We start from the raw sequence: 67,500 nt of genomic DNA, 5'->3' as shown, positions 1-67,500 counted from the left end.
TGCATTGATCCAATCACTCAGGCAGTATTGCTCTAAACTTGTCATGGTAAAGAGTCAGGAAGTGCATAAAGACAAAAGACTCAATGTCTCAAACACTTGCGTATTCTCCTTAGAATTTTCTCAAGTTTACTTCAAAATGTAAAACACAAATACAGATAATGTTTTGCTATATTCTATTACATTGGAACCTATATATAACAATGTATAAATTTGTAATCCAACAATTAGCCTAGCGGCGTGTGTAACGTTCTTCTGTGATTCTCCTAGAGTGGCTCAAATGAGCTCCATGCTGGAGCACCGAGCAGACCTCATCCGCAAGCTGAAGGAGAACCTGAGGAAGGTGCAGCAGGACGAGGAGCAGTCATGTAAGAGCTCGATTCCATGCAGAACTCACTTTATCAGGGTTCACACTCATCCTGGAAAACCTTAAAGTGGTGACAAATGTTCCAGTCCTAGAAAACACACGGAAAATGTCCTGGAAAATCTCTATCACTGGCCCAAAACAATTACAATTACCGCTAGTTGCAGAAAGTGCGATGTTCAGGAATGCTGAGTTATGACATGTGAGAAGTATTTTGAATAATAATGTTTAGTTTTGTGTTGCCATTAGCTGTAGTTAGCTATTGCTCAAATGTGTGCAGTGGTTGTTATTGGGTAAGCAGCTACTTAAGCACATAATTTTGATATAAACTTGCAATTGCACGATATAATCTCACAATTGGGTGTTATAAAGTCAGAATTGCGTGATATAAACTCAACAATTGTGTTATAAAGTCAGAATTGCGTGATATAAACTCACTATTGGTGTTATAAAGTCAGAATTGCGTGATATAAACTCAACAATTGTGTTATAAAGTCAGAATTGCGTGATATAAACTCACTATTGGTGTTATAAAGTCAGAATTGCGTGATATAAACTCAACAATTGTGTTATAAAGTCAGAATTGCGTGATATAAACTCACTATTGGTGTTATAAAGTCAGAATTGCGAGATATAAACTCAACAATTGTGTTATAAAGTCAGAATTGCGTGATATAAACTCACTATTGGTGTTATAAAGTCAGAATTGCGTGATATAAACTCAACAATTGTATTATAAAGTCAGAATTGCGTGATATAAACTCAACAATTGTATTATAAAGTCAGAATTGCGTGATATAAACTCACAATTGGGTGTTATAAAGTCAGAATTGTGTGATTATAAATTCACAAATGTGTTATAAAGTCAGAGTTGCGTGAGAAACTCAACAATTGTATTAAGTCAGAATTGCGCAATATAAACTCAACAATTGTATAATAAAGTCAGAATTGCGTGATATAAACTCAACAATTGTGTTATAAATTCAGAATTGCGTGATATAAACTCAACAATTGTATTATAAAGTCAGAATTGAGATATAAACTCGCAATTGTATAATAAAGTCAGAATTGCGTGATATAAACTTAACAATTGTGTTATAAATTCAGAATTGCGTGATATAAACTCAACAATTGTATTATAAAGTCAGAATTGAGATATAAACTCGCAATTGCGTGTTATAAATAAGAATTGCATGATATAAACTCACAAATGTGTTATAGTCAGAATTGTTAGAGATAAACTCACAATTGCGATTTATAAATCTGAATTGCGAGATACAGCGTCAGAATTTTGTGACATAAATGTACAATTGTGATGTCAGAATTGCGCGATATAAAGTCAGAATAGCGAGTTAAAAAGCAATTACCTTTTCTTTTTATTCTGTGGCAGAAACAAGCTTCCATAATATATGATTAAGAGCTCATATTAAGAACAGCTTTTATAGTTAAGTAATGGCAATAAACTGCATGCCTTTTAAAGACTTAGAGAGCAATATTTGGCATGATCCTTGTCTTTTATTCCCGTCGTAGTAAAATTTTAAAAGTCCTGGAAAATGATTGCTGGAAAAGAGTGGGAACCCTGTTTATCCTTGAACTGGGCAGGAATGAAAACAGAATAAGTGTTGATGTCATGTGACTAAGTGTTGTAAATGTCTTCTGCAGTCGCAAACGCCGATGAGTTTGACCTCAAATTGGGCTCGAACACCAGAGTGGCCACGACCCAGAAAGAGAAGCTGATGGAGGATCTTCAGCAGAAGAACGCTCAGTTTGAGAGGTAACCTCTCTTCTGTTCACACACTCCTCTAAATGAGCGCTCAGGGTTACAGGAGTAAATGTGTGGTGTTGGTCGAGATGGACCAAACGTCAAGCCTCTGTGTCTTAATGGTGCGTTCACACCGGACGAATGAGGCGGCGAGATTCGCGAGAATGAGGTGGCGAGATTGGCGGGAATGAGGCGGCGAGATTGGCGAGAATGAGGCGGCGAGATTGGCGAGAATGAGGCGGCGAGATTGGCGCGAATGAGGTGGCGAGATTGGCGCGAATGAGGTGGCGAGATTGGCGGGAATGAGGCGGCGAGATTGGCGAGAATGAGGTGGCGAGATTGGCGGGAATGAGGCAGCGAGATTGGCGGGAATGAGGCGGCGAGATTGGCGAGAATGAGGCGGCGAGATTGGCGCGAATGAGGCGGCGAGATTGGCGGGAATGAGGCGGCGAGATTGGCGCGAATGAGGCGGCGAGATTGGCGGGAATGAGGCGGCGAGATTGGCGAGAATGAGGCGGCGAGATTGGCGGGAATGAGGCGGCGAGATTGGCGGGAATGAGGCGGCGAGATTGGCGCGAATGAGGCGGCGAGATTGGCGGGAATGAGGCGGCGAGAATGAGGCGGCGAGATTGGCGGGAATGAGGCGGCGAGATTGGCGGGAATGAGGCGGCGAGATTGAGGCGGCGAGTTTGGCGGGAATGAGGCGGCGAGTTTGGCGCGAATGAGGCGGCGCAAATTGAGAGTTTTGAGCGCGCGAATTGCTCAAGTTGAAAAATCTGAACTTTGGCGGATATTTCGCGCCGTGTTAACCAATCAGGAGCTTGCTCTAGTAGTGACAACAATGAGGAGAAAATCTGTATATTAATATCTGCTTCAGACAATATGATTATCACTGTGATAACATTAAATGACATGAAACGCAACACAGTCTCTTTCTGTTAAATGCAAGTTTATGTTCGATCAATAATACAAAAGTATAAGTAAAAGCTATAAAAAGCTACACATGAAATAAAGCAAACAATTCAGTCAAACATTCAAAGTCAGTGCTAGTCGGCTAACGTTACAACTGCAACATACAGTTATAGCCTAAAAATATAAAGTATTGAAACTTCTCTTTGACCTCAGTCTAAACGATTTGCCAGGGAACAAATTATAGATCCATGAGACCAAAGATCGGCCGTTACAAGACGAATTGTATCTGGAGCCGCCACAGAGACATCAGAGCCAGCGGCAGAAGAACTGGCTGAGGAAAGGCTGATCTCACCGGGTTAATGAGCGCCGCTGATCCACTGGAGCTCACACACACACACACACACACACACCACATCACATGTTCAAATAGGCACTCTTTATATAAATAAACCACACATTTGAGCTTTAAACTACTACATTATCGACTGAAAAAGTCTGAAAACTACGTTTTGTCTCACATTAACAGTAGATTATTAACAAAAAAAAGACGTGTAAACACAGCCCATGTCAGACATTTCTCAACGAGACGAGCCGCTGACAGAAGCTCCGCCCATGAGGAGAATCACGTCTGTTGTGCAGTGAATGTCACACGCGATTGAAGCGAGTAAACTCAAAATGTTCAAGCGTCCACCTTGGCTCGAATCTCGTCCGGTGTGAAGGCCACATTAGCCTGAGTGATGCACAGCTTCTCCTGACCCTAATCGAGTGTTTCCTGCCTCTTGTAGTCTGGTGAGCAGACAGCAGGAGGAGATCAACAAGTGGAAGCGGCGAGCGTACAAGATGAAGGAGGGTAAGAGAGACGCTTCCTGCACTCCCACCAAACGCCAGCCGCCTCTGACCGAGCTCAACTCGCCCAAGAGGCCCTTCCTGGACTCGCCCAAGAGCCGGTTCTTCGACGGCCGCTCCAGCGCTCCGGTGGCCCTCAGCCATCCCACACAGTTCTTCGACAACTCCAGCCTCGGGACGGTGCCAGGTACCACAAACCAGAGCTTTAAGAGTTTTCAAATGTTTAAAATCACAGCTTCATCAGAATGATATGAAACTTGGTGACTTTTCTTGCATTAGGGATGTTAACACATGAAAAAAAGGGGGTCATGATTCGAGCATGCTGATTGGTCGCGTTCATTGTCTTCAGTCATAAATGACCGACTATAGGAAATTAATGAAAAATCGGCAAAAATTCACCGAATATTTGTGTTCAATCTACAAATCGGCCACGATGCTGAAAAAAAGTACACAGCAGTGAAGGAGTGACACTCTAAAACATCAAGAGTGTGATATTGACACACACACACACACACCTATGAAAAACTGAACCTATGAACCACATTTTGAATTTTTTTAAAATCACAGCTTCATCAGAATGATATGAAACTTGGTGACTTTTCTAGCATTAGGGATGTAAACACACAAACATTTTGAGGGCATGATTCGAGCATGCTGATTGGTCGTAAAAAAAATACTCCCACTTGTGCTCTTTGGTCAAAAATGACCATCATAGGAAATTAACTGCAAAACACAAATTCACAGATGAAATCTATATTTCTAACAAATAAAAAAAAATATCTAAAACTTTATAATAAATAGTCTTTGAGTCTTCTTCAAATCCATAAAAAAAAATCATTAAATGTGTTCAAAAAAGAAATAGTGAATGCTCAAGCCTCTCCATAGAGACTCTAGTGGTCACACACATGGCTGCAGGATTTCTGAAATAATTCCAAAAGAGGTGCTAATCTGCCTTAAAAAAATATATATATATTTTGAAGGCCTAGTCTCTATTTTAACCTGAAATACTGCAATCATGTTTTTATTATTATTATTATTTTCAATGGCAAAAATAGACCATAATCATTGTATAAATATTAAAAAATACCATCAAATCATCTCAAAATACAAAATTAAAAAGAGAAAATATTATTGAATAAAAATAAATTGCATTGGTTTCACTGGGGTGGAGGAAGTTACATGTTTAGGTGTCCGGGAAGACGAGCAAAGCGCCCCCTAGAGGAAGAGCAGCAGAGGTTAAAGGTCGCGATCTGATTCCTAAATTTCTCCGTTTTATCCAGAATCGTGCGGCTCTAATACAAATGAAGAATAAAATTAAAAAAGCTAAAAAAAATCTACATTTTAAAGGAACATAATGTAATAAATAATAAGTTGTTATAATGTAATAACTCTGTAATAAATTTTTTTTTGAAGTTATACATAGTTCAAAAATGATTGTAGTATGTTTTATAAGAAAATACTGTCCGTTTTTCTACTTCAAAATGTTACATTTAATTCAGTGTTACCTGCAGTTTCTTTAAAAATGTTCACTCGGAAATTGTTAGTAAATTTACGTTTTTTTATGGAAGCTTGTTTCTGCCACGAATAAAACATTTTAAAAGATTATTGATATATAAAGCCGGAGTCGCGACATGCACAGTTCTTCTGTGGTGGAAACTAGGCCTGTCGCGATAGTCAATAAATCAATTATTCGCACGATAAAAAAAAAATTAGCTCTAATTTTTCTGGCCGTGATAATTTCCAGCGTCCGTTTTTATATCCATTTTTGCCGAGCGTTACATTATGATCACGCTCAAATACATGTTAATGCTTCCAAGCGCAACAAGACACAGGAGAACGCTGTGTGTGTGTGTGTGTGTGTGTGTGTGTGTGTGTGTGTGTGTGTGTGTGTGTGTGTGTGTGTGTGTGTGTGTGTGTGTGTGTGTGTGTGTGTGTGTGTGTGTGTGTGTGTGTGTGTGTGTGTGTGTGTGTGTGTGTGTGTGTGTGTGTGTGTGTGTGTGTGTGTGTGTGTGTGTGTGTGTGTGTGTGTGTGTGTGTGTGTGTGTGTGTGTGAGAACAGAGAAAAGTGCAGCTTTAATGATGATTAATCTATATTTCACTTATTATTTATGCAGTTAAGAAAGGTGTTTGATAACGATTATATTTCTGTACATGTCTAACAGGGAAGAAACAGGTAAAAATAACTGGCCTTCATTCATAAAAACGTACAACACATATTTAAAAGATGCTGTCAATAAATAGTTTCTACATTAATTTGGAGAGTAACTGAAATTATTACAATATCAAAATATTAAAAACGTATTAATTGTGATTAATTACAGATTTGTTTTGGATTAATTAGTTAATTTTGTTTAATGGATTGCTAACACACGATCATCCTCTGCAGTTTCCAGCTGTTTATTCATTTGTTTGTGAACAGACTGAGACTTTTATTGCTTTTATTGTTTTGTTCATTTATTGTGGATATTTAAAATGCTTTCCGTTTTCAGTGTTAAATAGACTTTAGAAATAAAAGTTTATTGATCTTTGAAAAGGTGAACCTGCATTATTATGCCATTATCCTTATTTTAGATGAAAATGAACGACAATATTATCGTTTATCGCAATAATTTCTTGGCCAATTTATCGTCCAGCAAAATGTGTTATCGTGACAGGCCTAGCGGAAACAAGCTTCCATAGTTTTTTACTAATTCTGATGGCTCTAACATAGTTTTTATGCAAATTAAAATATCAAACAAAATATATTTTAATAATAATAATAATGTTGTACTGTACAATAAAAAGCTACATATTTCTTTAAAATAGAAATGACTTATTTTGACGGGTCGCTGCTGGTTTGAGAGTGAAGCTCGGCTCTGTTCCCACACACACACACACACACACACACACACACACACACACACACACACACACACACACACACACACACACACACACACAGCTCATGACATCATCACTCTGAAACCGCTGCTGTGTATGCTTTTGATTAATCTGTCAATCGCTCTAAGCCGAATGGTGATTATGTATATCTCGCGCAGCGTGTGTGTGTGTGTGAGAGACTGTCTGTGTTTGACCCTCTGTTGTACTGTGTGTGTGTGTGTGTGTGTGTGTGTGTGTGTGTGTGTGAGTGTGTGTGTGTGTGTGTGTGAGTGTGTGTGTGTGAGTGTGTGTGTGAGTGTGTGTGTGAGTGTGTGTGTGAGTGTGTGTGTGAGTGTGTGTGTGAGTGTGTGTGTGTGTGTGTGTGTGTGTGTGTGTGTGTGTGTGTGTGTGTGTGTGTGTGTGTGTGTGTGTGTGTGTGTGTGTGTGTGTGTGTGTGTGTGTGTGTGTGTGTGTGTGTGTGAGTGTGTGAGTGTGTGAGTGTGTGAGTGTGTGAGTGTGTGAGTGTGTGAGTGTGTGAGTGTGTGAGTGTGTGAGTGTGTGAGTGTGTGAGTGTGTGAGTGTGTGAGTGTTTGACCCTCTGTTGTACTGTGTGTGTGAGAGAGTGTGTGTGTGTTGCGCAGGAGTTAAGCGCTCAATGTGTGTGTTTTGATGTCAGAGGTCTCGTGTTGGCCGGCCGAGCCGCCCATGGACTCCTCAGACTCTGATGACGAGGGTAACCGTTATCATCATCATCATCATCATCACTGCTCTTCCTCACTAACGGGGCTTCTGGGACACGGGGGCTGGTTAGGACTTAAAGGAACATGTGATATGAAATCAAACCCTGAATATGAATCCATTACGTTGTGTGGCGTTGGGGGAATTTGCACGTTTGTCACTGGGATTTTATCAGTTCTGTTTCGGACACACTCTCGGTTACGGTCACACACTTTTATTTCCTTGTCACTGTCACTCTGGGCCATTCGAGGTTTATAAAACATTGATCTGACACATCACATGAGAACACACAAATCGACAAAGTGAATATGCGTAAAAATAAGACTCACAATCACAATCAGACACACACATACACACTCACACACACACACAGACTCACACACACTAACACATTCACACACAGAGACAGACAGACGCACACACTCACACAAAGACACACACACACACTCTCACACTCACAGACACACACTCACACACAGACTCACACAGACACACACTCTCTCACTCTCGTGTCTTTTGTTGTTTTAGAGTCCAGCTCCAGCTCCGCTGCGCCGCTTGATGACTGGTGGCAGATTCCCGGAGCGTCTCACACAGAGCCGGACGCTAATGTGAACGCCAACGCCTGCCCGACGCAGTGACCACACACACACACACACACACACACACACACACACACCGTCTGTTCTCCTGTAGAAAACTGATTTTTAAATGTACTGTTGTGAATGTTTCATGTAAATAAAGTCAGTGTTTTAAATGTTAATGTGTTTGGTGTTGCTTTTTCTCCCTGATGAGTTTATCAGAGCTCTGACTTTAAAGCCCCCCCCCCACACACACACACACACACACACACACACACACACCCTGTGATCAAACTCCAGTGTTTAATGTATGGTTTAATGCTTTATCTTCAGTCAACACCATCACTGAGTATTTTCTCTTTAAAACTGCAGTGACCCTCAAACAGTCGCTGGTGTTTCTGACGTCACAAACTACCTTGTAACCAATCACGTCACGAGGGGGCGGGGCTTTAGCATATCATTAACTGTTCTCTGAAGCTGTGTGCGGTTTCTTAAGAGGGTTAAGGGTGCAGGTCATATAATTAGAATATCATCAAAAAGTTGATTTATTTCACTAATTCCATTCAAAAAGTGAAGATTGTATATTATATTCATTCATTACACACAGACTGATATATTTCGCATGTTTATTTATTTTAATTTTGATGATTATAACTGACAACTAAGAAAAATCCCAAATTCAGGATCTCAGAAAATGAGAATATTGTGAAAAGGTTGAATATTGAAGACACTCTAATCAGCTGATGAACTCACAACACCTGCAAAGGCCTTTAATGGTCTCTCAGTCTAGTTCTGTAGGCCACACAATCATGAGGAAGAAGCTGACCTGACAGCTGACCAAAAGACGACCTTTGACCCCTTGCACAAGGAGGGCAAGACACAAAAGGTCATTGCAAAAGAGGCTGGCTGTTCTCAGAGCTCTGTGTCCAAGCTCATTAATAGAGAAGCGAAGGGGAGGAAAAGATGTGGTAGAAAAAAGTGTACAAGCAATAGGGATAACCGCACCCTGGAGAGGATTGAGAAACAAAACCCATTCAAAAATGTGGAGGAGATTCACAAAGAGTGGACTGGAGCTGGAGTCAGTGCTTCAAGAACCTCTACACACAGACGCATGACAGGCATGGGTTTCAGCTGTCGCACTCTTGACCAACAGACAGCGTCAGAAGCGTCTCGCCTGGGCTACAGACAGACAGGACTGGACTGAGTGGCCAGAGTTATGATCTCTGATGAAGTCAATCAGAGTCTGGAGGAAGAGAGGAGAGACACACAATCCACACTGCTGGAGCTCCAGTGTGAAGTTCCCGCAGTCAGTGAGGGTTTGGGGTGCCATGTCATGCGCTGGTGTTGGTCCGCTGTGTTTTCTGAGGTCCAGCCGTATAGCAGGAAGTTTTAGAGCACTTCCTGCTACCTTTGTTTGTATTGGTCTTAAGTAATATTCTAATTTTCTGAGATACTGAATTTGGGATTTTCCTTAGTTGTCAGTTATAATTGATGATATTCTAATTATATGACCAGCACCTGTATTTCTGATGTGAAGAATCGGGTACATTAAGCTATATAGCGTGAATTATGTATATGATGTGTATTACGATATTATGATGGACTATACCTTTCTCCACTTAAGGTGGAAGACCGATGGGGAACATGGTTTGTGTAAGGTGTGTGTGTGTGTGTGTGTGTGTGTGTGTGTGTGTGTGTGTGTGTGTGTGTGAGAGAGAGAGAGAGAGAGAGAGCGCGATGCCTTTGTGCCGTGTTTACTACATTAATGCTGATGAGTGAGTGGAGGCGGGGCTCATTTGCATATTCATGGACCCACTTATACCAAATAAACATGGTTACATTCACGCTATATTGAGTTGAGATGAGTCATAAGGGATAAAATCGACTATATTAGTCTAAGTAAATCAATTTAAACTAAAATAAGGTTTGTTAAAATTAAAATGTTTTTAAGTTTGTCTTGAGCTCTACAGTCAGGCTCTCAGCTGTGGATTGGTTTATCGCCAGTAAAACACTGTGTGTGTGTGTGTGTGTGTGTGTGTGTGTGTGTGTGTGTGTGTGTGTGTGTGTGTGTGTGTGTGTGTGCGTGCGCGTGCGCTCCTCATGCGTCACCATCAGCTCCTCAGTCCCGCGCGCGTCACTTTACCTGAGCGGAGCGGCGAGGATCTGTTACACACTCGGAGGAAAATAAACTTTATTTTTGTGGATATTTCCGTGTGTGTGTGTGTGTGTGTGTGACATCAGACGCGATGCAGCAGCAGAACGCGCCGCGGACGAGCGCGGATCCCGCAGGTGAGTGACTTCTGCTCCTCTATAATAACACACACGAGTTATGATCATAACATAAAGTGATGCATAATAACGGGCCATCCGGAGAGAGGATGCGGGAACGCCACAGATGTTTATTCAGTCATTAAATGTTTTTTATTTGAAGTTTAATTTATTTAAAAAGTACAAATATTCTGAGTATCATTTATCGATGTGTTGCATTATTCATGATGCTTAACTTAAAAAATAAAACATGATAGTTGTGCATTTTAACGTTCATTTTGTTTTTATGTTCTAATGTAAAAAACGTCAAATCAATTGTATTTGAAACGTGGAAGTTCCTACAAATCATCTTTACAGGTGTTAATGTTTATTATATATTAATGTCACGTGAGACGGATCGTTTATCTGCTCGTTAATAATGTTCTCAAACGTGTCGGTTGTACATTCATCAAAAAAAAAATTATATGTTACAATTGTTCCATTAAAGAGACAGTTCACCCACATTTATAACTTTATAAACTGTAATCACTGGTTTACGCGACCTATACACTGATCAGGCATAACATTATGACCTAATATCGTGTTGGTTCCCCCTGACTCGTCGAGGCATGTACTCCTCTAGAAGCTGTGCTGTGGTATCTGGCACCAAGATGTTAGCAGCAGATCCTTTAAGTCCTGTAAGCTGCAGTTTTGGAGATGCTCTGACCCGTCACAATCTGGCCCTTGTCAAACTCGCTCAAATCCTTACGCTTGCCCATTTTTCCTGCTTCTAACACATCAACTCTGAGGACAAAATGTTCACTTGCTGCCGAATATATCCAACCCACTAACAGAGCCTGTCATAATGTTATGCCTGATCGGTGTATATTCAACTTTATATATTATTTCAGGTCATGATGATCTGTATAGCTCATGGTTTCAAAGCAACTTTACTGGTGTGTGTGTAATGCACCAATATAAATCACTCTGACTCGTGTGTGTGCGTGTGTGTGTGTGTGTGTGTGTGCAGATGTGTTTGTGAAGCGGCGGCGGACGGCTCTCTGGTGTTCAGTGTCTCTGTTCGGACTGGCGGTTCTGATTCTGGTGGTCGGGCTTCTGTCGGCCACACAGACGGATAATGTGGCCGTGTCTGGATACTATCCCGGGATTATAGTGAGTCGAACTCTTCACACTCTATAACTTTAAAGGGATAGTTCACCCAAAAATGAAAATCAGCCCATGATTTCCTCTCCCTCAAGTCATCTGAGGTGTGTGTGACATTCTTCTCTCAGACGAATATAATCTGAGTTATATTACACAAGTCCAGGATAATCCAAGCATTAGAATTTAATTCATAGTTGCTCTGTTTTTGAAGTCCATAAAAAGTGCATCTATCCGTCATATAACTGCTCCACACGGGGTGTTAGAAAGGCCTTCTGAAGCGAATCAACGCGTTTGTGTGAGAAAAATATCCATATTTAAAACTTTATCAAGTAAACTTTCGATCGCCCACAACCAAGTGTACCAATCAGCCTAGCAACCATACGGAACACATTAGTCGCATAGCAACACCATAGTAACACACTGAACACATTAGTCACATAACGACACCCTAGCAACCATACGGAACACATTACAGTCATATAGCAACCCCTTAGCAACCACATCGAATGCATTAGTCACATAGCAACTCCCTAGCAACCACACAGAACACATTAGTCACATAGCAACACCATAGAAACCATATGGAACACATTACAGTCACATAGCAACACCTTAGCAACCACATCGAATGCATTAGTCACATAGCAATTCCCTAGCAACCACACAGAACACATTTGTCGCATAGCAACACCTTAGTAACACACTGAACGCATTAGTCACATAACGACACCCTAGCAACCATACGGAACACATTACAGTCATATAGCAACACCTTAGCAACCACATCGAATGCATTAGTCACATAGCAATTCCCTAGCAACCACACAGAACACATTTGTCGCATAGCAACACCTTAGTAACACACTGAACGCATTAGTCACATAACGACACCCTAGCAACCATACGGAACATATTACAGTCATATAGCAACCCCTTAGCAACCACATCGAATGCATTAGTCACATAGCAACTCCCTAGCAACCACACAGAACACATTAGTCACATAGCAACACCATAGAAACCATATGGAACACATTACAGTCACATAGCAACACCTTAGTAACACACTGAACGCATTAGTCACATAGCAACACCCTAGCAACAATACGGAACACATTACAGTCAAATAGCAACACCTTAGCAACCACATCGAATGCATTAGTCACATAGCAACTCCCTAGCAACCACACAGAACACATTAGTCACATAGCAACACCTTAGTGACACACTGAACGCATTAGTCACATAACGACACCCTAGCAACCATGCATAACACATTACAGTCATAAAGCAAAACACTATGGCAACCACATCGAATGCATTAGTCAGATAGCAACTCCCTAGCAACCACACAGAACACATTAGTCACATAGCAACACCTTAGTAACACTGAACGCATTAGTCACATAACGACTCCCTAGCAACCATACGGAACACATTACAGGCATTTAGCAACCCCTTAGCAACCACATCGAATGCATTAGTCACATAGCAACTCCCTAGCAACCACACAGAACACATTAGTCACATAGCAACACCATAGAAACCATATGGAACACATTACAGTCACATAGCAACACCTTAGTAACACACTGAACGCATTAGTCACATAGCAACACCCTAGCAACAATACGGAACACATTACAGTCATATAGCAACACCTTAGCAACCACATCGAATACATTAGTCACATAGCAACTCCCTAGCAACCACACAGAACACATTAGTCACATAGCAACACCTTAGTGACACACTGAACGCATTAGTCACATAATGACACCCTAGCAACCATACGGAACACATTACAGTCATATAGCAACCCCTTAGCAACCACATCGAATGCATTAGTCACATAGCAACTCCCTAGCAACCGCACAGAACACATTAGTCACATAGCAATACCTTAGCAATCACATTGAATGCATTAGTCACATAGCAACTCCCTAGCAACCACACAGAACACATTAGTCACATAGCAACACCTTAGTAACCACATTGAAGGCATTAGTCACATAGCAACACCCTAGCAACCACACAGAACATATTATAGTCACATAGCAACACCTTAACAACCACATTGAATGCATTAAGGTGATGCTATGTGACTAATGTGTTCTGTGTGGTTGCTAGGGTGTTGCTATGTGAGTAATGTGTTCAATGTGGTCGCTAACACACACTCCATCAGAATGATACAGTGGTGAAGGGAAGTTGTGGGTCTGTAACCATGGAGACGTGTTGTTAGTCTGTGAGACATCCGTGTGTGATTTTAGGCTTCTGTTGTGTCCTGAGCTCTGATCCCAGTACAGCTATTAAAGTTTAATGAACACACACACATTCACAAAATCAACATGCACACACTCCATTACACAAGGTGGTTGGTTCTATACGTACACCTCACACACACACACACACACACACACACAGTAAGCTGAGAGCATGCGCTCAGATGAACGTAAACTTTCGTCCGACCGCCTTCTGTGTTCAATTTATGATAAAAGTGTTGAAAGTTCCCCTGCGGATGGAAAGACTAACTAAAGCTTGGATTAGCCTGGACTTTTGTAATATAATCAGATTTTATTCGTCTGAGAGAAGAATGTCACACACACCTCGGATGACTTGAGGGAGAGTAAATCATGGGCTAATGTTCATTTTTGTGTGAACTATCCCTTTAATGAACTCTGTGTGTGTGCAGTAGAACAGTTTGAGTGTGTTTGAGCCTGAGAGTCGGTGTTTGAAGGCATTATTGAGCTAAATCATGTGTTGATGTGTTTGATGGCAGCTGAGCTTCGGGGCGTTCCTGGGCGTGGTTGGGCTGAACCTGGTGGAGAACCGCAGGCCGATGGTGAGTCCAGCGCTAGCCCTGCCGGAGAACCGGCATTATGGGCTATTTCAGTGACATAATGGCCCATCGATACCATTACAGCCGTGTGTTTCTGTCCCTGTGAGATATATGTCAGATAATGTTACTCGAGATATGGGCCATCAAACCGTGTTTTTACCAGGAACACGAGGCACATCCGCTGTCAGATCGATGAGCGCGATTGGACACGTGGTTGGTAATGCTGAACGTGATTGGCTGGCAGATCAGGGAAGTTTGAGAGGAATCAGATTAGCATTGATGACTAGCTCAAGAGCATCAGCGCATCCTTCCTTCAGTGCCTGTGCTGATCAGAACAACACAGGGTTCTCTACACCTGTCTGAAACCCACCGGCATGTTGCTAAGGTGTTGCTATGTGACTGATGCATTCGATGTGGTTGCTAAGGTCTTGCTATATGACTATAATATGTTCCATATGGTTTCTATGGTGTTGCTATGTGACTAATGTGTTCAATGAGGTTACTAAGGTGTTGCTATGTGACTGTAATGTGTTCTGTGTGGTTGCTAGAGTGTTGCTATGTGACTAGCAACCACATGGAACACATTAGTCGTATAGCAACACCTTAGCAACCACATTGAATGCATTACAGTCATGTTGCAACACCCTAACAATCACACAGAACACAATATAGTGACATAGCAACACCTTAGTAACCTCATTGAACACATTAGTCACATAGCAAGACCATAGCAACCAAACGGAACACATTACAGTCACATAGCAACACCATAGAAACCATATGGAACACATTACAGTCATATAGCAACACCTTAGCAACCACATCGAATGAATTAGTCACAGAGCAACACTCTAGCAACCACACAGAACACATTAGTCTCATAGCAACACCTTAGTAACCACATTGAATGCAATAGTCACAGCAACACCCTAGAAAACACACAGAACATATTAGTCACATGGCAACACCTTAGCAACCACATTAAATGGATTAGTCACAGCAACACCCTAGAAAACACACAGAACACATTAGTCACATGGCAACACCTTAGCAACCACATTGAATGCAATAGTCACAGCAACACCCTAGAAAACACAAAGAACATATTAGTCACATGGCAACACCTTAGTAACCACATTGAATGCAATAGTCACAGCAACACCCTAGAAAACACACAGAACACATTAGTCACATAGCAACACCTTAGTAACCACATTGAATGCAATAGTCACAGCAACACCCTAGAAAACACACAGAACATATTAGTCACATGGCAACACCTTAGCAACCACATTGAATGGATTAGTCACATGGCAACACCTTAGCAACCACACTGAATGTATTAGTCACATAGCAACACCATAGCAACCAAACGGAACACATTACAGTCGCACAGCAACACCCTTGCAACCACACAGAACACATTAGTCACATAGCAACACTTTAGCAACCACATAGAATGCATTAGTCACATAGCAACACCCTAGCAACCACACAGAACACATTAGTCTCATAGCAACACTTAAGCAACCACATCGAATGCATTAGTCACATAGTAACTCCCTAGCAAACACACAGAACACATTAGTCACATAGCAACACCCTAGCAACCATACGGAACACATTACAGTCACATAGCAACACCCTAGAAACGACAGAACACATTAGTCACATAGCAACACCTTAGTAACACACTGAACGCTTTAGTCACATAGCAACACCCTAGCAACCATACGGAACACATTACAGTCATATAGCAACACCTTAGCAACCACATCGAATGCAGTAGTCACATAGCAACTCCCTAGAAACCACACAGAACACATTAGTCACATAGCAACACCCTAGAAACGACACAGAACACATTAGTCACATAGCAACACCTTAGTAACACACTGAACGCATTAGTCACATAACAACACTCTAGCAACCATACGGAACACATTACAGTCATATAGTAACACCTTAGCAACCACATCGAATGCATTAGTCACATAGCAACTCCCTAGCAACCACACAGAACACATTAGTCACATAGCAACAACTTAGCAATCACATTGAATGCAGTAGTCACCGCAACACTCTAGCAACCACACATAACACATTACTCACATAGCAACACCTTAGTAACCACATTGAATGCATTAGTCACATAGTAACACCCTAGCAACCATACATAACATATTATAGTCACATAGCAACACCTTAACAACCACATTGGATGCATTAAGGTGATGCTATGTGACTAATGTGTTCTGTGTGGTTTCTAGGGTGTTGCTATGTGACTAATGTGTTCAATGTGGTCGCTAACACACACTCCATCAGAATGATACAGTGGTGAAGGGAAGTTGTGGGTCTGTAACCATGGAGACGTGTTGTTAGTCTCTGAGACATCCGTGTGTGATTTTAGGCTTCTGTTGTGTCCTGAGCTCTGATCCCAGTACAGCTATTAAAGTTTAATGAACACACACACATTCACAAAATCAACATGCACACACTCCATTACACAAGGTGGTTGGTTTTATACGTACACCTCACACACACACACACACACACACACACACACAGTAAGCTGAGAGCAAGCGCTCAGATGAACACATTAATGTGCAACAGCCCATATCACACTGCAGCTTTAGGTTTCATTTCCCGGGGCGTCACTGAAGACACAGTCCCGTGACCTCTGACCCCTCGGAGATGAGAGGAAGTGACCAGAACATTGTTGCCAGGGAGTTTGGAGGTCAAACGCTGCAGAATTATGACTGTAATGAAAAGCGGCGTCAGGATGATGATGATTCAGATGCTGGAGGATCGTCACCTTCAGCCTCAGAGAACAAGATCCTCAAACTTCATCCATTATGTAACGGCTGAGGCTCACAGGTGGAGTCTTCATTCAGAACCGCTCCAGTGTTTTCCTGGAACTGAAGGTGATGAGAACAAGAGCAAGAACATCGCTCAAGAACTAGCCCTGTGTGTCATCATCAGCTTACATGAGTCATGAGCTCTTCAGTCACTCTTAAAATCGAAGCTTCTTCATTGTCATCGATGGTTCCACGAAGATTCTTCAACATCCGCGGAATCTCACTAAAGGTTCTTTATAGTGGAAAAAGAGAAACACGGTTCTCTTAAAAGAGTGTTTTTGCAGTCATTCCATTTTGGGTTCTCCAAAGAACCTTTCAGTAAAGAGTTCTTAAAGTAACCATGTTTTTCTTTTTACATTTAATCATCTAAAGTTCCTGCAAAGAACCTTTTGTGCAATGAAAAGGCCAGTTATATTGGCTATATTTTAGTAACCTCATTGAACACTTTAGTCACATAGCAACTCCCTAAAAACCACACTGAACACATTACTGTCGCATAGCAACACCTTAGCAACCACAACGAAAGCATTAGTCACATAGCAACTCCCTAAAAACCACACTGAACACATTACAGTCACATAGCAACACCTTAGCAACCACAACGAAGGCATTAGTCACATAGCAACACCCTAATAACCACACTGAACACATTAGAGTCACATAGCAACACCTTAGGAACCACATCAAATGCATTAGTCACATAGCAACACCTTAGCAACCACACAAAAACAGTCACATAGCAACACCTTAGTAAAAACTTTGAACACATTAGTCACATAGCAACACCCTAGCCACCACACAGAACACATTAGTCACTTAGCAACACCTAAGTAACAACATTGAACACATTAGTCACATAGCAACACCTTAGAAATAACATTGAACACATTAGTCACATAGCAACACCTTAGTAACAACATTGAACACATTAGTCACATAGCAACACCTTAGTAAAAACATTGAACACATTAGTCACATAGCAACACCCTAGCAACCACACAGAACACATTAGTCACATAGCAACACCCTAGCAACCACACAGAACACATTAGTCACATGGAACACATTAGTCACATAGCAACACCCTAGCAACCACACAGAACACATTAGTCACATAGCAACACCCTAGCAACCACACAGAACACATTAGTCACAATGCAACACCCTAGCAACCACACAGAACACATTAGTCACATGGAACACATTAGTCACATAGCAACACCCTAGCAACCACACAGAACACATTAGTCACATAGCACACATTAGTAACATAGCAACACCCTAGCAACCACACAGAACACATTAGTCACATAGCAACACCCTAGCAACCACACAGAACACATTAGTCACATGGAACACATTAGTCACATAGCAACACCCTAGCAACCACACAGAACACATTAGTCACATAGCACACATTAGTCACATAGCAACACCCTAGCAACCACACAGAACACATTAGTCACATAGCAACACCCTAGCAACCACACAGAACACATTAGTCACATGGAACACATTAGTCACATAGCAACACCCTAGCAACCACACAGAACACATTAGTCACATAGCACACATTAGTAACATAGCAACACCCTAGCAACCACACAGAACACATTAATCACATAGCAACACCCTAGCAACCACACAGAACACATTAGTTACATAGCAAGAACCTTTAACATTTTGGGTTTTCCAATGAACCTTTCAGTAAATAGTTCTTAAAATAACTTTGTTTTTCTTAGTGTGAAGAAGATTTTAATCATCTAAAGTTCCTGTAAAGAACCTTTTGTGCAATAATTATTTTGGCCTTCGGATGTGCTTCCATCAAACAATCATGAATGTGTTTGTTAATGAATCAAAATCATTCCGTTCTTCATGATTCTGAATCAAGTGTTCATCTGTGTTTGAATCAGAATCGCTCCGTTCTTCATGACTCTGAATCAAGTGTTCATCTGTGTTTGAATCAGAATCGCTCCGTTCTTCGTGACTCTGAATCAAGTGTTCATCTGTGTTTGAATCAGAATCGCTCCGTTCTTCGTGACTCTGAATCAAGTGTTCATCTGTGTTTGAATCAGAATCGTTCCGTTCTTCGTGACTCTGAATCAAGTGTTCATCTGTGTTTGTATCAGAATCGCTCCGTTCTTCGTGACTCTGAATCAAGTGTTCATCTGTGTTTGAATCAGAATCGCTCCGTTCTTCGTGACTCTGAATCAAGTGTTCATCTGTGTTTGAATCAGAATCGCTCCGTTCTTCGTGACTCTGAATCAAGTGTTCATCTGTGTTTGAATCAGAATCGCTCCGTTCTTCGTGACTCTGAATCAAGTGTTCATCTGTGTTTGAATCAGAATCGCTCCGTTCTTCGTGACTCTGAATCAAGTGTTCAACTGTGTTTGAATCAGAATCGCTCCGTTCTTCGTGACTCTGAATCAAGTGTTCATCTGTGTTTGAATCAGAATCCCTCCGTTCTTCGTGACTCTGAATCAAGTGTTCATCTGTGTTTGAATCAGAATCGCTCCGTTCTTCGTGACTCTGAATCAAGTGTTCATCTGTGTTTGAATCAGAATCGCTCCGTTCTTCGTGACTCTGAATCAAGTGTTCATCTGTGTTTGAATCAGAATCGTTCCGTTCTTCGTGACTCTGAATCAAGTGTTCATCTGTGTTTGAATCAGAATCGCTCCGTTCTTCGTGACTCTGAATCAAGTGTTCATCTGTGTTTGAATCAGAATCGTTCCGTTCTTCATGACTCTGAATCAAGTGTTCATCTGTGTTTGAATCAGAATCGCTCCTTTCTTCATGACTCTGAATCAAGTGTTCATCTGTGTTTGAATCAGAATCGCTCCGTTCTTCATGACTCTGAATCAAGTGTTCATCTGTGTTTGAATCAGAATCGTTCCGTTCTTCATGACTCTGAATCAAGTGTTCATCTGTGTTTGAATCAGAATCGCTCCGTTCTTCATGACTCTGAATCAAGTGTTCATCTGTGTTTGAATCAGAATCGTTCCGTTCTTCATGACTCTGAATCAAGTGTTCATCTGTGTTTGAATCAGAATCGCTCCGTTCTTCATGACTCTGAATCAAGTGTTCATCTGTGTTTGAATCAGAATCGCTCCGTTCTTCATGACTCTGAATCAAGTGTTCATCTGTGTTTGAATCAGAATCGCTGCGTTCTTCATGACTCTGAATCAAGTGTTCATCTGTGTTTGAATCAGAATCGCTCCGTTCTTCATGACTCTGAATCAAGTGTTCATCTGTGTTTGAATCAGAATCGTTCCGTTCTTCATGACTCTGAATCAAGTGTTCATCTGTGTTTGAATCAGAATCGTTCCGTTCTTCATGACTCTGAATCAAGTTTTCATCTGTGTTTGAATCAGAATCGTTCCGTTCTTCATGACTCTGAATCAAGTGTTCATCTGTGTTTGAATCAGAATCGCTCCGTTCTTCATGACTCTGAATCAAGTGTTCATCTGTGTTTGAATCAGAATCGTTCCGTTCTTCATGACTCTGAATCAAGTGTTCATCTGTGTTTGTATCAGAATCGCTCCGTTCTTCATGATTCTGAATCAAGTTTTCATCTGTGTTTGAATCAGAATCGTTCCGTTCTTCATGACTCTGAATCAAGTGTTCATCTGTGTTTGAATCAGAATCGCTCCGTTCTTCATGACTCTGAATCAAGTGTTCATCTGTGTTTGAATCAGAATCGCTCCGTTCTTCATGACTCTGAATCAAATGTTCATCTGTGTTTGAATCAGAATCGTTCCGTTCTTCATGACTCTGAATCAAATGTTCATCTGTGTTTGAATCAGAATCGTTCCGTTCTTCATGACCCTGAATCAAGTGTTCATCTGTGTTTGAATCAGAATCGCTCCGTTCTTCATGACTCTGAATCAAGTGTTCATCTGTGTTTGAATCAGAATCGCTCCGTTCTTCATGACTCTGAATCAAGTGTTCATCTGTGTTTGAATCAGAATCGCTCCGTTCTTCATGACTCTGAATCAAATGTTCATCTGTGTTTGAATCAGAATCGTTCCGTTCTTCATGACTCTGAATCAAATGTTCATCTGTGTTTGAATCAGAATCGTTCCGTTCTTCATGACCCTGAATCAAGTGTTCATCTGTGTTTGAATCAGAATCGCTCCGTTCTTCATGACTCTGAATCAAGTGTTCATCTGTGTTTGAATCAGAATCGCTCCGTTCTTCATGACTCTGAATCAAGTTTTCATCTGTGTTTGAATCAGAATCGTTCCGTTCTTCATGACTCTGAATCAAGTGTTCATCTGTGTTTGAATCAGAATCGCTCCGTTCTTCATGACTCTGAATCAAGTGTTCATCTGTGTTTGAATCAGAATCGCTCCTTTCTTCATGACTCTGAATCAAGTGTTCATCTGTGTTTGAATCAGAATCGCTCCGTTCTTCATGACTCTGAATCAAGTGTTCATCTGTGTTTGAATCAGAATCGCTCCGTTCTTCATGACTCTGAATCAAGTGTTCATCTGTGTTTGAATCAGAATCGCTCCGTTCTTCCTGACTCTGAATCAAGTGTTCATCTGTGTTTGAATCAGAATCGCTCCGTTCTTCGTGACTCTGAATCAAGTGTTCATCTGTGTTTGAATCAGAATCGTTCCGTTCTTCGTGACTCTGAATCAAGTGTTCATCTGTGTTTGAATCAGAATCGCTCCGTTCTTCGTGACTCTGAATCAAGTGTTCATCTGTGTTTGAATCAGAATCGCTCCGTTCTTCATGACTCTGAATCAAGTGTTCATCTGTGTTTGAATCAGAATCGCTCCGTTCTTCGTGACTCTGAATCAAATGTTCATCTGTGTTTGAATCAGAATCGTTCCGTTCTTCGTGACTCTGAATCAAGTGTTCATCTGTGTTTGAATCAGAATCGTTCCGTTCTTCATGACTCTGAATCAAGTGTTCATCTGTGTTTGAATCAGAATCGTTCCGTTCTTCATGACTCTGAATCAAGTGTTCATCTGTGTTTGAATCAGAATCGCTCCGTTCTTCATGACTCTGAATCAAGTGTTCATCTGTGTTTGAATCAGAATCGCTCCGTTCTTCATTATTCTGAATCAAGTGTTCATCTGTGTTTGAATCAGAATCGCTCCGTTCTTCATGACTCTGAATCAAGTGTTCATCTGTGTTTGAATCAGAATCGTTCCGTTCTTCATTATTCTGAATCAAGTGTTCATCTGTGTTTGAATCAGAATCGCTCCGTTCTTCATGACTCTGAATCAAGTGTTCATCTGTGTTTGAATCAGAATCGCTCCGTTCTTCATGACTCTGAATCAAGTGTTCATCTATGTTTGAATCAGAATCGCTCCGTTCTTCATGACTCTGAATCAAGTGTTCATCTGTGTTTGAATCAGAATCGCTCCGTTCTTCATGACTCTGAATCAAGTGTTCATCTGTGTTTGAATCAGAATCGCTCAGTTCTTCATGACTCTGAATCAAGTGTTGATCTGTGTTTGAATCAGAATCGCTCCGTTCTTCATGACTCTGAATCAAGTGTTCATCTGTGTTTGAATCAGAATCGCTCCGTTCTTCATGACTCTGAATCAAGTGTTCATCTGTGTTTGAATCAGAATCGCTCCGTTCTTCATTATTCTGAATCAAGTGTTCATCTGTGTTTGTATCAGAATCGCTCCGTTCTTCATGACTCTGAATCAAGTGTTCATCTGTGTTTGAATCAGAATCGCTCCGTTCTTCATGACTCTGAATCAAGTGTTCATCTGTGTTTGAATCAGAATCGCTCCGTTCTTCATTATTCTGAATCAAGTGTTCATCTGTGTTTGAATCAGAATCGCTCCGTTCTTCATGACTCTGAATCAAGTGTTCATCTGTGTTTGAATCAGAATCGTTCCGTTCTTCATTATTCTGAATCAAGTGTTCATCTGTGTTTGAATCAGAATCGCTCCGTTCTTCATGACTCTGAATCAAGTGTTCATCTGTGTTTGAATCAGAATCGCTCCGTTCTTCATGACTCTGAATCAAGTGTTCATCTATGTTTGAATCAGAATCGCTCCGTTCTTCATGACTCTGAATCAAGTGTTCATCTGTGTTTGAATCAGAATCGCTCCGTTCTTCATGACTCTGAATCAAGTGTTCATCTGTGTTTGAATCAGAATCGCTCAGTTCTTCATGACTCTGAATCAAGTGTTGATCTGTGTTTGAATCAGAATCGCTCCGTTCTTCATGACTCTGAATCAAGTGTTCATCTGTGTTTGAATCAGAATCGCTCCGTTCTTCATGACTCTGAATCAAGTGTTGATCTGTGTTTGAATCAGAATCGCTCCGTTCTTCATTATTCTGAATCAAGTGTTCATCTGTGTTTGTATCAGAATCGCTCCGTTCTTCATGACTCTGAATCAAGTGTTCATCTGTGTTTGAATCAGAATCGCTCCGTTCTTCATTATTCTGAATCAAGTGTTCATCTGTGTTTGAATCAGAATCGCTCCGTTCTTCATGACTCTGAATCAAGTGTTCATCTGTGTTTGAATCAGAATCGCTCCGTTCTTCATTATTCTGAATCAAGTGTTCATCTGTGTTTGAATCAGAATCGCTCCGTTCTTCGTGACTCTGAATCAAGTGTTCATCTGTGTTTGAATCAGAATCGCTCCGTTCTTCATGACTCTGAATCTGAAGCTGGACTGGAGTGAGAGCAGGTAAGCAGAGAGCCGGGGTTGAGTTACTGACATGGAGCTTCTCACATGCATCTTTAAAGCCTCAGTGTTCAGGGTTTGACTTCCTGTAACCGCGAGTCTCTAGTCTTCATCTCTTCATAAAAGCCATTAAACAAACCTGAAAGCTTCAGCTTGTCATGAACATCTGAGGACTCTGAAAGCACCTGATCATCACATGTGATCTGGATTACATCATCACATTCCAAAAATCAAGTAATTCGATTACATTTTAAAATACTTTCTTATTGATTAAGTGATTCTGCTGCTGGGCTGATGATGTTGGTTTCAGGTTTAATGAGCGCAGAGGACTCGTTTTATTGGTTTATTCTGGAGGTCATGTGATGTTTTCCCTCGGCCGGTTTATCACCAATGAATTTAGTTAGCGTAATTAAGCAGGAAAATGACACGATCGTAAAGCGGCAGGTCTGTAAGGGGCCGTTTAAAAGCTCATTTAACGAGTGATTGATGGCGTTTCACAGGAGAATAACAACAAACAATTCCCTCATAAGCAGCTCTGAGGAAGTGTCAATAACAAACATCACACGCTCTTCTGATTGGCTGGAATTTTTGATAGATTTGGTCGCGAGTGCAGTGCGCCTGCAGAGAGACTCCGCCCACATGCTCTTCTGATTGGCTGTGGTTTTTGATTGATTGATTTGGTTGAGAGTGCAGTGCGCCTGCAGAGAGACTCCGCCCACAGGCTCTTCTGATTGGCTGTGAGTTTTGATTGATTTGGTTGAGAGTGTAGTGCGCCTGCAGAGAGACTCCGCCCACAGGCTCTTCTGATTGGCTGTGAGTTTTGATTGATTTGGTCGCGAGTGCAGTGCGCCTGCAGAGAGACTCCGCCCACGCGCTCTTCTGATTGGCTGTGGTTTTTGATTGATTGATTTGGTCGCGAGTGCAGTGCGCCTGCAGAGAGACTCCGCCCACATGCTCTTCTGATTGGCTGTGGTTTTTGATTGATTGATTTGGTTGAGAGTGCAATGCGCCTGCAGAGAGACTCCGCCCACATGCTCTTCTGATTGGCTGTGGTTTTTGATTGATTGATTTGGTTGAGAGTGCAGTGCGCCTGCAGAGAGACTCCGCCCACGCGCTCTTCTGATTGGCTGTGAGTTTTGATTGATTTGGTTGAGAGTGCAGTGCGCCTGCAGAGAGACTCCGCCCACGCGCTCTTCTGATTGGCTGTGTTGTTTTATTTGATTTTCTCAGTCCAAGTGAAATTAGATATAGCATAATTTTTTGAATGACAGTCTGGACATAAATGATGTCGCACGATTTGTCTACAACTACAAAATATGATCACAAAATCAAACATTTTTAACAAATCTTTAACATTTAAAAAAAGGGGGAAGATGTCAATTTTCCTGTTGGCTGGACATCACTTTTGGACTGTATGTAATGTGCATGTGTGTGTGTCTGCGCGTGTGTGTGTGTGTGTGTGCGCCTGTGTGTGTGTGTGTGTGTGCGCCTGTGTGTGTGCCTGTGTGTGTGTGCCTGTGTGTGTGTGTGTGTGTGTGCGCCTGTGTGTGTGTGCGCGGGTGCGTGTGACCGTGTGTGTGTGTGTGTGCGCCTGTGTTTGTGTGCGCGTGTGTGTGTGCGCGTGTGACTGTGTGTGAGTGTGTGTGACTGTGTGTGAGTGTGTGTGACTGTGTGTGAGTGTGTATGTGTGCGCACGTGTGCGTGTGACCGTGTGTGAGTGTGTGTGTGTGTGTGCGCGTGTGTGTGCGTGTGACCGTGTGTGTGTGTGTGTGATGGGTAGGTTTAGGGGCAGGGGCAGTGTGTGTGTGTGTGTGTGTGTGTGTGTGTGTGTGATGGGTAGGTTTAGGGGCAGTGTGTGTGTGTGTGTGTGTGTGTGTGTGATGGGTAGGTTTAGGGGCAGTGTAGGGGGATAGAATATACGGTATGTACGGTATAAAAACCATTACGCCTATGGAAAGTCCCCATGAAACATGAAAACCCAACATGTGTGTGTGTGTGTGTGTGTGTGTGTGCGACAGTGATCCGCTCACGTGTGTGAATGTGAGTTTTATCAGGTCAGTATTTACAGCTTCAGCCGCTCAGAGCCCTTGATTAAACAAACCCAGAGACATGACTGGACTGAGTGTGTGAGAGCGACCTTTCGTGTGTGTGAGCCATCGCGCCGTTGGACAGTAAATCACCCATAATGCACTGTGCCAGCGACTCTACATTTACTTTATTACTGCAGTCAGTCGCTGGAGTCACGAGCTCACCTGCAGCATCACTTACACCACAAAAACAGAACCACAGCACTGACGGTCAGCTGAGGTGCTCTGTGTTTAAACGGCTGGGGGATTGTCATGTTTTTAACTTTAGTGAGTGTGTAGTGTCACTGTTTGAGATTAAAAAACATCTGCAAAGTTACGGCGCTCAAAGTTACGAAGCTCAAAGTTACGAAGCTCAAAGTTTCGACACTCAAAGTTAGGACACTCACAGTTACGACACTCACAGTTACGACACTCAAAGTTACGACACTCACAGTTACGACACTCAAAGTTACGACACTCAAAGTTACGACACTCACAGTTACGACACTCACAGTTACGACACTCACAGTTACGACACTCACAGTTACGACACTCAAAGTTACGACACTCACAGTTACGACACTCACAGTTACGACACTCACAGTTACGACACTCAAAGTTACGACACTCACAGTTACGACACTCAAAGTTACGACACTCACAGTTACGACACTCACAGTTAAGACACTCAAAGTTACGACACTCACAGTTACGACACTCAAAGTTACGACACTCACAGTTACGACACTCACAGTTAAGACACTCAAAGTTACGACACTCACAGTTACGACACTCAAAGTTACGACACTCACAGTTACGACACTCACAGTTACGACACTCAAAGTTACGACACTCACAGTTACGACACTCACAGTTACGACACTCACAGTTACGACACTCAAAGTTACGACACTCACAGTTACGACACTCACAGTTACGACACTCACAGTTACGACACTCAAAGTTACGACACTCACAGTTACGACACTCACAGTTACGACACTCAAAGTTAGGACACTCACAGTTACGACACTCAAAGTTAGGACACTCAAAGTTAGGACACTCACAGTTACGACACTCAAAGTTAGGACACTCAAAGTTAGGACACTCAAAGTTACGACACTCACAGTTACGACACTCACAGTTACGACACTCAAAGTTACGACACTCACAGTTACGACACTCACAGTTACGACACTCACAGTTACGACACTCAAAGTTACGACGCTCAAAGTTACGACGCTCAAAGTTACGACGCTCAAAGTTACGACACTCAAAGTTAGGACACTCACAGTTACGACACTCAAAGTTACGACACTCAAAGTTACGACACTCACAGTTACGACACTCACAGTTACGACACTCAAAGTTACGACACTCACAGTTACGACACTCAAAGTTACGACACTCACAGTTACGACACTCACAGTTACGACACTCAAAGTTACGACACTCACAGTTACGACACTCACAGTTACGACACTCACAGTTACGACACTCAAAGTTATGACACTCAAAGTTACGACACTCACAGTTAGGACGCTCACAGTTAGGACGCTCACAGTTACGATACTCAAAGTTACGACACTCACAGTTAGGACGCTTAAAGTTACGACGCTCACAGTTACGACACTCACAGTTACGACACTCAAAGTTACGACACTCAAAGTTACGACACTCACAGTTACGACACTCACAGTTACGACACTCACAGTTAGGACACTCACAGTTACGACACTCAAAGTTATGACACTCAAAGTTACGACACTCACAGTTACGACACTCAAAGTTATGACACTCACAGTTACGACACTCAAAGTTATGACACTCACAGTTACGACACTCAAAGTTATGACACTCACAGTTACGACACTCAAAGTTACGACACTCAAAGTTAGGACACTCACAGTTACGACACTCAAAGTTACGACGCTCAAAGTTACGACACTCACAGTTAGGACACTCACAGTTACGACACTCAAAGTTATGACACTCAAAGTTACGACACTCACTGTTAGGACGCTCACAGTTACGACACTCAAAGTTATGACACTCACAGTTACGACACTCAAAGTTATGACACTCACAGTTACGACACTCAAAGTTAGGACACTCAAAGTTAGGACACTCACAGTTACGACACTCAAAGTTACGACGCTCAAAGTTACGACACTCAAAGTTACGACACTCAAAGTTACGACACTCAAAGTTAGGACACTCACAGTTACGACACTCAAAGTTACGACACTCAAAGTTACGACACTCAAAGTTAGGACACTCACAGTTACGACACTCAAAGTTACGACACTCAAAGTTACGACATTCACAGTTACGACTCACAGTTAAGACACTCACAGTTACGACACTCAAAGTTACGACACTCAAAGTTACGACACTCACAGTTACGACGCTCACAGTTACGACGCTCAAAGTTACGACACTCAAAGTTACGACACTCAAAGTTACGACACTCACAGTTACGACACTCACAGTTAAGACACTCACAGTTACGACACTCAAAGTTACGACACTCACAGTTAAGACACTCACAGTTACGACACTCAAAGTTACGACACTCAAAGTTACGACACTCAAAGTTACGACACTCACAGTTAAGACACTCACAGTTACGACACTCAAAGTTACGACACTCAAAGTTACGACACTCACAGTTAAGACACTCACAGTTACGACACTCAAAGTTACGACACTCAAAGTTACGCCACTCAAAGTTACGCCACTCACAGTTACGCCACTCACAGTTACGACACTCACAGTTACGACACTCACAGTTAAGACACTCACAGTTACGACACTCAAAGTTACGACACTCACAGTTACGACACTCAAAGTTACGACACTCAAAGTTACGCCACTCAAAGTTACGCCATTCACAGTTACGACACTCACAGTTACGACACTCAAAGTTACAACACTCACAGTTACGACACTCAAAGTTACGACACTCACAGTTACGACACTCAAAGTTACGACACTCAAAGTTACGACACTCACAGTTACGACACTCAAAGTTACGACACTCAGTTACGACACTCACAGTTACGACACTCACAGTTACGACACTCAAAGTTACGACCCTCAAAGTTACGACACTCACAGTTACGACACTCACAGTTACGACACTCAAAGTTACGACACTCAAAGTTACGGCGCCCAAAGTTACGACACTCACAGTTACGACACTCACAGTTAAGACACTCACAGTTACGACACTCAAAGTTACGACACTCACAGTTACGACGCTCACAGTTACGACGCTCAAAGTTACGACACTCAAAGTTACGACACTCACAGTTACGACACTCAAAGTTACGGCGCTCAAAGTTACGACACTCACAGTTACGACACTCACAGTTAAGACACTCACAGTTAAGACACTCACAGTTACGACACTCACAGCTACGACGCTCAAAGTTACGGCGCTCAAAGTTACGACACTCACAGTTACGACACTCAAAGTTACGACACTCACAGTTACGACACTCAAAGTTACGACCCTCACAGTTACGTAACCGTAATCACACTAAACTATCCCTGTTCTCTCTTCATCAGCAGATATTATGTGGCTCATCTTACCCCACCCCAGCACTTTAGAGATTATCATGACAGAATATGCTAATCAATGACTGAAGATGGTTAACTCATAAACTCATCCTCTATCCCTTCAGAAGCGTCCTGTCTCGTTCTACATGTGTGTGTGTGTGTGCGTGTGTGTGTGTGTGTGTCCTGTCTCGTTCTACATGTGTGTGTGTGTGTGTGTGTGTGTGTGTGTGTGTGTGTGTGTGTGTGTGTGTGTGTGTGTGTGTGTCCTGTCTCGTTCTACATGTGTGTGTGTGTGTGTGTGTGTGTGTGTGTGTGTGTGTGTGTCCTGTCTCGTTCTACATGTGTGTGTGTGTGTGTGTGTGTGTGTGTGTCCTGTCTCGTTCTACATGTGTGTGTGTGTGTGTGTGTGTGTGTGTGTGTGTGTGTGTGTGTGTGTGTGTGTGTGTGTCCTGTCTCGTTCTACATGTGTGTGTGTGTGTGTGTGTGTGTGTGTCCTGTCTCGTTCTACATGTGTGTGTGTGTGTGTGTGTGTGTCCTGTCTCGTTCTACATGTGTGTGTGTGTGTGTGTGTGTGTGTGTGTGTGTGTGTCCTGTGTCGTTCTACATGTGTGAGATGTGTCTTTATCAGGCACGTGCAGAGGGGGGGGCTTTGGGTGCTTGAGCCCCTGCCCTTTTTCAAAATGAATCAAAAGTGCCCCTCTCAGACAAATATCAATGATAATATCGTGGACAATAAAACGAAATAAATGTGATTATTATAACATGACAATGTATACAATAGTAACGAACGGCTCAAAAGTCGGACAATTTCTGTTGAGGCGTTGCCATAACGCGTTGCTATGGGTCGCGTGCGTTTTGATTGACAGCTGATTTTCCACTGAAGCGGCTCTTGAGCTAAATATGGTCCTTTCAGAGAGTGTGTGTCCTTACGGGAAAAAAGTAAACCAATATTTTTTTTCATCCATAATCAGAGCTAATGTGTTGATTTAATTAAAAAAATCTATATATGATATATTTTAAAGTATTACACAATTCACCAATGCCCGTTTGTCATGTATATACACCAGCCAATCGTGATCTGGCAAAGCAAGTTCAAATTCCATTGGGCGATGTGAAGTGGTAATTTTCTGTTCTTATTCATAAATCGGTTGAAAATTACATGGACAGACGAACTAACATTTGTGGAACGATTTCCTGCGGTTTGGCTCATTTTATAAATTGCATCACTAACTAAATAGACTTTAACAGACAACAAACAAATCCCTGCACTAAACCACAGCAGCAAAAGTCGCATTAATGGTAAGTAGTGTTAAATTCACTTGTATTTATGTATATTGATACACCGTTTACTATTTCATGAAACTATCAAAGTTAACAAAACCCAAGTGCCAGCGGCTCCTACAGGCCTATTAAGCGAAGTGTAGGCTGGAGAAATGGTGAAGTGAAAGGACTTATTACCATTTTTGAATATTATGCAGCATTATGAAAGAAGTCTCTTATGTTCATCAAGCCTGCATTTATTTGGTAAAAAACAGCAATATTGCGAAATATATTACAATAATTGTTTTCTATTTTAAAATAATTTAAAATATAATTTATTCCTGTGATCACAGCTGGATTTTCAGCATCATTACTCTCTTCAGTGTCACATGATCATTCAGAAATCATTCTAATATGAGGATTTAATGTCAGTGATGGAAACTGTGAGACTCTTTTCAAGATTCTTTGATTAATAAAAATTTTAAAAGAACACAATGTAATAATATTTCACAATATTAGGCTACTGTTTTTTCTGTATTTTTGATTAAATAAATGCAGGCTTGATGAGCATAAGGATATATATATATATGTGTATGTGTATTAGATTAGATTAGATTCAACTTTATTGTCATTACACAAGTACAGGTACATGGCAACGAAATGCAGTAAGAGGCTGGTTCGCCCGAACAGGGGATATATATATGTGTGTGTGTATATATATTAGGGCTGTCAAAAGATTAATCGCGATTAATCGCATCCAAAATAAAAGTTATACAAGCATGTATATATTTAAGAAAAAAATATTATTTAAATATAAAACATTTATATCTATATATATATTATAGATTATATAAATGTATATACAGTATATACATGCAAATATTTCTTAAATATATACATGAATGTGTGTGTATTTATATATAAATAATAATTAACAGAGTACACACACATATATTATGTAAACACAAACTTTTATTTTGGATGCGATTAATCGCGATTAATCTTTTGACAGCCCTAAAAAATATATATATATATATATTTACATATTGCCCCTTTTTTACATTGCCCCTGACGAACTCTCTGCACGGCCCTGTGTGTGTGTGTGTGTGTGTGTGTGTGTGTGTGTGTGTGTGTGTGTGTGTGTGTGTGTGTGTGTGTGTGTGTGTGTGTGTGTGTGTGTGTGTGTGTGTGTGTGTGTGTGTGTGTGTGTGTGTGTGTGTGTGTGTGTGTGTGTGTGTGTGTGTGTGTGTGTGTGTGTGTGTGTGTGTGTGTGTGAGGTCATCAGAGCTGCTAACACAAGCTCTTGAAGCTCCGCCCTCTTCCTGAAAGGAGGCGGGAGCAGCAGCTCATTTGCATTTAAAGGGACACACAAAACAGCGTGTTTTGACATGATATTAACATGATCTGTGGGATATTTTAAGCTGAAACTTCACACACACACACACACACACACACACACACACACTCATCAGATACTTATTTACATCTTGTGAAAAGGGGCATTATAGGAACCCTTTAATTCATGATTTTAACCCTGTAAATGTGTTTTATGTTAATAAATAATTTTGAATGCATCACATGCTCATGATACACTATCAGCTTTAGAAATCAACATATCAAATATTCTACAGCAGGCTTTATGGGGTTAATAAATCAACATTGAAAGTGTCTTTTCTCCTCTATTGTGCCGTATATCGAGTGAATCGCTTCACAAACAAGAACAAATGTAGGGGCGGGGCTTGAGTGTGTGTGTGGGGAACTGATTGGATGGTTGTGGTTTGCTATTGGCTGATCTCATGTGAGTGACAGGTGGCCCCGCCCTCATCATCAGAGAAGAGATGAAGATATTCAAGATTATTAACACAATTATGAATATATACTGCAGTATTGTATAAAACAGTGACTTTAACCGTGTGTGTGTGTGTGTGTGTGTGTGTGTGTGTGTGTGTGTGTGTGTGTGTGTGTGTGTGTGTGTGTGTGTGTGTGTGTGTGTGTGTGTGTGTGTGTGTGTGTGTGTGTCAGCTGGTGGCCTCCATCATCTTCATCAGTCTGGGGGTGGTGTCGTGTTTCCTCTGCTCCATCATCGACGGCATCATCGCGGCCGAGTTCATCGTGAGTATCTGCTCACACACTGCTCTGTCACTGCTCGTGCTGAAATCATGAGTTACTGTGTGTGTGTGTGTGTGTGTGTGTGTGTGTGTGTGTGTGTGTGTGTGTGTGTGTGTGTGTGTGTGTGTGTGTGTGTGTGTAGGACAGGAGGCCGCTGATGGAGGGCCGCTGTGACTTTTACTCCAGCTCATCTTCTTACTCCTACGACAGCTACTACACCGAGGTGTGTTTACAAACCTACAAGTGATCATGTGCTCTGCTTCCCTCTGCTGGTCAGATATAAACATCACATCACTTTCAATCAGTACACCGATCAGGCATAACATTATGACCAGGTCAAGTGAATAACACTGATGATCTCTGTTAGTGGGTGGGATATACAGGTATTGATGTGTGACAAGGTCCAGATTGAATTAACTTGCGATTCTAAATGTTTTTTTTAGGGCTGTCAAAAGATTAATCGCATCCAAAATAAAAGTTTGTGTTTACATAATATATGTTTGTGTACTCTGTTAATTATTATTTATATATAAATACACACACATTCATGTATATATTTAAGAAATATTTGCATGTATATACATTTATATAATCTATAATATATATAAATATAAATGTTTTATATATAAAAATAATATTTTTTTCTGAAATATATACATGAATGTGTGTGTATTTATATATAAATAATAATTAACAGAGTACACACACATACATTATGTAAACACAAACTTTTATTTTGGATGTGATTAATCGAGATTAATCTTTTGACAGCCCTAGTTTTTTTTTCTTCGAATTCTGAGATAAATTAGTTCGAATTTAGAGGGGAAAAAACGTGCAATTCCAAGAAGAAAAAATTAGAGAGAGAAATAAAAAAGAGTCAGAATTCTGAGGGAAAAAAATTGGGTTTCCCAAAAAAAAAAAAACTGAATTCCGAGAAAAACACTCTCGATTGCAAGAAAAGATTACGAGAAGGAAAAAATCTGAATTTCAATAAAAGGTCAGAATTCAGAGGGAAAAAACGTGCAATTCCGAGAAAAAAAAAGAAGAAAAAAAAACTATTTCTGAGGAAAATGAGTCAAAATTCAGAGAAAATAAACGCGAAATTCTGAGAGAGAGAAAAATCTGAATTCCGAGAAAAAGTCAGAATTCTGAGAAATAAATCCCCACACCGATCAGGCATAACATTATGACACGCTCTGTTAGTGGGTGGGATATATTAGGCAGCAAGTGAACATTTTGTCCTCAGTGTTGATGTGTTAGAAGCAGGAAAAATGGGCAAGCGTAAGGATTTGAGCGAGTTTGACAAGGGCCAGATTGAAATAAACTTGCAATTCCAAATGTTTTTTTTCTTCGAAATCCGAGATAAATTAGTTCAAATTTACAGGGAAAAAAACGTGCAATTCCAAGAAAAAGATAAAAATTAGAGAGAAAAAAAAAAAGAGTTAGAATTCTGAGGGAAAAAAATTGGGATTCCGGAAAAAAAAAAAAAAATCTGAATTCCGAGAAAAAAACTCTCGATTCCAAGAAAAAGATTACAAGAAGAAAAAAATCTGAATTTCAATGAAAGGTCAGAATTCGGAGGAAAAAAACCCAACACCTTGCAACTTACAGGACTTAAAGGATCTGCTGCTAACATCTTGGTGCCAGATACCACAGCACAGCTTCTAGAGGAGTCCATGCCTCGACGAGTCAGGGGGACAATCACGATATATTAATGTTATGTTTGATCGGTGTATATACATTTCCATCTAAATTCCTTCATTTGTCAAACACTCATCCAACATGAGCAGTCTGTCATAAAATCTGCAATATCCCTAACACACAGTGTCCAATGTAAAGCGCTGAGCTGTGTGTGTTTTAACGGTGTCGATCTGCTGATCAGGTGAACTGTAACTCCTATGGGAATGCGTGTAAACTGAAGGTGAAGAGCAACACCTGCTACTGCTGTGACTTAATCCACTGCGACAGGTGAGCGACACTGTGTGTGTGTGTGTGTGTGTGTGTGTGTGTGTGTGTGTGTGTGTCAGGGCCGGCCCAAGCCCTTATGGGGCCCTAAGCAGAATTTTATTTGGGGGCCCAAATAGGTGTATATATTTTTGTCCAAATATCACAAAACAGCTGGCAAATATAGAACCGTGAGACTGACGATATGTGTTTCGTCAAGATTAGAAAAGGTTTTTATTATAAAGTTTTTAAAATAAATGTTGTAATATGAAACATGGCGACGCCCACTAGGGGAGGAGCCTGCTAGAAGAATTTAGAGTACCGTTTCCATGGTAACACAAAATCCGATTTGAAAACGGTTTTCACAGGATGAATATTGAGTTTGTTAGCTTTCAAATGATGTATAGTTTGTCAACATTAGATCAGGCTAAATATAGGATATCATTGTTTTAAACATGCAGTGGCAAATGGGCCTGTGAAAGGTAACAGGTTACAGGGTTAGTTCACCCAAAACTGTAGATTGTGTGATTAATGACTGAGCCTCATGTGGTTGGACACCCGTCAGACCTCCGTTCATCTTCAGACACAAATGAAGATATTTTAGTGTAAATCTGATGCTCTGAAAGGCCTCCATTGGCTCAACTTTACACTCTCAAGACCCTTAAAAGACACTAAAGACTAAAGTTACAAAGTCCATCTCACTACAGCGGCTCTACAATAACTTTATGAAGACGAGAATAGTTTCTGTGCGCAAAAAAACCCTAAATAACGACTTATATAGAGATGACGATTTCAAAACACGGCATCATGAAGCTTCGAAGCGTTATGAATCAGTGAGTCGATTCAGCGGTTTGGAGCGTTATGAATCAGTGAGTCGATTCAGCGGTTCAGAGCGTTATGAATCAGTGAGTCGATTCAGCGGTTCAGAGCGTTATGAATCAGTGAGTCGATTCAGCGGTTCAGAGCGTTATGAATCAGTGAGTCGATTCAGCGGTTTGGAGCATTATGAATCAGTGAGTCGATTCAGCGGTTCAGAGCGTTAAAACACTAAACACTGGCTTTACTATTAAGTTAGCCAAATCACACACAGAACCATGTTTAGCATGCCTGTAGATAAACAATTCATAAAAGCTCTAATCAAAGAATCATTTACACTAATGCCAGGTTCGCTGTTGAGATTTTAACGTTAGTGTTTGTAACGTTAGGTGTTCGCCGGATAACGTTAAGTATGAATGAGCATTTAACAGACTGGTTTGCAGAACAGCGCTGTCATCTGTTTACTTCCTTGCTACAACATATTACAGGAAAACACATCGATGAAAAATAAATCAGACTTACAGGTTGTGGCCCGTGAACAGCTTCTGTTTGTAAATCCAGCTTTCAGGACAAGCCGAGGTGCGAATCCCGTATTGAACTCGCGAACATTGTGGAAGTTTTCCTCCGTGAAATGTGCAGCGCGCGCGTCGTGCATTCACACACTGGCCGCGTTTGTATCACGCAGCTGACGTTGTGCAAATCCGGCATTGAACTCGCGAAGATGGTGGAAGTTTTCCTCCGTGAGATGTGCAGCGGGAGCCCCGCACGCGCCTGTTCCCTCCGTCTCATACACACGTGCATATAACATGCTGTGTGTTAAACGATGTTAAACACCCCCGTCCCTATAGCCTAACTATACCACAACAACACTCCAGCCTAACTACACCACAACACCACTCCAGCCTAACTATACCGCAACACCACTCCAGCCTAACTATACCGCAACACCACTCCAGCCTAACTATACCACAACAACACTCCAGCCTAACTATACCACAACACCACTCCAGCCTAACTATACCACAACAACACTCCAGCCTAACTATACCGCAACACCACTCCAGCCTAACTATACCACAACACCACTCCAGTCTAACTATACCACAACACCACTCCAGTCTAACTATACCACAACACCACTCCAGCCTAACTATACCACAACAACACTCCAGCCTAACTACACCACAACACCACTCCAGCCTAACTATACCACAACAACACTCCAGCCTAACTACACCACAACACCACTCCAGCCTAACTATACCGCAACACCACTCCAGCCTAACTATACCACAACACCACTCCAGCCTAACTACACCACAACACCACTCCAGCCTAACTATACCGCAACACCACTCCAGCCTAACTATACCACAACACCACTCCAGTCTAACTATACCACAACACCACTCCAGTCTAACTATACCACAACACCACTCCAGCCTAACTACACCACAACACCACTCCAGCCTAACTATACCGCAACACCACTCCAGCCTAACTATACCACAACACCACTCCAGCCTAACTATACCACAACACCGCTCCAGCCTAACTATACCACAACAACACTCCAGCCTAACTATACCACAACAACACTCCAGCCTAAATATACCACAACAACACTCCAGCCTAACTATACCACAACACCACTCCAGCCTAACTATACCACAACACCGCTCCAGCCTAACTATACCACAACAACACTCCAGCCTAACTATACCACAACACCACTCCAGCCTAACTATACCACAACAACACTCCAGCCTAACTATACCACAACAACACTCCAGCCTAACTATACCGCAACAACACTCCAGCCTAACTATACCACAACACCACTCCAGCCTAACTATACCGCAACACCACTCCAGCCTAACTATACCACAACAACACTCCAGCCTAACTATACCGCAACACCACTCCAGCCTAACTATACCACAACACCGCTCCAGCCTAACTATACCACAACACCACTCCAGCCTAACTATACCACAACACCACTCCAGCCTAACTATACCACAACACCACTCCAGTCTAACTATACCACAACACCACTCCAGCCTAACTATACCACAACAACACTCCAGCCTAACTATACCACAACACCACTCCAGCCTAACTATACCACAACACCACTCCAGCCTAACTATACCACAACACCACTCCAGCCTAACTATACCACAACACCACTCCAGCCTAACTATACCACAACACCACTTCAGCCTAACTATACCACAACACCACTCCAGCCTAACTATACCGCAACACCACTCCAGCCTAACTATACCACAACACCACTTCAGCCTAACTATACCACAACACCACTCCAGCCTAACTATACCGCAACACCACTTCAGCCTAACTATACCACAACACCACTCCAGCTTAACTATACCACAACACCACTCCAGCCTAACTATACCACAACACCACTCCAGCCTAACTATACCACAATACCACTCCAGCCTAACTATACCGCAACAACACTCCAGCCTAACTATACCACAACACCACTCCAGCCTAACTATACCACAACACCACTCCAGCCTAACTATACCGCAACAACACTCCAGCCTAACTATACCACAACACCACTCCAGCCTAACTATACCACAACACCGCTCCAGCCTAACTATACCACAACACCACTCCAGCCTAACTATACCACAACACCACTCCAGCCTAACTATACCACAACACCACTCCAGTCTAACTATACCACAACACCACTCCAGCCTAACTATACCACAACAACACTCCAGCCTAACTATACCACAACACCACTCCAGCCTAACTATACCACAACAACTCCAGCCTAACTATACCACAACAACACTCCAGCCTAACTATACCACAACACCACTCCAGCCTAACTATACCACAACACCACTCCAGCTTAACCATACCACAACACTCCGGCCTAACTATACCACAACACCACTCCAGCCTAACTATACCACAACACCGCTCCAGCCTAACTATACCACAACACCACTCCAGCCTAACTATACCACAACACCACTCCAGCCTAACTATACCACAACACCACTCCAGCCTAACTATACCACAACACCACTCCAGCCTAACTATACCACAACACCACTCCAGTCTAACTATACCACAACACCACTCCAGCCTAACTATACCACAACAACACTCCAGCCTAACTATACCACAACACCACTCCAGCCTAACTATACCACAACAACTCCAGCCTAACTATACCACAACACCACTCCAGCCTAACTATACCACAACACCACTCCAGCCTAACTATACCACAACACCACTCCAGCCTAACTATACCACAACACCACTCCAGCCTAACTATACCACAACACCACTTCAGCCTAACTATACCACAACACCACTCCAGCCTAACTATACCGCAACACCACTCCAGCCTAACTATACCACAACACCACTTCAGCCTAACTATACCACAACACCACTCCAGCCTAACTATACCGCAACACCACTTCAGCCTAACTATACCACAACACCACTCCAGCTTAACTATACCACAACACCACTCCAGCCTAACTATACCACAACACCACTCCAGCCTAACTATACCACAACAACACTCCAGCCTAACTATACCACAACAACACTCCAGCCTAACTATACCACAACACCACTCCAGCCTAACTATACCACAACACCACTCCAGCCTAACTATACCACAACAACACTCCAGCCTAACTATACCACAACAACACTCCAGCCTAACTATACCACAACACCACTCCAGCCTAACTATACCACAACACCACTCCAGCCTAACTATACCACAACAACACTCCAGCCTAACTATACCACAACACCACTCCAGCCTAACTATACCGCAACACCACTCCAGCCTAACTATACCACAACACCACTCCAGACTAACTATACCGCAACACCACTCCAGCCTAACTATACCACAACACCACTCCAGCCTAACTATACCGCAACACCACTCCAGCCTAACTATACCACAACAGCGCCGCAATACAAAATGGCCTCACCCCTTATTTAATATTCTCGGAGGAGGGGTTTATGTAAATATTGAGCCTGGTGATGTCATCAGCCCTGGAGGAATGTCTGTAGTCGCCAACGGCCGTTTGCTGTAGTTCTTAGAAATGGATTTCTTTAAAAGCAAATATCTCCCTTTGCTTTAAACTTTGAACGTTGTAACTTTGCAGATGTTGTTTATGCTCAAGCAGCAACATTACACGCTAGCTAAAGTTAGAATAGTGAAATCGTGGTTTACCACCCCTTTAATGACAGAATTTTCATTTTTGGGTGAACTAACCCTTTAAGGCCATTTCGCGATTTCAATCATAAATGCCTTGGGCTGGCTCTGGTGTGTGTACAGTAACTGTGTGTGTGTGTGTGTGTGTTAGTCTGGACTACCGTGTGCAGTACTACGAGTTCACGGGCGTCAGCAGCTGTGGAGATGTGGTGAATCTGTACCGCCTGCTGTGGGCCTGTGTGACGCTCAATGTGCTCGCAGTGTTTCTGGGCATCATCACCGCCGCCGTACTGGGAGCCTTCAAAGACCTGGCGAGTCCTCCTTCAGTTTCTGTAGCGCTTTATACAATACAGATGGGTTCAGGTTGTTACCTTACATAACATGTGTGTGTGTGTGTTCAGGCTCCTGTGACTCACAGTCACATGACAACCAGTCCGGCTCCGCCCCCTCACATCCTGTACAATCCCAGCCAGCATCTGATCACCTACACCGGCTTCTGCCCGTCTGGACAAACTCTACCCGCCTACCCGAACTACCCTCTGCCCATGCAGGTGAGCGCCACTGTCTGAACGCCAACCTCACTGAGTTACATTAATGCTTCAATAACTGATCACTCACACACAGCACTGATCAAGCGCAATTACAGAGATGATATTTCAAATGTCAAATTCAATTTTATTTGTATTGTTTAGTGCTTTTCACAATACACTTCATTTCAAAGCAGCTTTACAGAAAATCATACGCTTTAGTTTTCATTAAGAGTTTTAAACGTTGGTCGTTTTGTTCCGTTAAGAGTTTTAAACGTTGGTCGTTTTGTTCCGTTAAGAGTTTTAAACGTTGGTCGTTTTGTTCCGTTAAGAGTTTTAAACATTGGTGGTTTTGTTCCGTTAAGAGATTTAAACGTTGGTCGTTTTGTTCCATTAAGAGTTTTAAACGTTAGTAATTTTGTTCCATTAAGAGTTTTAAACGTTGGTCGTTTTGTTCCGTAAAGAGTTTTAAACGTTGGTAGTTTTGTTCCTATAAGAGTTTTAAACGTTGGTCGTTTTGTTCCTTTAAGAGTTTTAAACGTTGGTCGTTTTGTTCCGTTAAGAGTTTTAAACGTTGGTCGTTTTGTTCCGTTAAGAGTTTTAAACGTTGGTGGTTTTGTTCCGTTAAGAGTTTTAAACGTTAGTAATTTTGTTCCATTAAGAGTTTTAAACGTTGGTGGTTTTGTTCCGTTAAGAGTTTTAAACGTTGGTGGTTTTGTTCCGTTAAGAGTTTTAAACGTTAGTAATTTTGTTCCATTAAGAGTTTTAAACGTTGGTGGTTTTGTTCCGTTAAGAGTTTTAAACGTTGGTGGTTTTGTTCCGTTAAGAGTTTTAAACGTTAGTAATTTTGTTCCGTTAAGAGTTTTAAACGTTAGTAATTTTGTTCCGTTAAGAGTTTTAAACGTTGGTAGTTTTGTTCCTATAAGAGTTTTAAACGTTGGTCGTTTTGTTCCTTTAAGAGTTTTAAACGTTGGTCGTTTTGTTCCGTTAAGAGTTTTAAACGTTGGTCGTTTTGTTCCGTTAAGAGTTTTAAACGTTGGTGGTTTTGTTCCGTTAAGAGTTTTAAACGTTAGTAATTTTGTTCCATTAAGAGTTTTAAACGTTGGTGGTTTTGTTCCGTTAAGAGTTTTAAACGTTGGTGGTTTTGTTCCGTTAAGAGTTTTAAACGTTAGTAATTTTGTTCCATTAAGAGTTTTAAACGTTGGTGGTTTTGTTCCGTTAAGAGTTTTAAACGTTGGTGGTTTTGTTCCGTTAAGAGTTTTAAACGTTAGTAATTTTGTTCCGTTAAGAGTTTTAAACGTTAGTAATTTTGTTCCGTTAAGAGTTTTAAACGTTAGTAATTTTGTTCCATTAAGAGTTTTAAACGTTGGTCGTTTTGTTCCGTTAAGAGTTTTAAACGTTGGTCGTTTTGTTCCGTTAAGAGTTTTAAATGTTGGTCGTTTTGTTCCATTATTATTATTATTATTATTATTATTAGTATCCATGATTATATGATCGGTTGTTTTCAGTGAAAAATAGCCGATTGTCAGAGTCCGATGTGAGTTTAACTTTCCTCAAATGTAATTATCAGTGAAGATGTTGAGATATATATGTTATGGCTTTAATTTTAGTTTAGTTTTCAGATTTAATTACTATATCATGATGTTCATTTTCAAGTTTTCTGTGATATTGCCCACCTTTAATCAGTTTAAACATGGCAGCTGCTAGAAAGTCAACACATGATGCTCTTGACGTTATTTGTGATTCTTGTCCTCCAGCATCTGAACGGTTACCCAGCTCCATCCGCTGCTCCATCCGTCCCCGAGGTTTCGGCCTCCCCGTCGGATGAGACCCAATCGGCCGCTCAGAGCGCTCCGGCTCAAACCTCGTCTCAGGACACCAGCGGATACATGTTGACTCCAAACGCTCCCTCGCTCTACGCTCACTCCTTAGGGCCCTTCGAGAAGCCTCCGCCCTACGCCTGCTGAAGGAACACTGACCCCTGACCCCTGACCCGTGAAGATCTGTGTGACCGTCGCCGCTAATGACCTCTGTAATCCTCAGTGTTTCTCGTAGATCCATGTTGTTCTTCAGTAGTTTCCTAGACATCTGATCGTTAATATTTACCTCCCTGTTCGTCATCGTTTGATTCACTGAACCGGATCATAACTCAGGCTGTACGAGCTCCATCTACACACTCTAGCCAGAAAACAATGCTTTAGTCTTCTTCTGCGGGCAGATCAACTCGTCATCACTGTGACTAATCTTACTGAGAAATGTGTCGACATGTTTTTTTATCAGATTCATAATAACACATATGGTTTAATAACAGGTTCCATTAGTTAATAAACTGTTCATGGTTAAGATGAACTCTTTCCCTGCCATTGACGGAATTTTCCAGCAATCCATGTTTTTGCTGTTATGCATCTTCTGAAAGAAAGAGTACAGAATCTCCAGATCAAAACACAGGCGAAGAAGAAGCAGAAACGAGCGATAGAAGCATGTCAAATATCACACAGTCTTAATGTTTTTGTCAATGTTTCTTTTTTATGAAACTTACCAGTGTTGATAAAAACAAATGCATAAAGCTAGAATAAAATGTTTTGTTTTTTAAAAGCAGAGGCTCTGTTCTTTCTTTAGATATATTGCATGTTCAGCTAAATATTCTGGGCTCCATGAAAGTTTTGTGAAAATAAACCAAGATTCTGTCGCAGGCTGGCAACTTTGGTTACACTTTATTTTGATAGTCCACTTTAGACATTCTACTAACTATAAGTAACTTTGCAACTACATGTCAACTCACTGTCATTAGAGTATTTGTAGACTGATTAATATTTACTAAAACTTTATTTTGTTGGTCCCCCAAAAGACATTCAACTGACTATAAGTAACTTGGCAACTACAATTCAACTTATTCTACTAACCCGAACCCTAACACCTAACCATAACCTACCAGTCTACTGACAGTCAACTAATACTCTAATGACAGTTAGTTGACATGTAGTTGCAAAGTTACTTATAGTTAGTAGAATGTCTAAAGTGGACTATCAAAATAAAGTGTTACCGCAACTTTTTTTTTTTAAACCCTGGCGGGGAAAGAGTTAATAAATACTGTAACTAGTGGATGTTTTAACTAATGGGACCTCAAGTTACCTCTTAATAAGATGAAGTATATTCTCACAAGAATTCCTTGTGTCCTAAGGCAAAACGTTAGAATTCTTTGACGAATGTTCTTAAAAATAATTTTTCATAAAGTTCAACTTAAATATTCATATAGATACATGAATATACTGGGTTTGTTCATATATTAAACATTGCATATGCACACACATCTGAACCATTTCCCCATGTGATTCTCGTGTTCTGCATATATACACAACCAAAGCAAACACTTTTTACCTAATAAAATGTATTTATAATTTCATTATTTTGAAGTTCTCATTCTGTAATGTGGCGTCTTCAAATAAAACACAAACACCGCAATCGAGGTGGAATCACGGCTATGACATCACTTCCTTTGTCCCTGAAGAAAATTTAAAATCATAATATTATGGTAGGGTTAGAACCCTAAGATATGCATCACTTTGGCATTTGTTTTACACAAAATAACTTATTTACAGTAAATTACTCTGGGACCATTTCTACTGGATTGGGGCGATCCAAATGTAAAAGCTTCCCATTCACACACACACACACACACACACAGTCTCTAAACACACAATACTGCTGTCATTTTACAGGAAACCCTCTGAAGTTGCATAAAGCACTGCTAAAAGTGACAAACGTGAGTATATGTTGTCTGAGCTGCAATAACCCCCCAAAAAAAGAGGAGCTTTTGGTTATAAATTCATAGTTGAAAGTGTGTAACCCTGTGAGCTCTAGCACCCTGCAGACAGTTCCGGCTGTAAACACTAGATTACAGAAAACACTGCAGAAAAGAGTTTTGTGACACCAGTATTGTGTATTTAGAGACCACTGTATGTGTGTATGGGAAGCTTTTCAATTTGGGTCGGCCAAATCCAGCCGGAAATCCCCAAAAATGGTTCCAGAGATTAACCCTGAATCGTCCCTCAAGTCGGGTTTACATTTGAGTCCCTTGTGCTCAGATAGACCCCAAACTTTTACAGAGCGATTGCATAAGGAAATATAATTTTTTTTAATATGGCAAACTATTTAAAAAAAATTTTATTTACTTCTCAACTAAACATTTATGCTGTGTTTTTGTGGGTATTTGGTAGTTTTTTTTACCTATTTACTGCACAAATACTTTACACTGGATTTAGTTGTTGTTGTTTTTTACAAAAAAGTGGAAAAATGATACTTTTTGACACTTTCCCATTCATTTTCAATGTGGGGTCAATCTGACCCAGAGGGACTTAAATGGTAAAACATGTTTTACACACCTTTAGAACAACCAAATCAAGCCCAGATTTGTTGTGCATGTTTAGATTATTTAGGAAAGTCACAGAGTCTCATTGCCCTGAGATGAAGGGAACACTTTTTAAAAATGGAGGAAAAGTCCAGTGGGGTTAGCTGGAGCCCGAGGGCCGATGAAGGGTTAAGAGGTTAAACGGAAAAACTAAGAAAAGTTCAGTTTTTTTATAAATATTCTCTAGAAATGTAACGTGTGAATCCGTACTTCTGTTCTCCTTGTTTTTGAATCCCAAAAGTATCAAACTAAAGACTTCTCTGTCCTCAGTTTTTGAGCGTCTGTGGAATTAAAGGACAGACTTTGCCGTAATAACAACTTCCGCCTTTATTGGTTTTCAACAAGCGTTTCAGTCTCACACACAGAGCAAACATCAACGAAATACAAAACAACGTCAACAATAAAAACAAGATTAAAAAACTCAAACGAGGGACTAGAAAAACTCCTCCAACTCAAAGCACTGAATGAAACGATGATGACGATGATGAAGGAGAAGTTGAGCACCTACATCGAGGCCTGAAGGTTTTTGTACTGATGAGCGTGACGCCGTTTTTAGTCGTCCTCCTCTAAAAGCATTTTACAGTGGCATATGTACAGATACAGTATTTTCCAGCACACTCTCAGTAGCTCGTGTTCGATTGGTCTAATGTAAGCGTGTCAGTGAGTAATACATCAATACAGTGTGGACGCGTCTCAGGCTGTGCTATATGTGCGGGGCTAAGGCCTTAGTGGATCAGCGGATCCGGATTAAACTTCCTCCTGCAGTCGAGAGCACTTTGATGGAGTTGGTCCGGCTGTTATTGCGGCGTGTCCACCAGAGGGCAGGAGTGAGAGCGGATGTCGTTGTGCTTGTGTTGGGCCTCATCCACGTCCAGCAGATGACCGTTGACCCTCATGTCCATGCAGCCCGTGAAGAAGGCCGACACTGGGGTGGACACCAGAGAAACATCTGCACAGGATTCAGCACAAACAGTCATGAAAACAACATTCAGCAGTGCTGGAGAAATCTGCTCATACAGCAGCTCTGGACACTTTTGAAGAAACCGCACAATAGAGAAAGAGTTCAAGATCGTTTGCTTTTAAAGATCATGTCATTGTCAAAATTGCATTGTTGGGACAACAAAATATTGCCGTATAAGTTTTATTATGACATTCAGATATAAGCTAAAGTACAGAAGAAAATAAACATTTTACTCACTATAACCGTATTTTAGTTCTCAAATTTATGAATTAGTTAAAATAATTTATTTAAAGCGAAACTCATACCCTTATCCTTATGAGACAAGTGAGAGATATGAGACTGATATGAGACTGATATGAGACTAATATGAGACTGATATGAGACAGATATGAGACTAATATAAGACTAATATAAGACTGATATGAGACTAATATAAGACTGATGTGAGACTAATATAAGACTAATATAAGACTGATGTGAGACTAATATAAGACTAATATAAGACTGATGTGAGACTAATATAAGACTAATATAAGACTGATGTGAGACTAATATAAGACTAATATAAGACTGATATGAGACTAATATAAGACTAATTTAAGACTGATGTGAGACTAATATAAGACTGATATGAGACTAATATAAGACTAATATAAGACTGATGTGAGACTAATATAAGACTGATGTGAGACTAATATAAGACTAATATAAGACTGATGTGAGACTAATATAAGACTAATATAAGACTGATGTGAGACTAATATAAGACTAATATAAGACTGATGTGAGACTAATATAAGACTAATATAAGACTGATGTGAGACTAATATAAGACTGATATGAGACTAATATAAGACTAATATAAGACTGATGTGAGACTAATATAAGACTAATATAAGACTGATGTGAGACTAATATAAGACTAATATAAGACTGATGTGAGACTAATATAAGACTAATATAAGACTGATATGAGACTAATATAAGACTGATGTGAGACTAATATAAGACTAATATAAGACTGATATGAGACTAATATAAGACTAATATAAGACTGATATGAGACTAATGAGAGACTGATGTGAGACTAATATAAGACTAATATAAGACTGATATGAGACTAATATAAGACTGATGTGAGACTAATATAAGACTAATATAAGACTGATGTGAGACTAATATAAGACTAATATAAGACTGATGTGAGACTAATATAAGACTAATATAAGACTGATGTGAGACTAATATAAGACTAATATAAGACTGATATGAGACTAATATAAGACTGATGTGAGACTAATATAAGACTAATATAAGACTGATATGAGACTAATATAAGACTAATATAAGACTGATGTGAGACTAATATAAGACTAATATAAGACTGATGTGAGACTAATATAAGACTAATATAAGACTGATGTGAGACTAATATAAGACTAATATAAGACTGATGTGAGACTAATATAAGACTAATATAAGACTGATGTGAGACTAATATAAGACTAATATAAGACTAATATAAGACTGATGTGAGACTAATATAAGACTAATATAAGACTGATGTGAGACTAATATAAGACTGATATGAGACTAATATAAGACTAATATAAGACTAATATAAGACTGATGTGAGACTAATATAAGACTGATATGAGACTAATATAAGACTGATATGAGACTAATATAAGACTGATATGAGACTAATATAAGACTGATGTGAGACTAATATGAGACTGATATGAGACTAATATAAGACTGATGTGAGACTAATATAAGACTAATATAAGACTGATGTGAGACTAATATAAGACTAATATAAGACTGATGTGAGACTAATATAAGACTAATATAAGACTGATGTGAGACTAATATAAGACTAATATAAGACTGATATGAGACTAATATAAGACTGATGTGAGACTGATGTGAGACTAATATAAGACTGATGTGAGACTAATATAAGACTAATATAAGACTGATATGAGACTAATATAAGACTGATGAGAGACTAATATAAGACTAATATAAGACTGATGTGAGACTAATATAAGACTAATATAAGACTGATGTGAGACTAATATAAGACTAATATAAGACTGATATGAGACTAATATAAGACTAATATAAGACTGATGTGAGACTAATATAAGACTAATATAAGACTGATATGAGACTAATATAAGACTAATATAAGACTGATGTGAGACTAATATAAGACTAATATAAGACTGATGTGAGACTAATATAAGACTAATATAAGACTGATGTGAGACTAATATAAGACTAATATAAGACTGATGTGAGACTAATATAAGACTAATATAAGACTGATATGAGACTAATATAAGACTAATATAAGACTGATGTGAGACTAATATAAGACTAATATAAGACTGATGTGAGACTAATATAAGACTGATATGAGACTAATATAAGACTAATATAAGACTGATGTGAGACTGATATGAGACTAATATAAGACTAATATAAGACTGATATGAGACTAGGGTTGGGTACCGAAATCCGGTTCCAATATGGAACCGGTACTTATATAACCGGTATGTACCGGACCGAATCAGAACGCTGATTTCGGTTCCTCATTTCGGTGCCAAAATTCAAACGTGCTTTCGCGCTTTGGCTGAGCCAGAGACAGACGCTCAGCGCTGGTCACATCACAACTCATGACAACTATTCAGTGTTTTCAACGACATCATGTTTATTTCAGGTTTCAGACATTTAAATGTTCATAAGTAACGTTAGGCTACTAGCAAAAAACACACACTGATGTCTATGAAAGCGGCAATGACAATCCTTTCAGACGGTTATAATTTGACTAACGTTACGTGTTTTATTCACATCAGATAAATGCACATTATATAGTAACTATATAGTTTACTCTATTCTTCTTCCAGTTCACTGGTCACTTACTTTCATGTATTTCGTGAGACGAGAATGATCTCAAGTGTTGTAACGTTAAATCCGACAGATCCGATTCTGAGGCGCAAACTAACATGGCGCCGCCCATTGCGCTTTATAGATCAACTAACACACATTCACTCACACATTTGAACCTCAGATAGTTCGTGACACAGTTAAGAAGTTTGTGAATATTTTGAATAAAAAGAAAAAACGAAATAAACCCGATACAGCTGAGCTGTCAGCGCTATTGCGGCTGCTGTGTCATGTGAGAAACATGACGCGTCACCATGGAAACATTAAGGCGATGCGTTCAAAAATATTTAGCCAGAGAATATGATCATATTTCAAAATAAAGCTGAAGCTCGAAGCTGGTTTGTAGCAGAGCAAGAATACAGACTACTGCTGTTATTACTGTAACTGTTATTTAGAGTTATATTAGGCTTGTTGTAGTTGGGTGACTTAGGTTTTACTGTGAATTTGTAAATATGTCAATTATAATTTGTAAATAAGTAAATTGTGTTTTGTATTTATTTATATTCATACATTTAAGTATACATTAAACTTTTAATAAATGGTTCAATTTAAATAATAAATAAATAAATAAAAAGCCATTTAATGTCATCCACCTCGTTTGGTGGCCTTTTAAAAAAAAAAAGTATCGGTTCAGGCACCGTTTAGGCACCGGAACCGTTTTAAAAGTATCGGTTTGGCACCGGAATCGAAAAAAACCCAAACGATACCCAACCCTATATGAGACTAATATGAGACTAATATAAGACTGATATGAGACTAATATAAGACTGATATGAGACTAATATAAGACTGATATGAGACTAATATGAGACTAATATAAGACTGATATGAGACTAATATAAGACTAATATAAGACTGATGTGAGACTGATATGAGACTAATATAAGACTAATATAAGACTGATGTGAGACTAATATAAGACTAATATAAGACTGATGTGAGACTAATATAAGACTAATATAAGACTGATGTGAGACTAATATAAGACTGATATGAGACTAATATAAGACTGATGAGAGACTGATATGAGACTAATATAAGACTAATATAAGACTAATATAAGACTGATATGAGACTAATATAAGACTGATGAGAGACTGATATGAGACTAATATAAGACTAATATAAGACTGATGAGAGACTGATATGAGACTAATATAAGACTGATATGAGACTAATATAAGACTGATGAGAGACTGATATGAGACTAATATAAGACTGATATGAGACTAATATAAGACTAATATAAGACTGATGAGAGACTGATATGAGACTAATATAAGACTAATATAAGACTGATGTGAGACTAATATAAGACTAATATAAGACTGATGTGAGACTAATATAAGACTGATGAGAGACTAATATAAGACTGATATGAGACTAATATGAGACTAATATAAGACTGATATGAGACTAATATAAGACTAATATAAGACTGATGTGAGACTAATATAAGACTGATATGAGACTAATATAAGACTGATGAGAGACTGATATGAGACTAATATAAGACTAATATAAGACTAATATAAGACTGATATGAGACTAATATAAGACTGATGAGAGACTGATATGAGACTAATATAAGACTAATATAAGACTGATGAGAGACTGATATGAGACTAATATAAGACTGATATGAGACTAATATAAGACTGATGAGAGACTGATATGAGACTAATATAAGACTGATATGAGACTAATATAAGACTGATATGAGACTAATATAAGACTGATGAGAGACTAATGTGAGACTGATATGAGACTAATATGAGACTGATGTGAGACTGATATGAGACTAATATGAGACTGATGTGAGACTGATATGAGACTAATATAAGACTGATATGAGACTAATATAAGACTGATATGAGACTAATGTGAGACTGATATGAGACTAATATGAGACTGATGAGAGACTGATATGAGACTGATGAGAGACTGATATGAGACTAATATAAGACTAATATAAGACTGATATGAGACTGATGAGAGACTGATATGAGACTAATATAAGACTAATATAAGACTGATGAGAGACTGATATGAGACTAATAGAAGACTGATGAGAGACTAATATAAGACTAATATAAGACTGATGAGAGACTGATATGAGACTAATATGAGACTGATGTGAGACTGATATGAGACTAATATAAGACTGATGAGAGACTGATGAGAGACTAATATAAGACTGATGAGAGACTGATATGAGACTAATATGAGACTGATGTGAGACTGATATGAGACTAATATGAGACTAATGTGAGACTGATATGAGACTAATATAAGACTGATGAGAGACTGATATGAGACTAATATGAGACTGATGTGAGACTGATGTGAGACTAATATGAGACTGATGTGAGACTGATATGAGACTAATATGAGACTAATGTGAGACTGATATGAGACTAATATAAGACTGATGAGAGACTGATGAGAGACTAATATAAGACTGATGAGAGACTGATATGAGACTAATATAAGACTGATGAGAGACTGATATGAGACTAATATGAGACTGATGTGAGACTGATGTGAGACTAATATGAGACTGATGTGAGACTGATATGAGACTAATATGAGACTAATGTGAGACTGATATGAGACTAATATAAGACTGATGAGAGACTGATGAGAGACTAATATAAGACTGATGAGAGACTGATATGAGACTAATATGAGACTGATGTGAGACTGATGTGAGACTAATATGAGACTGATGTGAGACTGATATGAGACTAATATGAGACTAATGTGAGACTGATATGAGACTAATATGAGACTGATGTGAGACTGATATGAGACTGATGTGAGATGTTACCTGGGATGCCTCCTATGAAGGTGCTGTAAGAGGACGTCAGGTCCAGAGCTTCCACATTCTCCACCAGCTCCATCTCCGCGAGCTGCCCATCCACCTCCAGTATGGAGCTGTTCCCGAACACCGTCACGTTCACTGTGTGTGTTTGAGCATCACACAGGTTCACTGGGACACTGGCCACCACCACATCACCAAACGACACCAGCACGTGCTGTAGGGTCACAGTTACACACGAGATACATCTGGAGCTTCAGATCAGACAGAACATGTCAAACACCATCATCTCCTTCACACACACACACACACACACACACACACACACACACACACACACACACACACACCTCCTTCCACTGGAGTGTCCCGGGATGATAGTCTGACAGAGAGATGGAGAACGGGACTCTGTCCTGACGGACCAGAGCGAACAGGACGCCCACAGAGGAGGCGGACGCAGGGTCACATGCACACTGAGCGTCTGATTGTCTCCTACGGGAAGCAGGGATATAAGACTAATATAAGACTGATATGAGACTAATATAAGACTAATATAAGACTGATATGAGACTAATATAAGACTGATGAGAGACTGATATGAGACTAATATAAGACTGATGTGAGACTGATATGAGACTAATATAAGACTGATGAGAGACTGATATGAGACTAATATAAGACTGATGAGAGACTGATATGAGACTAATATAAGACTGATGAGAGACTGATATGAGACTAATATAAGACTGATGAGAGACTGATATGAGACTAATATAAGACTGATGAGAGACTGATATGAGACTAATATAAGACTGATGAGAGACTGATATGAGACTAATATAAGACTGATGAGAGACTGATATGAGACTAATATAAGACTGATGAGAGACTGATATGAGACTAATATAAGACTGATGAGAGACTGATATGAGACTAATATAAGACTGATGAGAGACTGATATGAGACTAATATAAGACTGATGAGAGACTGATATGAGACTAATATAAGACTGATGAGAGACTGATATGAGACTAATATAAGACTGATGAGAGACTGATATGAGACTAATATAAGACTGATGAGAGACTGATATGAGACTAATATAAGACTGATGAGAGACTGATATGAGACTAATATAAGACTGATGAGAGACTGATATGAGACTAATATAAGACTGATGAGAGACTGATATGAGACTAATATAAGACTGATGAGAGACTGATATGAGACTAATATAAGACTGATGAGAGACTGATATGAGACTAATATAAGACTAATATGAGACTAATATAAGACTGATATGAGACTATATAGACTAATATGAGACTAATATAAGACTGATGAGAGACTGATATGAGACTAATATAAGACTAATATGAGACTAATATAAGACTGATGAGAGACTGATATGAGACTAATATAAGACTGATGAGAGACTGATATGAGACTAATATAAGACTAATATGAGACTAATATAAGACTGATGAGAGACTGATATGAGACTAATATAAGACTGATGAGAGACTGATATGAGACTAATATAAGACTAATATGAGACTAATATAAGACTGATGAGAGACTGATATGAGACTAATATAAGACTGATGAGAGACTGATATGAGACTAATATAAGACTGATGAGAGACTGATATGAGACTAATATAAGACTGATGAGAGACTGATATGAGACTAATATAAGACTAATATGAGACTATATAAACTGATGAGAGACTGATATGAGACTAATATAAGACTAATATGAGACTAATATAAGACTGATATGAGACTAATATAAGACTGATGAGAGACTGATATGAGACTAATATAAGACTAATATAAGACTGATATGAGACTAATATAAGACTGATGAGAGACTGATATGAGACTAATATAAGACTGATGAGAGACTGATATGAGACTAATATAAGACTGATGAGAGACTGATATGAGACTAATATAAGACTAATATGAGACTAATATAAGACTGATGAGAGACTGATATGAGACTAATATAAGACTAATATGAGACTAATATAAGACTGATGAGAGACTAATATGAGACTAATATAAGACTGATGAGAGACTGATATGAGACTAATATAAGACTAATATGAGACTAATATAAGACTGATGAGAGACTGATATGAGACTAATATAAGACTAATATGAGACTAATATAAGACTGATATGAGACTAATATAAGACTGATGAGAGACTGATATGAGACTAATATAAGACTGATGAGAGACTGATATGAGACTAATATAAGACTAATATGAGACTAATATAAGACTGATGAGAGACTGATATGAGACTAATATAAGACTAATATGAGACTAATATAAGACTGATGAGAGACTAATATGAGACTAATATAAGACTGATGAGAGACTGATATGAGACTAATATAAGACTAATATGAGACTAATATAAGACTGATGAGAGACTGATATGAGACTAATATAAGACTGATGAGAGACTGATATGAGACTAATATAAGACTAATATGAGACTAATATAAGACTGATGAGAGACTGATATGAGACTAATATAAGACTGATGAGAGACTGATATGAGACTAATATAAGACTGATGAGAGACTGATATGAGACTAATATAAGACTAATATGAGACTAATATAAGACTGATGAGAGACTGATATGAGACTAATATAAGACTAATATGAGACTAATATAAGACTGATATGAGACTAATATAAGACTGATGAGAGACTGATATGAGAATAATATAAGACTAATATAAGACTGATATGAGACTAATATAAGACTGATGAGAGACTGATATGAGACTAATATAAGACTGATGAGAGACTGATATGAGACTAATATAAGACTGATGAGAGACTGATATGAGACTAATATAAGACTAATATGAGACTAATATAAGACTGATATGAGACTAATATAAGACTGATATGAGACTAATATAAGACTGATGAGAGACTGATATGAGACTAATATAAGACTGATATGAGACTAATATAAGACTAATATGAGACTAATATAAGACTGATGTGAGACTGATATGAGACTAATATAAGACTGATATGAGACTAATATTAGACTGATGGAGGACTGATATGAGACTAATATAAGACTGATATGAGACTAATATAAGACTAATATGAGACTAATATAAGACTGATGAGAGACTGATATGAGACTAATATAAGACTAATGAGAGACTGATATGAGACTAATATAAGACTAATGAGAGACTGATATGAGACTAATATAAGACTGATGAGAGACTGATATGAGACTAATATAAGACTAATATAAGACTGATGAGAGACTGATATGAGACTAATGAGAGACTGATATGAGACTAATATAAGACTAATGAGAGACTGATATGAGACTAATATAAGACTGATGAGAGACTGATATGAGACTAATATAAGACTAATATAAGACTGATGAGAGACTGATATGAGACTAATATAAGACTGATGAGAGACTGATATGAGACTAATATAAGACTGATGAGAGACTGATATGAGACTAATATAAGACTAATATGAGACTAATATAAGACTGATGAGAGACTGATATGAGACTAATATAAGACTGATGAGAGACTGGTATGAGACTAATATAAGACTGATATGAGACTAATATAAGACTGATATGAGACTAATATAAGACTGATGAGAGACTGATATGAGACTAATATAAGACTGATATGAGACTAATATAAGACTGATATGAGACTAATATAAGACTGATGGAGGACTGATATGAGACTAATATAAGACTGATATGAGACTAATATAAGACTGATATGAGACTAATATAAGACTGATATGAGACTAATATTAGACTGATGGAGGACTGATATGAGACTAATATAAGACTGATATGAGACTTATATAAGACTGATGAGAGACTGATATGAGACTAATATAAGACTGATGAGAGACTGATATGAGACTAATATAAGACTGATGTGAGACTGATATGAGACTAATATGAGACTAATATGAGACTAATATAAGACTGATGAGAGACTGATATGAGACTAATATAAGACTAATATGAGACTAATGAGAGACTGATATGAGACTAATATAAGACTGATATGAGACTAATATAAGACTAATGAGAGACTGATATGAGACTAATATAAGACTAATGAGAGACTGATATGAGACTAATATAAGACTAATATGAGACTAATATAAGACTAATGAGAGACTGATATGAGATTAATATAAGACTAATGAGAGACTGATATGAGACTAATATAAGACTAATGAGAGACTGATATGAGACTAATATAAGACTAATGAGAGACTGATATGAGACTAATATAAGACTGATATGAGACTAATATAAGACTAATGAGAGACTGATATGAGACTAATATAAGACTAATGAGAGACTGATATGAGACTAATATGAGACTAATATAAGACTAATGAGAGACTGATATGAGACTAATATAAGACTAATGAGAGACTAATGAGAGACTGATATGAGACTAATATAAGACTAATGAGAGACTAATGAGAGACTGATATGAGACTAATATAAGACTAATGAGAGACTAATGAGAGACTGATATGAGACTAATATAAGACTGATGAGAGACTGATATGAGACTAATATAAGACTAATATGAGACTGATATGAGACTAATATAAGACTAATGAGAGACTGATATGAGACTAATATAAGACTGATGAGAGACTGATATGAGACTAATATAAGACTAATGAGAGACTGATATGAGACTAATATAAGACTAATGAGAGACTGATATGAGACTAATATAAGACTGATATGAGACTAATATAAGACTGATGAGAGACTGATATGAGACTAATATAAGACTAATATAAGACTGATGAGAGACTGATATGAGACTAATATAAGACTAATATAAGACTGATGAGAGACTGATATGAGACTAATATAAGACTGATGAGAGACTGATATGAGACTAATATAAGACTAATATAAGACTGATGAGAGACTGATATGAGACTAATATAAGACTGATGAGAGACTGATATGAGACTAATATAAGACTGATGAGAGACTGATATGAGACTAATATAAGACTAATATGAGACTAATATAAGACTGATGAGAGACTGATATGAGACTAATATAAGACTGATGAGAGACTGGTATGAGACTAATATAAGACTGATATGAGACTAATATAAGACTGATATGAGACTAATATAAGACTGATGAGAGACTGATATGAGACTATATAAGACTGATATGAGACTAATATAAGACTGATGAGAGACTGATATGAGACTAATATAAGACTGATATGAGACTAATATAAGACTGATATGAGACTAATATAAGACTGATGTGAGACTGATATGAGACTAATATAAGACTGATATGAGACTAATATTAGACTGATGGAGGACTGATATGAGACTAATATAAGACTGATATGAGACTAATATAAGACTGATGAGAGACTGATATGAGACTAATATAAGACTGATGAGAGACTGATATGAGACTAATATAAGACTGATGTGAGACTGATATGAGACTAATATGAGACTAATATGAGACTAATATAAGACTGATGAGAGACTGATATGAGACTAATATAAGACTGATGAGAGACTGATATGAGACTAATAAGACTGATGAGAGACTGATATGAGACTAATATAAGACTGATGTGAGACTGATATGAGACTAATATAAGACTGATGAGAGACTGATATGAGACTAATATAAGACTAATATAAGACTAATGAGAGACTGATATGAGACTAATATAAGACTGATATGAGACTAATATAAGACTGATGAGAGACTGATATGAGACTAATATAAGACTGATATGAGACTAATATAAGACTGATATGAGACTAATATAAGACTGATGAGAGACTGATATGAGACTAATATAAGACTGATATGAGACTAATATAAGACTGATGTGAGACTGATATGAGACTAATATAAGACTGATATGAGACTAATATAAGACTGATGAGAGACTGATATGAGACTGATTAGAGACTGATATGAGACTAATATAAGACCGATGAGAGACTGATATGAGACTGATGAGAGACTGATATGAGACTGATGAGAGACTGATATGAGACTAATATAAGACTGATGAGAGACTGATATGAGACTGATGAGAGACTGATATGAGACTAATATAAGACTAATAAGACTGATATGAGACTGATGAGAGACTGATATGAGACTAATATAAGACTAATAAGACTGATGAGAGACTGATATGAGAATGAATTGAAAATAAGACTAAGCCCTAGAGTAGTACATAACTCCGCCTCACCGTGGCTGTGGTTGAAGTAGGCGAAGCCGTGTCCGGGGTAGAAGGCGCTGTGGTCCTCGACGGCGTAACACTGCATGCGCTCGTTATTCCGGATGGTTTCCTGGATGGACGTGTCCTCACCGGTTAACCAGCGCCAGTCCTTCATACAGCCGTCCAGCCGGGGGTTAACCTGCGATCATGAGCACATGAAGAGAGACGGAGCGTGTTCAGACGGGCCACACGCTTAAAGCACACGCCTGTCAGAACAGATGATGTATGTCCTCTAGTCCAGAACTCATAAAGCAACGTGCACAGGATTCCTACTGGGAATATTCATTATAATTTGAAGCTGATTTTTATAACATGAAATGAGATTTATATAGATGTAAGACTATTATGAGACTGATGTGAGACTATTATGAGACAGATGTGAGACTATTATGAGACTGATGTGAGACTATTATGAGACAGATGTGAGACTATTATGAGACTGATGTGAGACTGATGTGAGACTATTATGAGACTGATGTGAGACTATTATGAGACAGATGTGAGACTATCATGAGACTGATGTGAGACTATTATGAGACTGATGTGAGACTATTATGAGACTGATGTGAGACTGATGTGAGACTATTATGAGACTGATGTGAGACTAATGTGAGACTGATGTAAGACTATTAGGAGACTGATTTGAGACTATTATGAGACAGATGTGAGACTATTATGAGACTGATGTGAGACTATTATGAGACTGATGTGAGACTGATGTGAGACTATTATGAGACTGATGTGAGACTGATGTGAGACTGATGTAAGACTATTAGGAGACTGATGTGAGACTATTAGGAGACTGATGTGAGACTATTATGAGACAGATGTGAGACTATTATGAGACTATTATGAGACAGATGTGAGACTATTATGAGACTGATGTGATGTGAGACTATTATGAGACTATTATGAGACTGATGTGAGACTATTATGAGACTAATATGAGACTGATGTGAGACTGATGTAAGACTATTATGAGACTGATGTGAGACTATTATGAGACTAATATGAGACTGATGTGAGACTGATGTGAGACTGATGTGAGACTATTATGAGACTGATGTGAGACTATTATGAGACAGATGTGAGACTGATGTGAGACTGATGTGAGACTATTATGAGACTGATGTGAGACTATTATGAGACAGATGTGAGACTATTATGAGACAGATGTGAGACTATTATGAGACTGATGTGATGTGAGACTATTATGAGACTGATGTGAGACTATTATGAGACAGATGTGAGACTATTATGAGACTGATGTGATGTGAGACTATTATGAGACTGATGTGAGATTATGAGACTGATGTGAGACTATTATGAGACTGATGTGAGACTGATGTGAGACTATTATGAGACTGATGTGAGACTGATGTGAGACTGATGTAAGACTATTAGGAGACTGATGTGAGACTATTAGGAGACTGATTTGAGACTATTATGAGACAGATGTGAGACTATTATGAGACTATTATGAGACAGATGTGAGACTATTATGAGACTGATGTGATGTGAGACTATTATGAGACTGATGTGAGACTATTATGAGACTGATGTGAGACTATTATGAGACTGATGTGAGACTAATATAAGACTGATGTGAGACTATTATGAGACAGATGTGAGACTATTATGAGACTGATGTGAGACTATTATGAGACAGATGTGAGACTGATGTGAGACTGATGTGAGACTATTATGAGACTGATGTGAGACTGATGTGAGACTATTATGAGACTGATGTGAGACTGATGTGAGACTATTATGAGACTGATGTAAGACTAATATGAGACTGATGAAAGACTATTATGAGACTGATGTGAGATTATTATGAGACAGATGTGAGACTATTATGAGACAGATGTGAGACTATTATGAGACAGATGAAAGACTTTTATGAGACTGATGTGAGACTATTATGAGACTGATGAAAGACTATTATGAGACTGATGTGAGACTATTATGAGACTGATGTGAGACTATTATGAGACAGATGTGAGACTATTGTGAGACAGATGAAAGACTATTATGAGACTGATGTGAGACTATTATGAGACTGATGTGAGAGTATTATGAGACAGATGTGAGACTATTATGAGACTGATGTGAGACTAAGACTATTATGAGACTGATGTGAGACTATTATGAGACTGATGTGAGACTATTATGAGACTGATGAAAGACTATTATGAGACTGATGTGAGACTATTATGAGACAGATGTGAGACTATTATGAGACTGATGAAAGACTGATGTGAGACTATTATGAGACTGATGTAAGACTAATATGAGACTGATGAAAGACTATTATGAGACTGATGAAAGACTGATGTGAGACTATTATGAGACTGATGTAAGACTAATATGAGACTGATGAAAGACTATTATGAGACTGATGAAAGACTATTATGAGACTGATGAAAGACTGATGTGAGACTATTATGAGACTGATGTAAGACTAATATGAGACTGATGAAAGACTATTATGAGACTGATGAAAGACTATTATGAGACTGATGAAAGACTATTATGAGACTGATGAAAGACTATTATGAGACTGATGTAAGACTAATATGAGACTGATGAAAGACTATTATGAGACAGATGTGAGACTATTATGAGACTGATGAAAGACTATTATGAGACAGACGTGAGACTATTATGAGACTGATGAAAGACTATTATGAGACTGATGAAAGACTGATGTGAGACTGATGAAAGACTATTATGAGACTGATGAAAGACTATTATGAGACTGATGAAAGACTAATATGAGACTGATGAAAGACTATTATGAGACTGATGTAAGACTATTATGAGACTGATGAAAGACTATTATGAGATTGATGTAAGACTATTATGAGACTGATGAAAGACTATTATGAGACTGATGTGAGACTATTATGAGACTGATGAAAGACTGATGTGAGACTGATGTGAGACTATTATGAGACTGATGAAAGACTATTATGAGACTGATGAAAGACTAATATGAGACTGATGAAAGACTATTATGAGACTGATGTGAGACAGATGTGAGACTATTATGAGACTGATGTGAGACTATTATGAGACTGATGTGAGACAGATGTGAGACTATTATGAGACTGATGTGAGACTATTATGAGACTGATGTGAGACTATTATGAGACAGATGTGAGACTATTATGAGACTGATGTGAGACTATTATGAGACTGATGTGAGACTATTATGAGACAGATGTGAGACTATTATGAGACTGATGTGAGACTATTATGAGACAGATGTGAGACTATTATGAGACTGATGTGAGACAGATGTAAGACTATTATGAGACTGATGAAAGACTATTATGAGATTGATGTAAGACTATTATGAGACTGATGAAAGACTATTATGAGACTGATGTGAGACTATTATGAGACTGATGAAAGACTGATGTGAGACTGATGTGAGACTATTATGAGACTGATGAAAGACTATTATGAGACTGATGAAAGACTAATATGAGACTGATGAAAGACTATTATGAGACTGATGTAAGACTAATATGAGACTGATGTGAGACTATTATGAGACTGATGAAAGACTATTATGAGACTGATGTGAGACTATTATGAGACTGATGAAAGACTATTATGAGACAGATGTGAGACTATTATGAGACTGATGTGAGACTATTATGAGACTGATGTGAGACAGATGTGAGACTATTATGAGACTGATGTGAGACTATTATGAGACAGATGTGAGACTATTATGAGACAGATGTGAGACTATTATGAGACTGATGTGAGACTATTATGAGACTGATGTGAGACTATTATGAGACAGATGTGAGACTATTATGAGACTGATGTGAGACTATTATGAGACAGATGTGAGACTATTATGAGACTGATGTGAGACAGATGTGAGACTATTATGAGACTGATGTGAGACTATTATGAGACTGATGTGAGACAGATGTGAGACTATTATGAGACTGATGTGAGACTATTATGAGACTGATGTGAGACTATTATGAGACAGATGTGAGACTATTATGAGACTGATGTGAGACTATTATGAGACTGATGTGAGACTATTATGAGACAGATGTGAGACTATTATGAGACTGATGTGAGACTATTATGAGACAGATGTGAGACTATTATGAGACTGATGTGAGACAGATGTGAGACTATTTTGAGACTGATGTGAGACTATTATGAGACTGATGTGAGACTGATGTGAGACTATTATGAGACAGATGTGAGACTATTATGAGACTGATGTGAGACTATTATGAGACTGATGTGAGACTATTATGAGACAGATGTGAGACTATTATGAGACAGATGTGAGACTATTATGAGACTGATGTGAGACTATTATGAGACTGATGTGAGACTATTATGAGACAGATGTGAGACTATTATGAGACAGATGTGAGACTATTATGAGACTGATGTGAGACTATTATGAGACTGATGTGAGACTATTATGAGACTGATGTGAGACTATTATGAGACAGATGTGAGACTATTATGAGACTGGTGTGAGACTATTATGAGACAGATGTGAGACTATTATGAGACTGATGTGAGACAGATGTGAGACTATTTTGAGACTGATGTGAGACTATTATGAGACTGATGTGAGACTGATGTGAGACTATTATGAGACAGATGTGAGACTATTATGAGACTGATGTGAGACTATTATGAGACAGATGTGAGACTATTATGAGACAGATGTGAGACTATTATGAGACTGATGTGAGACTATTATGAGACTGATGTGAGACTATTATGAGACAGATGTGAGACTATTATGAGACAGATGTGAGACTATTATGAGACTGATGCGAGACTATTATGAGACTGATGTGAGACTATTATGAGACTGATGTGAGACTATTATGAGATTGATGTGAGACTATTATGAGACTGATGTGAGACTATTATGAGATTGATGTGAGACTATTATGAGACTGATGCGAGACTATTATGAGACTGATGTGAGACTATTATGAGATAGACATTACAAATGGTCAGTTTTGACAGTTATGGATCTGATCTGTGGCTCACCCTGCTGACCAGCCCATCGTCTCTGAAGGGAACGCCGCCCACCGTCAGGTTGAGCTCATGCATGCCTTTATTCAGCGTGAACAGATCCCCATTCACTGCGATCTTCATCACCGCCTCCCTGTCAATCTTGATGACGAGGCTCCGCCCCTGCTCCTCCACTGAGATCTGTCACATGACACATCAAGAGCTTTCACGAAGGGAAATGTACGAGTTTGTAAAAGAAAGTATTTTCGTGTTGGCGAGCACACAATGAGTCTGAAGTGTTGCTATAAATACAGCTTTGAAATCATTAGAGGAAAACAATCCCTCATGCAACGTTTGATGCCATGACTTTATGATACATTAAGAGTTTTTATGAACTGCAGAAACCCTGAAAAAGTGATGACGTGGATGTTTTTGTGACGATTTTGTTCTTTTGAATTAACCTGTTAACTGTCATCCCCCTCTTTGAAAATATACATGAAAATGCACTATCCAAACTTAAATGGTTGCAATTCAAGAACGCTTTGGAATACAGACATAAGTTTGGTCTCATTTTAAGAAGACAGTCAGCAGATTATGGCTCAAGTGAACTCACTTCAAAAAATGAAAGTATGAAAAAGCTATGAAAGTTTACTGTAAATCAAATGTACTGTACTAAATATTTTAGTTAAAATATATGCGTTACAAAATAATTTGTTCTCTAAAATTACTATCAAATCAAAGCCTTATGTCTAACCACATAACATTTGTGTTCCAAATTTGAAGTTGATATCACAAAAATTGAAGTTCCCATGAGATTTTGTTTAGGCGCTGTACCACAAATAGCCACCGGGTGTCATTGAAATTCCCAATTTTGTTTTTTTTATGCAATCTCCTGTAACAAATGTATATATTTTTGTCCAAATATCACAAAACAGCTGGCAAATATAGAACCGTGAGACTGACGATATGTGTTTCGTCAAGATTAGAAAAGGTTTTTATGATAACGTTTTTAAAATAAATGTTGTAATATGAAACATGGCGACGCCCACTAGGGGAGGAGCCCGCTAGAAGAATTTAGAGTACCGTTTCCATGGTAACGCAAAATCCGATTTGAAAACGGTTTTCACAGGATGAATCTTGAGTTTGTAAGCTTTCGAATGATGTATAGTTTGTCAACATTAGATCATGATAAATATAGGATATCATTATTTAAAACATGCAGTGGCAAATGGGCCAGTGAAAGGTAACAGGGAAATGTTTTATGCGATATTCCACTTGTTAAATAGCGAGTGTGTTGTGTCTCAGTCGTGACCTCTGACCTTATGCCACTGGCCGTCATTGACCTGCGGGCCGCTGCTCGTCACTCGACTCACGACTCCGTATTTCAGCTGCAGCTCCAGTTTCCCATGATGCATCACAAGAACAATCCAGGAGCTGTTCAAGTGGCCGCCGGCGAAGAAGATCACGCCCTCGGGGTCATAGGTCCTGAGGTCAAACTCCGCTGTGAATCTGAGGGGAAACAGAGTGTGTTTAAAAGGATTAGTTGACTTTTAAATAAACTTTTGCTGATAGTTTCCTCACCTCATGTCTTCAAGATGTCCATGTCTTTCTTTCTGCAGTCGAAAAGAAATGAAGGTTTTGGATGAAAACAGTCCAGGGTTTTTCTCCATATAATGGACTTCAATGGGCTCCAAACGGGTCAAATGACAGTTTCAGTGCAGCTTTAAACGACACCAGATGATGAATAAGGGTCTGATCTAGACAAACCATCAGTTTCTGAGAGAAACCCAGCAGTATTTATGATATTATTTTACCTCTTATCAGACGAGCGTGATCATCTCTGAGCTCAGACATAACTTCAGGAGAGTGAGGTCAAATACGAGCGTGGTCATAGATATATCGATAGTAGATGCCTCATTCTACTGATCCGTGCAGTCGCTAATGAGGCATCTATGTATACATCTATGACCACGCTCGTATTTTGACCTCACTCGTCGGAAGTTATGTCTGAGCTCAGAGATGATCACGCTTGTCTGATAAGAGGTAAAATAATATCATAAATACTGCTGGGTTTCTCTCAGAAACTGATGGTTTGTCTAGATCAGACCCTTATTCATCATCTGGTGTCGTTTAAAGCTGCACTGAAACTGTCATTTGACCCGTTTGGGTCCCATTGAAGTCCATTATATGGAGAAAAACCCTGGACTGTTTTCATCCAAAACCTTCATTTCTTTTCGACTGCAGAAAGAAAGACATGGACATCTTGATGACATGAGGTGAGGAAACTATCAGCAAAAGTTTATTTAAAAGTGAACTAATCCTTTAAGTCGCTGTGATCCTCCGGAAATCCCTCATCCCTGCTCACCCGGTCTGGACCCTGCGGCGGAAGCGCAGCCGGACCACAGGAATCCCGCTGAACATGCGTCCCAGATACAGCGAGCGGGAGTTTCTCTTCATGTCCAGCGGCAGATGAAGCTCGATGCTCTTCAGAAACACACAGAGGAAGATCAACATACACTATAGGCCAGAAGTGTTGAGTTCAGGTGTTTGACCTCTTCATGGCCACAGGTGTATAACTCAAGGCCTGCAGACGCTTCTACACACATTAGTGAGAGAATGGGCCGCTCTCAGGAGTGTGTGTGTGTGTGTGTGTTCGCTTCTACACACATTAGTGAGAGAGTTAAATTAAATGGCTAGTTAATACCACTAACAAGGCCACGAATCGAGCCACGAATGCTGAGCTAAGTGAGCTGTTCGATAGGAATTAACTCGATTCGTCGAGACTGTTTTCCAAGATGGCTCCTGTCTGTAAAGTATCTTCTTATTAAACTGTCTGTACACTTACACAGTTCTCAATGCTTCGGTTTGCATGTAGCGGCCCTCATTATGCTACTGTGTTAGTGTGAGGCTATTTTGAGCCTTGTTAGTGGTATTAACGCTTCTAGAAGAATGGTTTCCATGAAGCCCCTCCTTCTGAACAGCACACTGTGCTCTGATTGGTCGGCTGGAGCGGTGTGTTGTGATTGGTGTTTGGGAAATGTCCCAGCTCTTACTACCACCAGTTTCAACACACGACTAACTATCTCAACCAGGCCCCGCCCCTTTATTCTGCATATTAATTATTATAATGAGGAATATTGTGACATGTTGGTTCCTGAAGAAATCTCAAGACTACAATGAAGGCGTTTCAGGAGTTCAGAAACACTGAGGGAGAAGAACTTTGTAACTTTGCAGAGCTTTTCATGCTCAAAAATGAACAGAATTATGATCAGTTATTAGTTATGATGGAGCAGTGCTAGAACTCGTCCAGTTTGGCCTGATCGTGACTGAGATTCATTTCTGATAAAAGCCTGAAGATTAAAAACATAAATGAAACTAAAAGTCATTTTCAAAAGACAGAAGTGAAAGTAAAACAACTTCATCACCAGCTAAAACTGAAACTAAACATACAGAACGAAATAAAACTATTAACCCTTCGAAACAGCAATAACACACACACACACCGTGTGTTTCTGTGTGAGTGTGTGAAGAAACTGACCCGCTACACATCTGACAGAACATGAAATATCAAGCTTAACATGTGTGTGTGCATATTAATTTCTTCATATACAGATGAGATCTATTTTAAACCTGGAAATAAAGCGTTAGAATTTTAAACAATTTGATACGATGCAAATAATAATAATAAATATCATCTTTCAGTCTGCGCTGTAATCATGAGACTAATCAAATGTAAAGGCCCAGATATACTTCAGGTGAAGGCGCAGAACGATCTGGTGTGACGGCATTTTGAATAAAACCAGGACCAAACAAAATTTGTTTGGGATTCGTTTCGGGAGCGGGAAACGTGAAGTTCTGGAAAAGTTGACTACAGCGGTGGTGATGTGGGTGTAATAGGTGGGTGTGGCTCTGAGGCTCCGCCTTCTTTGAGGTGTAAATCATCTACGGTGATGATGTAATAGGTGGGTGTGGCTCTGAGGCTCCGCCTTCTTTGAGGTGTAAATCATCTACGGTGATGATGTAATAGGTGGGTGTGGCTCTGAGGCTCCGCCTTCTTTGAGGTGTAAATCATCTACGGTGATGATGTAATAGGTGGGTGTGGCTCTGAGGCTCCGCCTTCTTTGAGGTGTAAATCATCTCTGTTGATGATGTAATAGGTGGGTGTGGCTCTGAGGCTCCGCCTTCTTTGAGGTGTAAATCATCTCCGGTGATGATGTAATAGGTGGGTGTGGCTCTGAGGCTCCGCCTTCTTTGAGGTGTAAATCATCTCCGGTGATGATGTAATAGGTGTGTGTGGCTCTGAGGCTCCGCCTTCTTTGAGGTGTAAATCATCTACAGTGATGATGTAATAGGTGGGTGTGGCTCTGAGGCTCCGCCTTCTTTGAGGTGTAATCATCTCTGTTGATGATGTAATAGGTGGGTGTGGCTCTGAAGCTCCGCCTTCTTTGAGGTGTAAATCATCTACGGTGATGATGTAATAGGTGGGTGTGGCTCTGAGGCTCCGCCTTCTTTGAGGTGCAAATCATCTACGGTGATGATGTAATAGGTGGGTGTGGCTCTGGGGCTCCGCCTTCTTTGAGGTGTAAATCATCTCTGTTGATGATGTAATAGGTGGGTGTGGCTCTGGGG

The 67,500-nt window shown here is 39.5% G+C and overlaps 3 protein-coding genes across 3 annotated transcripts in view; 2 read left to right on the top strand and 1 right to left on the bottom strand.

The window, feature by feature from the left end:
• cenpe (centromere protein E) overlaps positions 1-8,142 on the top strand; it is a 132,607-nt gene extending 124,465 nt beyond the window's left edge. Inside the window, exons 53-56 of the mRNA XM_079811915.1 lie at positions 268-365; positions 2,024-2,135; positions 3,821-4,068; positions 8,007-8,142. Of these exons, the coding sequence (XP_079668041.1) occupies positions 268-365; positions 2,024-2,135; positions 3,821-4,068; positions 8,007-8,116 (568 nt within the window). The 3' untranslated portion in view covers positions 8,117-8,142. The remainder of the gene's footprint in view (positions 1-267; positions 366-2,023; positions 2,136-3,820; positions 4,069-8,006) is intronic.
• A 2,160-nt stretch (positions 8,143-10,302) lies between these two features.
• Positions 10,303-42,322, top strand: tmem255b (transmembrane protein 255B; the record flags this gene model as incomplete). Its single annotated transcript, XM_079811914.1, has 9 exons — positions 10,303-10,345; positions 11,334-11,476; positions 14,247-14,309; positions 32,739-32,828; positions 32,968-33,048; positions 34,708-34,793; positions 39,980-40,139; positions 40,230-40,379; positions 42,113-42,322. 9 exons carry the CDS (start codon positions 10,303-10,305, stop codon positions 42,320-42,322), a joined length of 1,026 nt encoding a protein of 341 aa, XP_079668040.1.
• Positions 42,323-45,072: 2,750 nt separating this feature from the next.
• The window catches only part of gas6 (growth arrest-specific 6), a 35,863-nt gene continuing 13,435 nt past the window's right edge, over positions 45,073-67,500 (bottom strand). The window contains 8 exon segments of the mRNA XM_079812306.1: positions 45,073-45,712; positions 51,510-51,717; positions 51,851-51,951; positions 51,954-51,992; positions 57,820-57,988; positions 62,908-63,072; positions 64,191-64,380; positions 65,237-65,355. Coding sequence (XP_079668432.1) covers positions 45,561-45,712; positions 51,510-51,717; positions 51,851-51,951; positions 51,954-51,992; positions 57,820-57,988; positions 62,908-63,072; positions 64,191-64,380; positions 65,237-65,355 — 1,143 coding nt within the window. The 3' untranslated portion in view covers positions 45,073-45,560.

This window comes from Gobio gobio (genome assembly GCF_949357685.1).
Source record: "Gobio gobio genome assembly, chromosome: 3".
Lineage (NCBI taxonomy): Eukaryota > Metazoa > Chordata > Actinopteri > Cypriniformes > Gobionidae > Gobio > Gobio gobio.
This window is presented reverse-complemented; position numbering and strand designations above follow the sequence as displayed.